The following is a 70,322-nucleotide window of genomic DNA, read 5'->3' on the forward strand; positions in this document are numbered from 1 at the left end:
AAATTTGGTGAAAATGAACACAGCCCAATCCATATTCTGATTTACAAACCAAGGCCTCTTTAACAATTTAAGATGAGCTGATGATGATGATGAAATATCAGTGGTGGTGGTGTGAGGAGGAAAAGGGGTGTGTGTTTGGGGCAGCATAAATTGTGTTAGCTACTTCATTGAAAGACAATGGAGGACAAGATGTTGTGTGTAGTGTCACCCACGTGCTTCTGCACCACTATTGTCTGCTCTCCTTCCCTGGGAGAGGGGAGACGGAGGGGTGAAAGGAGGAGGAGGAGGATGTGGGAGGAGGTGGGTTAGCTGACTGCTGTGTGTGTACGTGCATGTGCGTGTGCTTGCGGGGAGAAGCACAGACGGCTCGTGGTAATTTGATGTGTGTCCCTGGGGATGTTTGATGGATTAATGCTAAGCAGCTCCCTCTTCCAAAGCACCACCTGATCTTTGGGGCTCGTGCCCCACATATAAAAGGCTGCAGTAGTGCTGAGCTCAGCTAGTCCAGCCATCTCTCTCTCTGCCTCTGTTTCTCTCTCGCCACTTTCTATCTTCCTCTTCATCCTCCTTGTCCTCTGCTTTCTCTCTCTCTCCCTGCGACTTTCACTACATTTTCCCTTTCTCTTCCCCTCTGGCTTTAAACCATTTCCAGGACAGATTTTTTGTAAACCCTTTTTTCAATCCTCCGTTGTTTGGCCTGCTAAAGGAGGCCGCCTGGAAGCTCACTACATTTCTGCTCTTTTTTTTTTTTTATCAGCAATCTGTTCACATTTTTCTATGAGGCTCTAGCATCAGCTTTTCATCAGGGAAATAAAAATGCCACGCTCCTTTCTGGTGAAGCAGCTGAAGGTTCATGATTTCTCATCTTCCAACTACTACCATCAGCATCAGCAGCACTGGGATGACTCTTACACTGTGACACATGCCATCACAGAGTCAGCCACCAACTTGGCGGTGCGTTTGAGTGAAAATGGTGAGTTGACATCTCTCTAAGTTGTGTTTTCAACTTTTTTATACATGTGTCTGCTGCAGTGGCTGTTGATTTCTTCATTTGGAGTCAGTCCATACGGTTTTTCGCACAAAATGGAGAAAAAACCTCAAAAATAAATTCATGCAGCAGTATTTATGTTGTTGTCTCTGCTACCTAATCGCTCTTGGAAACCCCCAAAATCCCCCAAAGGCATTGCTCGCCCCCCTTCCCTATCCCTCAGGACTTTTGTTTTCTAACTCTGCGGATGCTAAATAGTATTCAGGTCACGCTGGCTCAATCTGCTTAATACTCAAACCAGATCACACAGCAGCCTTTGGCTTTAATACTATTGTGTACATGAATGATGAAATATACGTGTACGGGGGCATTAGGCAGACAATCTGATGCAAGCCTTTGTCAGGTCCAACTAGAAAGAAGGAAAAAAACTGGAGAGAAAGCAGATAGCCGCATGGGACTGTGTTGTCCTTAGATGGAGCAGTTGCCCTTGAGTCTCTCCTCTTATCATCCACCCCCCCTCATTTATCTCTCCATCTCTCTCCATCTGATCCTGCAGGATGTTAGATAGCCACAGGGAGTAGGATTGCAGCAACACAATCCATATGTGGAGCAGTGAGAGGTGATGGGACAGGGTTTTTTAGAGGATGGGTAATGACTGGAAAATACAGAGTGCTGCAGGTAATTCAATAAGGTGCAACATGATCAGTGCATCAGCAGACAGTAGATTTTCATCCCTAGGATTTCTATAGAGGCTGGATGTAAGAACAACCCTGCAATACAAACAGTATGGCGTGTGTGTGTGTGTGTGTGTGTGTGTGTGTGTGTGTGTGTGTGTGTGTGTGTGTGTGTGTGTTTGGCTTTCAGAAACATCCAAAGAAATGTGTGCTTTGAGCAGGCCCCCTCCCACCTCCCCCTCCAGCATCACAGATCTTGTGTTTGACTTGAATCATTTGTCCCCCAGATTTAGGATGCCAGCTGTCTGCTTCCCTTTGTGTGCCAGTGTGTGCGTGTGTGTATGTGTGTGTGTGTGTGTGTGTGTGTGTAGGGGGAGTGTTGGAGGTGGTGGGGGCGAGTGGGCTCAATATACCATTGACTGCTGTCAAGATCAGACAGCAGTGCCCCACACAAAACACACACACACCCTCCCCGGCCCTTCCCTCTTTGCCAAATTGCAGTCCCCCACCTGTCACTCAATCTCCCTCTTACCATACTCATGAACACTCTCAAAAACAGCACAGATGGGGAATGATCTGATTAAAATGATTTAATGATTGAGGGGATTTCACTGCTGAGACCCTCTGTTTGGGTCCCCCCCCCGCCTCTATCACAGATTCAGACATGTTGCTGGTGCTGCTGCTGTGAGGCAGCGACAGGTGGATCGATCCGGAGCCAAACTATTGCTCTGTGTCTGTTTTGTCAATGTCAGCACATTGTGTTTGACTAATATTCAGCCACAATGTGCCTTTCACATTTTTTCTTCCGATAGCACTTGTGGAGCCAGCGGAGGTATTGATTGGGGCAGAACTCTGCACTCATTAATATTTTAGTCCCAAAGCTTGCTGAACCTGGCACTTACAAATAGCTTCCTGTATAGGTTTCATATTGATTAGAGGTTTGTGTAAGAGGGCACTTTTCTTCAGAGGTTATTGAGATCATCAAGATGTTCCATTCATTTATTCCAATGAAAAAATCTTTTCCATCTCATTATTTATATATATATATATATATATATTTCAGGCTACATCCACGATTACATCATCCCCTCAGTGTTGAGGAGCACAAAGGAGCCAGGTCATGAGCAGACCGGGCTCTCCTCAGGGCCCCTGTACTCCCCAGGTGGCAGTGTCGGGGAAGAGTTCTCCGACCACGACATGGAGCATCCGGACAGCCCTGTCTCCAGCGGGACAGTTGAGTCAGACAGTAGTGGCCCTGGGTTGGAGGCGTGCACCATCGACACCTTCCTCATCTCCGATGGACGCTCCTGCCGGAGACCCAACCAGAGGTGTCCCCGGAAGAGAGGCAGTCAATCAGGCAGCAACAATGATGTCCGCTCGGCAGACTGCAGCCTTGCCAAAGGGAAATCCAAAGGGCGTCATGCATGTGGCGAGTGTGGCAAGTCTTACGCCACGTCCTCCAATCTGAGCAGACACAAGCAGACTCACCGTAGCCTGGACAGCCAGCAGGCCAGGAAGTGTCCCACCTGCCACAAAGTGTACGTGTCCATGCCAGCACTGGCCATGCACATGCTGACCCATGACCTGAAGCACGAGTGCTCGGTGTGTGGCAAAGCCTTCAGTCGACCCTGGCTCCTACAGGGCCACATGAGGTCTCACACTGGAGAGAAACCATTTGCCTGTGCCCACTGCGGCAAAGCCTTCGCCGACCGCTCCAACCTGCGCGCCCACATGCAGACCCACTCAGCCTTCAAGCACTACTCCTGCAAACGCTGCCACAAAAGCTTCGCACTCAAGTCCTACCTGAACAAGCACTATGAGTCGGCCTGCTTCAAAGGGTACCAGGCTGAGGATGACTGCAGCTCCGAGGACTGACTGAAAATATTCCTCTTTTCCATTTCTATTTATAAACTTTTAATGGTTCATTCAACAAAGTCAGAGAAAAGCTTGCCACTTTACTTCTCAGGCTTGTCACATGCATGCATAATAATCCTGCCTTTTGATAAGCAATAACCTCACTTTGAATTATTCAGGAATTATGTATGAAATTCATAAAAATCGCAGTGTTGATCACAAAGGAAAAATATTTTATATTGTTTTTATAAATTGAATTGCAATAATTTACATGCCAGTATTATTTTTTATGCCAACTAGTTCTTAATTTACCTCAAACATTTCTTATTCATTAAATAATGTATTTGTGTATTTATTAACTTATTTAACTATTTATTTGCCAATTTTCAAAGATTATTTATTTATTATTGGTTGATGAATTTGTGAATTTAACATGGACTTAATAGAAGCCATGCATTGGATTTGTTGAAAACTAAATCCAAAATATATTCTGAGGCTATATTTCTCTGTCTGGTCAATTTGATGATGAAAATAAAACTGATGTAAATGCACAATTACTGAAGCTCTCTTACTGATGCCTGAATACATATACAATACTGTTGTCACTTTTTCAGAAACTCAAGCTGAAGCTAATTTGAACTGACATGTAGGCCTCGTCCATTCATTCCAAACCTCTTTGTGGAACTGATATTTTACCATTCATTCATGTCTGACAAGCTCGTGTTATTTTAGAGGACTAAGTGATTTATATATATATATATATATATATATTTTTTTTTGCTACAGTGCAAAATGTCTTCACTAGGGCAGTGATTATTATTATTTATTTATTTATTTTTTACTTCTTTTTTTTTTAAAGAATGTAATATTCTGTAATGACCTGTCCCAATTCAAAGTTTACAGTCTGTAAGCACAATGAAGCCTATGAAGTCGTTTGCCTTGTGGTCAGAAGGAGGGTGCTCTTAAAACTCACTATCAGCTGATCTTTTGCATGCCCTATTAACCAATCAGTAGACTAATCTAATAAACAAAAAATGAGGACACAATTGAACAAAGCCGTGCCGGTTAGATAATCATGACACCAAAGCATTTGAAAGCAGCATGTGAAAGTGTTTCAGATACGCTGTAGATGGAAAACTGACGACCAAAGATAAGACTGTTTGCTGGCTAAATAGCAGCACACTTTACAACCACAACAATTCAGAGAACCAAAGTGAGGCAGTGGAGGCGCCAGAAACAAGTGAAGCAATGTCAACTGTGTGTTACCTCGTCTGAGTGCCTACTCAACTCACATGCAGTTGAACAACACCACAGAGGAAAATACAAAGACTAGGCCTATACTGAGGCTCATTTGCAGCTGAGACAAGACAATGGATGTAAAAATCCGGAGAGAGATCGGGCCATTTTTGATACCATATTAGCTACAGCTAGCATTAGCATTCAACCATTTCCAAGCTAGTATTACTGTTTGATAGTGTTACACAGTATAATAGGAAAGGCGTACATTAATTCTAAAATCTCAGTGCTAATCTTGGACACATTTATTTCTGCCTGGAAGTAAAACACACTGGATGTAATCAAGCTTGTAATGTAACATAAAGAAATAAAGCAGGCACGTCTTACCATCCTCTTCATGCCACATAAAAGACTCACTTCTAAAGGATGGAAATACACTTTTGTGTTGACTATGATAAACATTCACAGAGAGCATAATGTCAAATAATGTTACTAACCACAGTATGTGAGAATACAGGACTGTTGGTCCAACATCATTGTCCCAGCTCCGTTCTTCTTCACCCTCTACACTGCAGACTCAAATCAGCCATCTGCAAAACTTCCCTGATATTCTGCAATCCTTGACCTCATCACAGAAGGGGACGACAGCGAACTGACTCAGGGATATGGGGATTGATTCTAGCGGAGCTGCCTCCAGATCAATGTGGGCAACACCAGAGAGCTAGTGGTGGACTTCTGCTGGTGCAAACTTTCCTCCTACACCAGTGAGTATCCAGGGAATGGACAGTGAGATGTGGGTCTATTACAAGTACCAGGGTGTTCACCTCAATAATAAGCTTTGCTGATCACTGTTAAAGAAAGGCCAGAGTAGATTGTATCTGCTGAGGAGACTCTGGTGGCACCAGCCATCCTCCATGGAGTCTGTTTAGGCGGCAGCATCTTGAGTGCTGACTGTAAGACTCTTAACAGAGTGGTTAAGAAGCCCAGCTCCATCCTGGGACGCCCTCTTGACCCAGTGGACGTGGAAAACAGAAGGGAGGATGATGGCTAAGCGATCGTCCCTGATGGAGAACATGTCCCACCCCATGCAGGATACTCTGACAGCACTGGGCAGCTCCTTCAGTAACAGGCTGTGTCACCTGCAGAGAGGTGCGAGGGAGAGATACTGCAGGTTCTTCCTTCCTGCTGCTGTCACACTTTACAGTTAACACTGCTCCCAGTTGACCACACACCCAAACTGACAAATTCACTCATATACAACATCAGCGAATGTGAAATTCAGCAAGACTGCTCACCAAGAGTGTCGTACCCCTCAATATAGGCCTAGAGCAATATCAGTATTCCCTAAGTGCAATGATGTGAAGTCAGCCACTGTCTGTATTACTTACCATAGTGTTTACTCATTTCTGATGTCTTGGTTTTTTGTTACTGTGGGGAAGGATTATCTTATTTTATCTTATCTTACATTGCATCACATCCAGTGCATTTCAAGGTCAGGCTTAAAAGAAATGTAGCCATCCATGGCCCAGATTTAGAGGACAAAACTGCAGTTACCTTTGACTGGCTGTAATGCTGGGTTCAGACTACACAACATTTTTGTTGGTTATAATGGTCACTGTGTCAGATTAGGCAATAATAGGATCAGAAATTCTTGCTGTGACTTGCTGAGAGACATGACATTCTGTATGTTGGTGTCTGACCAATCATAATCTGATGTATTTTCATGATACGTATGGGTCACTGGGAAGGAGGTGCTAGGGATTGAAAGAAAGAACAAAGGAAAAGAAAAATAGAAAAATGAAGGTGACCTTTCCTCTCTTTTACAGATCCACCTGCCAGCACCAACACCAACAACATCGTTCTTCTTTGGCTTCACTACGTTCACAGTTGTACAGGGTAGGCAGCACAGAGCAGCCCTGGTGCACTGTTGCGGCAGCAGGGCTGCTCTGGGATCTGCCTGTGTTTTTGTGGGTTTCCTCCTGATGCTCTGGTTTCCCTCACCATCAGAAACATGGATGTTAGATTAATTCTCCTGTCCGTGTCCTTCACCACAGGCTTAGAACTGGAGTTGGTCCTTGGGCACTGCACAATGGCTGCCCACTGCTCCTCGTGCTTAGGATATGGTTTAAATGCAGAGATTGAATTTCACTATATACATTGTACCGTGTATGATTATGAATGTGTGACCCTAAACCTGAATTAAGAGCACTCTGTGCTGTGGTCAACATTTGGAACAAACTATGGAAGGCAAAAAAATTCTGACATGCTAGTGTTAAATCTGTAAGGATGTCATGAGGCATCCCGCACATGGTCAATTGACACTGCATGGAATAAAAAGATGGATCGTTGTAGTTGTTGAGGTTTGACCAGTAGTTCCCAAGAAGAACCCATACAACAAAGCAGCCTATCAGTTGAGTGATTTTTCCCTCTCAGATTGTTTAGTTTAGTTTCGTAAGTAGGGGTCTGAAGATATAAAAAAGTAAAAATTACATTTGTCAGGAAAAAATAGTTTACTCTAGCAGAAATGTTTTCTTTCATACCATGCGACCTCTCAGATTTATTTTGTGACCCCTTTTGGTGTTCCCGACCCCAAGGTTGAGAACCTTTGGGTTAAAACATCTCATAAAGGGCCATGTCCTTCACATGATCGAGTCTCTGAATCTGGACCAAGTGAAAATGGAAAAAAACACTTGGAACATCTCAATCTTTCTATCAGTGCAGTGCTTCCCTTGACCAGCAGAGGGGGACCCATATAAACACTACATGGCCAAAATCTGACCTTCTTGGAATAGTCAGGACTATACACAAAAAGAGGATCAATGTGTAAATCAAAACAATCTCATTCAAAAGATGAAAACAAACAGCAGGGTGTGTTAGCAGCCCCCAGCCTAAAGTCTGTCCCCCTCCTCCCCCTGCCATGTTAGGAGATTCCTTATGAGCAGATTCTGGCCTTTCACAGCACAGCACTGCAGCCTGACTACAGGATGTGCTCTGGGTCAGGTGTCATGAGAACGGGGCTGCTGGTGCAGACCAGACAGGGCTGAGCCCTCGGTGGCCCCCAGCCACTAACCCCTCATGGGAAATGCAAGTATGTGTCTCAATAGACCACAGACTGGATATGGCTATTTTCAGACACAATGGCCACCATTCAAAACACATATTCATGTCTGTACATATGTTTACATGTGCACTTACACACACAAATAGACATGCTTGCACACACACGTGCTATAGTGGGGAACATGGTCAACTTAGCCTGATGGGAAGATAAAGATATACCACTGACTCTCGGACAACATGAACCAAAAGACCAACTTTCTTCCATGGGTCCATCGAGAAAGTGTAGCAGTGTTATGGAAGCAGATATCTAAATCTGCAATAGTCAATATTTCTATATTAATAATCACGAAACAATAATAACATGACAGTGTGTAATGTAAGAGGGGTCTCTCACACTGACCCACAGACAGTTATGATCTGACTCCAGCTCCTCTCAGCTCCTCAGAGACAGTTTTACGTCTCTCAGCTCATTGTTTGGTTTTTAAGTTCGGTTCAGTCTCATTTTCATTAACGTCGTTTCCTCAGTGAAGGGCGAGTTCCTTGAAAAAAGTCATCAAATACTAATTACTTGTTAATCATTCAAGATCAGATAAATTACTTTATGAACTAACTTACTAATCAGCAAATGAAATCAGTTACATTACTGATTAAATTACTGTTACTCAGCCCAGCTATGTTACATCACTCTTATCTAACACTTGTAGAAATAGAAGATAATAAATTGTGGTTTAACAAGCAGCCACACTATGGTTTGAAGCAGTTTGTTCACCCTCCAACTTTGTACAAAACCAGGTGACCCCTGAATGTTGGCTTACCAGTGGTTAACATCAGCAAGGCAGCAAGCAAGGCCCCATGCATAAATACAAGTCTGGAGTACTGGAAGGCATATTCCTCCTTTTTTTGCAGAGGCTAGCTGTCTCCTCTCATCTCCAGCCCCTGCACCAAGCTAAGACATCCTGAGGAGGTCTGAACACACACATACAACTGATATTAACCTAAGACAGCCCATGGAGCATTACTGAGATTCTTGTTTTGGTTTTTATCTCCTGTTTGTGAACTTGTTAAGAATACAAATAAATAGAAATAAAGATTGTTGTTATAGATGCTGCACGGAGGCGCAGCAGGTAGTGCAAGTGCCTCACAGCACGAAGGTCACAGGTTCGATTCCCGGGTCGGGCCTTTCTGTGTGAAGTTTGCATGTTCTTCCCGTGCATGCGTGGGTTCTCTCCAGGCACTCCGGCTTCCTCCCACAGACCAAAAACTTGCTCATTAGGTTGATTGGTGACTCTAAATTACCCCTAGGTGTGAGTGTGAATGGTGTGTGTATGTGCCCTGCGATCAGCTGGTGACCGGTCCAGGGTGTACCCCGCCTTTCGCCTGTTGACAGCCGAGATAGGCTCCGGCCCCCCCGCGACCCCGAAAGGGATAAGCGGCATAGAAAATGGATGGATGGATGGATTATTGTTATATTATTAGGAACTGTAATGTAATTACAGAATTTCAATTCATAATTCCTTACAGTATTCATTACTAAAAAAGTAATCAAATTACTGCCCCCTGGGTTCTAGCTGCAGCACACAGCTGTTTTCAGTGAAAAAGCTCTGATGAACCCACTGTACACCACCTGCTCAGCACCAACCAGCTGACCGACACAGTTAGAGACGAGCTGGCGAACATAGTGGAGCATCACTACTAAAGATCCAAAGAGCAGATATTATTCTCAGGACATGGCACAGACCGAATCCAGCCAAAAGATGGTGAATATTAGACTTACATTCATCAGGTGGACACAAACATGACTACAAATTACTGTTAATGTTGTTCCATATCTACAGAATATGTAAACAGGCAACACACATACAGCCATAAAAACTGAATAAGGTGATAATATGTCAGTGTTGTGCGTGCAGCTTGTTCTGCTGGCCACAAGAGGCCAAAAAAAGAAGCAATTACTGCTTAATATACAGTAATATATCTGATGTAATTAATCAACCAATGGTCACCAGAAATTCAATCCAATGCATCATCAACTTTCCATTTAAATCATTTACGAAGCACAAATGCTGAGCCTTCATTATCTTAAGCTTCTTACATGGGACGATTCTCTGCTTGTCTCTGGTTTACATTGTTGTGAATGGAATATTATCTCAAAAAACAATCAAAGACATCACCTTGGGCTTTAGGAAGTTGGCCTTTTTACTTCTCTCTGACATTTTACTGACTAAACAATATCATATAGCAGTATAACTATAGCAGGACAAAATGACAAAATGAAAAATATGGCTCGCTTGCCCCCTTTATGTGCTGTGCCCAGACTCTGTAAGGATATAGCCATAAAAGCAAGCAATCATGCTCTACTATACATGTCTGCAATCATAAAACTTCCACCACAGACAAAGGAGCAGAGCACCGCTGCAGGTCAACACTGCTTGCCAATCAACATGGAGGATATGACCGCCGTGTCCAGAGCAGGCAGAATGACCTCAAGGCCAAAACGGATGAGCCTTTTTATAGCCTCCTTTATCTGACCTCAGGCCACGTCTGTTACATCATGTCAGACAAGGTTTTATAGCCGACTTGTTGATTTCTCTGGTGCGATAAACTCTGCTGACCTGCAGAGGCCTTTGCTTGGAGGTCCCAGGTGACTCTAGAGGAAGCCGACAGACGTGGGCTGGAGGAATGTCAAGCCCAGCCTGGTGGACATTAAAGGCAGCGGTGGGCTTCTCCAAAAGAATCATTGCGTGTGAGTCTACTTCCTGTATCGCAGGGGTTGACTTGATGTTCTGCCTGTTTGGGAGCCTTCGGACGTCCTTTGGGAGATGATGACACACTAGTTCATCAGCCCCAGGATCAAGAAACACCTGCTTCTTTTAAATATTAGTCCCCCCAAAAAGCCTTGGGGTGTTATTATTATTTTAGCTCTGGTATTACCTTTAGCGGCTCCAACTGCAACGTAGGAAAAACTTGTCACTTATAAAACTGACTTTCATAATTTGAACTCAGAACCAACCTCTGACAGTGATGTCATTTCATTCAAAAAGACAGACTGCTATGTACAAATGGAGAATTTGTCAAGTTGAGGCTTGGGAACGAGAGGTAAGACAGGTGGTGGACGTGGCTGAGGCCATTTGTTGAACTTTGACTGACACACCGGCCCACCTGTCTTGGTTGCTCAGACTGTCAGGAGCTGTGAAAGATGATCAGCGTCTTTGGGAGGGAAAAGAGGGGGGAAAGTGTGGGAGAAAGTGGAGGAGGGTGGTGGGATGTGAGGAGGATGGGCAGTTGAGGGCTGAGCCTTATCGTGAGATCACACTGAGGGTCAAATGAGAGGTAGTTCTGTTGGTACTGTTCAGGGCTTACAGTTGCTTTGTTCTGCACCAGAAGCACAATTTACTTCACCAAGACAGCATAATACAAACTACTATGAAATCACAACTTCCCCAGCTTCTGCAAATGTTTAACCAAACATCCTGGAAAATAAACTCTGCTTTCTTTCCAAGAGTTAGATGTGTAGATTGAGCAGGTGATCAGCTTGGCTTAGCTTTGATTAGCTTAGCATGAAGAATGGAAGCAAGAGGAACCCACGAGCCAGGCTCTGTCCAATGTCTGCATACCAGCACCTCTCAACTGAAGGATCCACTTCTTGCCAACCATGAAGTTGCCAGGTTTGGTACTATGAGACCTGTTAAGAGACCCTTGCTGAAACCTGTACTCGCTGAATGTGTCTGAGAAACTGTACTGAGCCAGAGACTGGCTGTTTGTCAAAAACCAGTTAGAGCACAATGACAGTCAGACAGGTTTGTTTACAGCCTGATGGACTGCTTGTGTTTCTTGTCCCATGATGTCTTTTCAGAGATGTTGCTGTGTTCCCAGTACAATGTTTAGTCTGATTTTACTTGAAGGTTTTAACCCACATGCAGTGCATGCAGGCAACTACACTGATATGTTCACAAGCCTCTTTACAAACTTGATGCTCATGTAGAAGAGCTCATAATTAAAGTTGTGAAATGAATATGGGCTGAATGGATGAAAGACTATTTTATTAATTTATTTGTGTCTTGCATACAACAAAGCATACAACCCACATGGATTTACAAGACACCACAAATTCCTATTAGCAATATCCAGAAAGTTAAGTATACATCTTCAAAGAAGGCTACAAACGTCCAGAATAAAAAAAAACAACACATTTGAGTGATTAGTTTGTTTAGTGTTTAGTTTAGTTGAGTAGATAAGATGACCAGTGATATCCAACATGGTTAGGGGACAAAGAAAAGACAGAGATGAGGACATTCCAGTCAAGAGAGACAGCTGATTTCATGCAAAATACTGGGAAGTTCAGCACATTACGATAATGAGGACGTAACACCAAACACAAAAAAGTCTTTACTCCAAATATGCATTAGCTTTTAGTGCAGATACTGGGAGATACCATTTTGTTTTGCATTAAACTCTAAACTATTCAAACTATGCCCAGAGTGCGTGTCTTCTCTCCTCTGTACATCTCATATGCTCCATCTAGTGAAGCACCCACACCACACACACACACACACACACACACACACACACACACACACACACACACACACACACACACACACACACACACACACACACACACACACACATCATTAAAGGCCCTTTGCAGCAGGCTGCAGCTGGCTGGCTGTTTGGAGGAGGCTCTTTTCTCTCCATTGCAGCTGTTTCCGATGAGTCAAGTTATCTGACCGCAGTCTTTCCCAGCAGACAGCTAACACTGTCGGGCCATACGCTCATCGTCTCGTCAGCCCATTCTGGGTATGAGAGGGGGATTATGCTTCCTGATGATGGAAAACATTGAAGGTGCACTGTCTTTAGTTTGTCTGGCATCTGCATCTTTGTCGGGACCTGTTACTTATTTTCCTCATTTTCAGACATAGTTAAAATGAAACAGCTCTTTGCTTGTGCTGGTCTTTTATTCAAAATCAGTTATCAACCAACCTGTCACATATTGGTTGCTGCAAAAGCTGCAAATATACATATACAAAATATACCTTTTTTTTATTATTATTATTGCTAGGTGCACAAAAATGACAGGAAATAATTCTGGTTTAAATGTATGATAATTGGTAAAAACATTAACATGGCTCCTGTCCATATGTCAATAAGCCATGCATGCTACACAGATCTGTAACTAATTCATCTAAATAAAGTGCAGCTTTCTTCATTATTATAAGATCAATCTCTGCTGCTCACAAAAATCAGCTGTGTCTATTAATTCATGAAGAAATAAATGTTTCAGTCTCTTTGGTGCTGAACATGTGTACAAGTTCACCAAAGTCAGCCCTGAAATCCAGCAGACACAGAACAACATTAGCATTTAATTGTCTGTTTCTGTGTTGTGTTTGCACCCACTCAGTGAATGTAAGTCCCACATCACTCTCCTTTTAGCTCTGTTTTGGATTCAATGTCTGAGAAGAATATTTGGCTCTTCAGTCACAAGATGTTTGACTCTCTTCACCTGCTAGTTGCCACCGTTGTCTGCCTCATGGTCAGTGCTAGGCAACTGACATGCAGCACGGTTATCAAGTATTTTTGATTTTTTTTTGTTCCTATGGTTCAGAGCAGCTGCCTGCACTGGCTGGAAGAAGGCTGATGTGAGCACTGAGACTAAACAGTGGAGTAAAAATGCCATAAAACAAAAACAAAGAGCTGCAAGTGGCAAAAAAGCTTGATGCAGCTGGACTGGATAATAATTGTAGGTGGCTTAGTCTCTACAAGAGCCACCTTTCACGTTATACATAACAATGTAGTTCATTGTAAATATAAATAATATTCACAGAGTCGTCCTACAGTGTCTGAACAATCGAGTGACACGACAATAACAACAGTAGTACACATAAAGTAATGCCACTATTACATCTTCTAGGCATGTTTAGCGTCCCACAATGGTCAACTTGTTAATTCATAAGACTTACCCTGGCAGGACAATATCCTAATATTTTATTTATAAGGATTATGACTAACATTGCACTATAACATTTGTTGGCAGCTTCATCCCATGAAGCAACGAAAACACATGCACCAAGTGCTTCACATAAAAAAAAGAATGAATATAAACAGGAACGGAACATTAATGTAAAGTAAGATTGAGAATAAATTAATTTCAAATAAGATTGAGGATAAATTCATGGAAAATAAAATTGAGAACAGATTAATGGAAAATGAGATGGAAAATCGAACCATAGTAACCATAGTAACCATAGTAACCATAGTAACCATAGTAAGATGTTCTCACTGAGTTCCACTCTTACAGCTTCGCTGACACATTCCTTCCACCACACACTTCATTAGTACTTTAATCACCTCAACAGGCATTTAATGGCATTCCTTTAAGTTGATGCAGGGGGTGAGGGGTTGGGGGGTTAAAGTATTTACGGTTCCAAACTGTGACGCAGTGGTGGTGTTGGGGGAGAGAAAGTGCAGCGGGGTCGTGTTGCTGGCTGGCCACGTGTGGTAAAACACTATGGTGTCCTGCTTTATGAGTGGAACCAGGTTCTGCACAGGTCGCCATTGTTGGTGCAGCTGAGCTGGGGGCCAGGGGCCCCGGATTGATGTGTCAAGGGGTTGTGTTTGTAAAAACAGGCCCTTTGATGACACTCTCTCCCTTTTCCAGAAGTCAACAGCCCCTCCCTCCTTCACTCCCTCCAACAGCACCAGTCAATCTGGAAGCCATTTGCTCGCTCTCCACAGAGACAGTTCAGGCTTGATCACCTCCAGCATCTGCTGAGTGTTTATTTACCCAGAGCACTTAACCCATTAGACAAACTGAAACAGGGCAACTGTAGAGCCACTGATCATATTGGTACTCTGAGGACAGGAGTCACTGCTGTGCTTCCATGTACAGACACACACATTGATAATGTGCATGCGTCTCATACTGCTTTAGAATGATGCTTAGTATTTAACCTGTGCTTTTTGAGACAGTGCTAAAAAATGTTTCTGAACCTAATCAATTGATAAACAATATATGTTTCATTTAAAAAAAAATATGAAAAGGTTTTGACATAATATATTGTCCTTTGAAGCTCCTTCTGTAGTCTTGAAAACAAACTGTGAAGTAAATTCACACTGGCAACTTGACAACTCTCTATTTAACAACTGTCTAATTGTTGGGTTCATGAGACTTTTAGGGCATAAAAATGGATCAGAAAAGGTGGAGAAACGCTGGCTTAACTGAAGCAGATTTTGAAAGGAAGTTCAGAATTTGAGAGGAAATTCCAAAGTGCTGACCTACATGAGATGTCTGCAGGTCACAACTCACAAAAGCTTTATGACATTGAATACCATATGTCACCAAAAGTCTGCTCATACATTCTAGCTCACCTCAGGAACCTTGGAAACTCCTGGGGATACAATGGAGCGATGACCAAAAGATAATCTCTCATTAGTGTTCACCCTCACCGATGGTGGAAAGCTCTGTTCAGCACACGACACCAAAATCTCGATTAGGAGTGTGGAGGCACGTGATTCACAGCTATTGGTGAAAAACGTATTCAGGCCTTTACTGAAGTAGAAGTAGCAATAGTCCACCGTTCAAAATCTTGCGAAGTACTGCAGAAATATTTTCAGCACTGCTATTTATAATACTGGATTATTGATTTATTACCGATTAATGTTAAAGCTGGTCAACATCAAGCTATTAACTACCTAACTATTTAATGTGTTGAGGGCCAGTTTTAAATCTAGCAGTCCAAAAACGCTACAGAAGTTATTGAGGGAGATGAACGACATCACAAAATGTTATGGAATTTTCCGATGTGGTGAAGGGGAGCGTTACTCTATCATTTTTTGTCTCGTTACATCAAACAATTGGCTTTTGCGTGGGTCACAAGGCAGAGAGACGCATTTTGACGCATGTAGGAGGACCATACTTTTGTTTCCAGGGATGAATCTGAGATTTTCCTCAAAACAATCAACCAGTAGCTCATAAGGTGAGTTTTTAGATATTGAGTGAGTGTCAATCTTTGTGTATACTTATTGGTGATTACACAGGATCTCTCCAAGAGCTCAACATTTTTTTACTTGCTCACAATAGACTCCACTTCCAGCAGTATAAGCACAGTAAAAGTACATTTTTCATATAAAGTTAACCCTGTTCTACCAGATGAATTCAAATGAAACACACTGACTATGGCTGCACTTTGTAGTGTTAATCGCCTCCTTAATGCAGCAGGACTCCACATTAATCTGAACACAAACTTCATCATGTGCTCTTCTTCAGTTCAGCTGAACTGTAACCAAAAATTAAAATTTCATTAATGAGCATCACCTGGTGTGTTAAACCAAATCAACTGCACACAGAAGCAGAGCGAACTGGTACTGGGAGAGCACCAGCTGCACACAGACCCACTCAGTGACAGGAATTATTCTGGGATGTTGGAGAGAAGGGCGTTGCAAGTTTCCTCTCAGTCAAAGGGAGGGTCCATATAAAGTATTAATAATGCTGGGGACAGCCTTGCCTTTGTATGAAGTGAAACATATGCTTCAGCCTCCTCCTTGTCAGTTTTGCACAGTCCCTAATACAACAGCTCTGCAACGTCGTTTTGGAGGCTGTATCTGTGCTGCTGTTGAATTGAGACATTTCTAGTATTTAGTTACCTTCACAGATATGCAACACTGTTGTAGGCCTATTGTTAGTGTTGCATTAGTCTTGGCAAAGAGTGCTAATAACACCTCACACCAGAATATATTTTTGCAGGTAAAATATTTACCTGCAAAAACCAGAAATGACAAATACAGTAGAATATTTGAAGGTGTGTGTAAGCATCTGCATCTGAAGGTCACCATCCCAAATGATGCTCTGAAGTGGCAGTTTGAAGGAATGCAATAAAATCTGCTAGTGTTTGGTCTTCGCTCCCTACTTGAAAAAGCTACTGGCTGATTTTGGTGAAGGTAACGCAAGTGTCCACACCTTACCATACTCAAATGATGCCTGCGGCTTTTAGGACCAAATCATTCGGGAGGATGGGAGTCCCTGCATGTGCTCCACCCCTCCGTTTACAGCTGAGAGGCTACTGTCGCTCCCTCCCTATCATGAAGACTATCACACTGGACCATCTTATAGGGAAGTGTCTCATTAAACCGGGGACTTCTGCTGGCTAAATCTTGGAGTTACAGCGACTTTTACGCACAATTCCTGCCTGTATGCAGCTGTTTTCTACTTGAAAATACGGGATTGGCTCCCCCTGTCAAACACTTTCCTAAATGATGGCTTTCACTATGCTGAGGCCGGTGTCGACGCATCCCTTTTCTTACCCCGCTGACCTGACCTTAATGTCGGACGATGAGGAGGGGAACCGCAGCGAGAGCGACGGCAGCACCGACCAGGGCTACGGCTGCTGCGGGACTGCGGGGGAGAGTTACCTGCGGGAGTCCGGCGGCGTGGTGCGGCAGCGGAACGCCGCCAACGCCAGGGAGAGGTACCGGACCCAGAACGTCAACACGGCCTTCACTGCGCTGCGGACACTCATCCCCACAGAGCCAGTGGACAGAAAACTCTCCAAAATCGAGACGCTGCGCCTGGCCTCCAGCTATATCTCACACTTGGCCAACGTGCTGGTGGTCGGGGACGACAGGGAGGACGGCCAGCCGTGCCTCAGTGCTGTCTACAAGGAGGTGAAGGGGAGTGGAGAGGGCAAACAGCCCCGGACTATCTGCACATTCTGTCTCAGCAACCAGCGGAAAGGGGTAAAATATTCAGTTTGCGCTCAGAGAAAAACACTGGCAGGTGTCACCCATTCACAAAACTCCATTTCACAAATGTGCTATTTTAAAATGTCTTTTTCGCTCTCAAGCGTAACACGTGGTGTTATTATTCCATATTTTAGAAGTCCTCAAAGTCGACTATTTAATCCCGCGTTTATTTAGTATACCATGCAAAGCTTTATTGTGCATTTTCATGTTAGAATCCGTCTGCTTGTCAGTCCTGCAGGAAATACAACGAGTCATCCAAGCTTGTTCCTGCCAATTGCGAAATTTAGGGTGGGATTAGTTGAATAAAATGTACTTGGGCTGCAAGTGGTTAATATATGTGCCGAATTTCCAATAAAACCCATATATTTCTGAACACATACGCACCAAGCATTACAGTGCTTGTTCCTTCGTGAATAGACCAGGGACCACTAAAGTTGCACATTTCTAAACACGTTCATCATGAAGGAAGAAAGGCCGGTTAGTGCGTTCAGAACTCCACTTAAATCAGAATTTTGTCTGAATATTAATTCATTGAAGACGTATAGTCCTCCTGAACAGTATGCTAGCAGCAGTCAGTTAATGCTGTCATATATATTTAATCATTCAGCATTGTTACAATATTTACATTATAATTTAAGGATCTACAAGTTTCACTAGAAAAATACTTGCAGTCTTCTTCTATTCTATAGACATACTGTGCTTAAGTACATTTACATCTCTGCTCGACTGGACTTTTTCAGCAGTTCAACATCTAATTGTTAAACTGGAATGAGTCTGCACGGAGGTCATCTGACACTGTGGGGTTAGAATGAGCTGCATACACCCCAGTAAAATGGACACGGTCCCTCTTGGCTTTCAAATCTCTGTGTTGGGATTTAGTTTATTTATAGGTGCCATATCATTCAGTACATGCAGATATCCTTTAAAGGAAGCTGGGGTTTTATCCATTCTAGACAGCTATGTAATCGCATTCTGAAATTAGAATTTGTGTTTCTGTCCAAAAAGTTTGTGTAGGCCTACAGTGATGATGTTGGAATTGGCAGTGACAGTGATTTCCCTCTTTGTTCACAGGTGAAAGACAGACGAGACTGTGTGAAAATGCATGGAAGCAGTGCAAGACAAATAAGCCGGCGATGAAACTGGGAGTAGGATTGGATCTCTTCACAGCAGACCTCCACCGACTATTCCTAGACTCTAGAAGCATCTCAGCACCTCAGCAGTCTTTTTGGACTGCTAACTAACGTTTTAGGAGTTTGGCTGATTGGTCACTTATCCCAGTATGAGATATGAGCATTGGCACCAAAACCACCTGTGTGTTTCCAGCAGATAGAGGAAGTCTTTCCAGTGTGCTGCCTTATGTCGTGGGGGAATATTGTCGAAGTGAGAACATTAGAGCGTACAGCTGCTGTAGTACAGCCTGCTGCTTAATGTGATTGTTAAAAGACAGTCAAACTACATGATGAATGGTTTTTCAGGAGCAGAACATCTCTTGGCCTCATCTTGAAGCAGAATTTTCTTATTTTAACGCGAAGTGAGTAAACAGTAAACAGGAGACAGGTTTTTGCCATCTTTATTTAAACTTTGCTAATGATGAAGGCGCTTGCGACAGTTTGAAATCTATGGGTCAGAATACACAACATTAACTGCTCTTGGATTACTGAAAGGCTTATAATCAAGAAGCAGCATGGATAATGCTAATCACCTGTTATAACTGAAAGGAACAATCCATAATCCAAATGCAAATGAAAGGATAACTTCACATTCAAATTCAGAAGTAAGAATTTGAAACAGCTATCACTGTTTGATGAAAAAAGTTCTACCTATGAAGTGACAACATACTTGTACTTGATTAAGTAAATAATGTCTTTTTATCTATACATCAAACTTACATATGAGAAACGACAAGTAATTTACATGATCTGATTGTGGATCTTTAGATATTTAATGCCAAAACATCAGTGTGACTGCCGTCCAGGAAGATCTATCAGAGACACAGGATGCTCTTGGTGCCTTTCATCTCATATACTGCACTGGATAAAGGACAAATGAGACAAAGTCCCACACAAGTTTGCATCATTCTTTGAGATGTAACTAAGATGATTTTGGGAAGCTTGGAGCACAAACAGACTTGCAGCTTGCAGCAGAGAAGTGACATGTGAGAGGACAGACCACTCCATCCACCTGAACTGGTGTTGTGAAGTTGTGTGCAACAGGACATATCTGTGGACACTATTTCGTTTGCTTTTTCATTACATGGTGTAATCTACTTTTAAATTAAATTTATTTTTACATAGACAAGCTCTCTCGTATTTTGCCTTCAATGTAATGCTGATGTATTTGAAGTTGTTAAAGGTTGTAGTGTTTTTGCATGGCAACAGGGGTTTTAACAGTTCTCATTAATAATGCACACAAAGTGTTCTCATTGAGTTGTAGTTGTCATATTTTAAAATATTTAGAATTATTGTCCATGAACAATGCTGTGTGAACTATGTCAATAGCTGTCTCAAGCTGAATAATCACATTTTCTTTTAGAAGAACTCATTTATTCGTCACAATTAACACACAACAGGCAGAGTTGAGGGGGAACTGCACGTGCCATGCATCTGTGAAATTCTTTCCCACTTTTTGACCCATCCATGGTCAGTCCTTCCTCCATGGCAGACCATGAACCATGTGGGCTGCCGGTCAACCGGCTCCCGGGGGCCCAGCTTTTTTCCTTTTTCCCCTGTGCCAGTGTAGTTGGTTCACCCAGTTTATCCAGGTTTTGAGATATCTCTCTCTTGAGATTTCTGCCTTCTGAAAAGTGTTCTGTGGACTAGTCAGGCCCACTGTATTTGGTAGAAACAGAAATCTCAGAGCCAGATATCTCAAAATCTGGACAAATAAAACCCAAATTATTTGCATGGCCAGTAAAGGGGTAAGTAACAAAATGCATGCAATTTGTGTGAACTGAGCCTTTAACACTGCAAGCTTAGTTTGTAGATAAGTGAAGATGCAAAAAAGTAGGCTCTGCAACTGTACCCTTTCAGATATGTATTTTCCTGATTATTTAAAAGTTTACAATCCACATTAGATTTCATGTAAATTCAGGGCAGCATGGAACCCAAGAGAGACCAAACCACTTAACATTACTGGCATCTTCTGCCTGTAACAGCTCAGCAGAGGAAACCTATACGGGGAATTCCACTGAAGGTTTACCTTCTTCGTCTGAGTAATGCCAAGGAATCTCAACAGAGGAAGCAATCAATCTCTTCCTCAGTGGACTCTCTCTGAAATCGTTGTATCCCAGCAGTATCTGACCACAGAGAGCCCTGTCAGGGTGGTAAGTGCAGAGTGCCAGTTAGGAAGACATGAATCAGAGTCAACTCTGGGAAAAGGTAAATGCAAAACAGGAAAGACACAAATTAGTGTTGGTGGATCCATTGTGGTGACTGATGATTACTCATGGGGACCATGAGGGAGTGTAGCACATTGCTGGAGCCATGCCAACAGGGTCAACCACAGAGAGGAAGAAGCAGAGTTTAAACTTTGGTGTTGGAACTGAAAAACACCTCTTTAAAAATACATTGATGAGTTCACAAATTTGTACATTCTCATGTTTGACAAGTCAAACACAATGAGTAGCAGAGAGTAGAGTAGCTAATTTTCTGTTTTCATGAATAACACTATGTTCAAAGTTACACCTGAACCAGCATCGAGGAAAATACAGAAATTTGAGGGCTGATCTTTGGCATGACTCTGCTCTGGCAGTAAATCTCCTGGGTTGGGATCCACATGTGGTGTTGATCAGTCACAGCTAATATCACCTAGCACCCTGTGTCCAGACAAACACAGCTGCTGATGAATTAATGTTATAGATCACAGCAAGAGAGCAGAGCTCTGCGAGGTGTGAGAATCAGTACGCATGCAGAAACTGAGAGAAATCCAAGGTTTTTAACTGGATGCACCACAAGCAACAAAAAGTGCTTAAAGGACGAATGCCAGAAAATGGATTTGAGAAATCTGCACCACATTAACCTTGCAACAGTCACATGATGTGGTGAAAATAAAAGTAGACAGGATGTCCACTGTGATGGATTACCCTATTCAAGCAAGACTCAGCAAGCTGATTTTCACAGTGAAATTAACTGAACAGTATAGTTATAGTTACAGTATAACAGTATTTTGTACTATACTATAAGCAGTATTTCTTAAAATAAACCTAAATATTAAAGGAATTGTGTGACATATTGGGAAACGTGCTTATTTGCTTTCTTGCCGAGGTAAATGAGAAGACTGACACCACTCACATCTGTACTTAAATATGAAGCTACAGCCAAGACGCAATTAGTTTAGCTTAACACAAAGACTAGAAATAGAGGTAAACAGCTACCCTGCCTCTGTCCAAAGGTAATAAAATCCACCTACCAACACCGATAAAGCTCACTATTCAAGTTGTTATACATCATTTGCTTAATCCCTACAGAAAGTGTAAAAACAACATAGTTTTAGGTTATATGGCAGACTATTCCTAAGAAGAAGAAGAAGAAGAAGAAGAAGAAGAAGAAGAATTCCTTTATTTGTCACATTACACACAACATGCAGAGTTGAGGGGGAAACTGCACACGTCATGCAATTGTGAAATTCTTTCCCGCTTTTTGACCCATCCATGGTCCGTCCTTCCTCCACGGCAGACCAGGAGCGGTGGGCTGCCAGTCGACTGGCACCCGGGGACCCAGTTCTCTTTGTCACCATTGGTCAGGTGGTGATCTTCTTGCATGTTTTTAGTGGGGCTATTTTTATGGAGGATACCCCAGGTGAACACAGGGAGAACAGAAAGAAAAACAAAAAAAAACTCCACACAGAAAGGCCCTTATTTTTCCTCAAGCAGCAGGCACCAAAGGCATGGTTGAGGACACACCCCCTGCCCACAGCGGGATTCAAACCGGACCTTCTAGCTGAGGCGGCAGTGTTACCGCCAAGCCACCATGCAACCCCAAAAATAGTGCTTCCGAAATCTCTTGATGGTGATTCCGCAGGAGGCGGTGGAATCCCCTCCCCTCCTGTGCCAATCACAGCAGAAGCCCTTTTTCACAGCAGAAGCCCTTTTTCACAGCAGAAGCCCTTTTTTTTCAGAGGATAGCTGTTTGCCCTTATTTCCAGTCTTTTTGCTATGCTAAGCTAACTGGCTGCTGGCTTTACAGGATTTACTGTACAGATGTGAGCTAATATTGACCTTCTCATCTAACTCTCAGCAAGAAAGCGAAATGTGAAGCGAAGTGTGTTTCTCAAAATGTCGAACAGTTCCCTTAAGTATAGATAATTTATGGTAAGTGGCAAAACATGCAAAATCTTTATGATCCCTAATGTATATAGTAATGTCTACAGTATGTTTTTTTTTTTTTTTTTTTTCTGAAAGAGGGCGTAGCGGTTGAGTTAAGATTCTTCCATTTTGGAGTTCTGTATTTTGGATTTGTACCACTGAACACATATAGTTATGCTATACCTATATATATGCAAACATATTCTATAAATGCTTATTCTTATAAGTGCTTTCATAGAAAAATGGCATTTGTCCATGCGACACATCTCTGTATTTATTTTGAGAAAGCACTCAAAAGGTACTTATTAACATAGTGTGAGTTGCACCCAGCAATGATATTTATTTAAAATTTTAAACATTTGACAATTTGACACAGTATGACTAAAGTGAATCCCCTGAAGTGATGTTTGGAGGGACACCCCTCTGAAAGAAAGTTATTGCACTAGCAGTCCTCTGGGGTAGCACAAATAACTGCACACTTGCATAAAGCATCCCAACCCTCCAGTTTCTCTCCACCTGTCAGAGCTAAAGCCTAATTAGAAGCTGCTGTGTGAGCTTATCCTGCAGCTCCAAGGCCCGGTGGAACCCTGTTCAATGGCTCCCAGAGGCCCCCCAAAGCAGGAAGATGTCATAGAGGAACAGGAAGGAAAAGGCCTGAGTGCTCAACCCTTCCGAGGTCCTCCCTGTGGGGCCTGGGGCCCTGGGTCAATGCCAGCTTTGACTTCAATCTGGGCCCAGATGGCCCATCATGCTCAGCTGGTGCTTATTTTGATTCCTGGGTGGGAAAGCATGGCTGAACAAAACTCTGAGTCAGAGTCCCTTTATTGTGACTCAGATTTTACAATGAATTCACTGAATGGGCAGTTCATGGAGGACACAATAAAGCAATTAAAAATATTTCTGTAAATGTAAAGTGAACAAAAAGTGTACGTAAATACATGTACTATAGTAAGAAATCTGAGATATATGATATAAATACACTGCTAGCAATTTGTCAGAAATTTTGAAAAATGTACATGCAGATTATATTGGACTGACTTGTGATATAAGGACAATCACAGAGAAAGAAGAAACATGTTTACATGGACTCAAATGGCTGAATGAATAGGCATAAGTGCAAACACAAGTGATGATAGAATAGTAGGTGCACAGTCTTTGGCCAAAACTATGGCAAAAAGTAATATTATTGTCCAAAAAGCGTTCTAAGATTGCAAAGGTGGAGATAATACAGAGAAGGAAAAGAAGGGAAGTATGCAGCAACCACCTCTGGTTGGTTTCTTATTAAAGTTAGTGATATCCCTGTGGTCAGGACAGTATAAAGTTCCATCTGAACATAAATTAATCTGTCAAGTCTTCAATGGCACTTCCCCGATCTTCAGCCCCATCTGGTAAGCATTAGTGGAGGATACCATGGGGCAAATAGGAAGGGCTAAGATTGTGATACAGTTCCCCTCCACCACACTTAGCCCTAAACAGACCCTTATGGTGCTGTAGCTCAACTGTATGACAGGGCAGACGCCTTCCACCCCCTCACTGCCTCTTCTTCAACCCTGTCAGAGGAGGTAATCGCTATCGGACATGCTCTGCGGACCTTTCATGGGACAGCAGCCTTGGATAGGCCGCTTCCAATTTTTATGATTATTTTCCATTGATGGGTGGAGTGAGAGAGGAGGGAGCAGCCCAGTCCTCTGCAGCAGCCAAACAGGCACGAACAGAGCCAGAAACAGTAGTGTGTGTGTGTGTGTGTGTGTGTGTGTGTGTGTGTGTGTGTGTGTGTGTGCGTGCGTGCGTGTCTGTGTGTTCGACTGATAAGAATATTTCTAAGCCAATACCATTACATAATTTATTGGGATGTGGTATACTTTGTAAGGGGAAATACTTTCAGAGGGTTTATTTGGAAAAAGAATGTGGTGCACAACAATGCCCAGCTACAGGACATCTGTAGCCAAACTGAATGTGCACTGTGAGCCACACCAAGTCATTTTCAGGTGTTTTTGCATTTGACAATATGGCACATGAAATTAAGGCAAAACAAAAGTAAGCTGCAGTTTCAAGCCTCACACCAAGGGACACTGTAGCATCAATAGTGCTGTTCCCACTCAGGCTGGGTACACACTGGGTATACCCAACCTGGTCCGCCCCACTAGTTTTATAATTACGACGAATTTCTGTCATTGGAGGTGCACATTGCTTGCATGGAACATCTGTCTGATTCCCAAACAACGAAAAATCGGTCTCTTAGAAGATCACATTTCTGTCAGATTAGAAACTTTGGTCGGCTTCAAATCAAATGTATAATAAATTCCAATGAGCTTGCTTTCATAGGCTATTTGGAGTAGTACTTTAGGTGCTATGGTTACAACTGTTGTCTTGATACTGCTTTGCATATCCATATACAATATGTAAAATATTCATACAGTAAAACAAATAGTATTATTTGTTTTAGGAACTACCCTCTCTTATTGTACAACCACAATGTGGCAAGAATGTTCCTGCAATCTATGAAGTTCATGTCAGAATTTCAATCTGAAGACATACACAACAAAATGCTGGAAACAGACCTACTAGGCATTTGGCTACTATGGATTAAATGATTGTACTGACTGCTTTTTTCACTCGGACAGTCACTACTACTGAGTTCACCCAATGCATTACTCGTCACACACACAAACACAGACACACACATAGAGGAGAGAGAGTGAGAAAGAGAGAGCTCCTTGCCAGACGACAACAAGTGTGCATGATGAGAAGCGGTGAGGATTGATTAAACCAGTAGTAATACTGAGCCAGCTCAATGTAATATTGCCCTTTGTGAGATTGAAATAATCACACACACACACACACAGAGACATGTAGTGTGAGTTAACAATGTAGGCCACATCAATAAAATCGCAAAGCGTCTGCCAAACATAACACGTGTCCTGTACAGCCATCACTACAAAGGTGCAATTAGGTTCTGTCAATAAAAAATATTCAATTCAATATACCTTTATTAGTCCCACAAGGGGACAAGAAATTTGCAATGCACCTATGGTCTCATTTAATATCTCATTTAATATCTACAATGCCATGAGGTGTTTTTTGGTGATTACAGCCTCTTCCATCCATCCATTCATCTATGCCGCCTATACCTTCCGGGGTTGCGGGGGGGCTGGAGCCTATCCCAGCTGACAACGGGCGAGAGGCAGGGTACACCCTGGACCGATCGCCAGTCGATCGGCAACACACAAGACAAACAATCATTCACACTCACGCCTAGGGACTATTTAGAGTCACCAATTAACCTAATGAGCATGTTTTTGGTCTGTGGGAGGAAGCCAGAGTACCCGGAGAGAACCCACGCATGCACGGGAAGAACATGCAAACTTCACACAGAAAGGCCCGACCCGGGGATCGAACCATGGATGAACCATGGAAGTTCAGCCATGACCTTGATAATGGTATGGGTGACAAAATGATTGCAACTCAAAGGTCAACTGAATACATTCAGGTGATGTGATGACACCTGATCCAGGGTAATGCAGTTGAAAGCGAGTAAGGAAACCTAAGCTTAGATGATTTTGTCACAAATTTAGAATCAACCAAAACCAAACTTATCAACAAGCAAAACAATTAACAGTTGTGGTAAGAAAGGAACCTCCATTACTGTATATCAGAAGTGGACAAACCCTGCCTGTTGATATGCAGTAAGGCCAATATCACGCTGAAATATCGGTCTAACAGAGCAGATGAGTGTATGTGTGGGCGTGTGTTCTGTATGGGCGATGGTGTTGACGGACACTCTCGGGACTATTGTTTCCCTCCCAACTTGCAGTGGGAGGAAGTGGTGGAATGACCTGAGACATTAGTACAGACAATATCAGTCCACCAGGGCAGGGCTCTGATTGCTCTCTGCTTGGCTGCTGCTCATGCATTCTACCTCAGTCTTAGGGCGGCGGTCCTTAATGCAGAGGTGAAAGGTGACTAATCTGAGGCCTGATTTCTCCCCCTGTCAAAATAATATTACAATATGTCTTCACATACTGCTCTGAGGGAGGAAAAGGCAGACTTCCACAGCAGCCTGACATCCATCATGGCCCCAAAAGCTTTCTTTGAGGCATTGTGTTTTCTTCAGTTTATCTTTGCCTAAATACTTTACTTCTAAAAGAGACCCGCTGACTGATTTTTACATTTTTCCATCCTAAATTGATTCAGTGTGTGCTGAATGACCAATCTATTAGCTTGAAGCTCTTTTTCAAACAATAAAACTGATTCTTTAGAAGGGCAAATATATTCCCATTTCATTTTTTCCAAGATATGATTAAGCAGCTCTGTGAACTTCCCCTTAACCCCAGAGTTTGCTGCAGAGTAATCACAGGTAACCTGTGTTTGGCCAAGATGTTTAGGAGATAACTGTCCCCTCGAGAACAGAAAAACACCCACACAAAGCGACATATATTTAGTTGTGACAATACATGGGAAAAACTCTCTGTTATAAGGAAGCATGTGGATCTGCATTTTAACAAGACATGAAGAATGATCTTGCAGCCACTAAATGCAATTGTTCAGCGCTTGGAGCCTCCTGTAACTGGGAGATGGATGGGAGGCATCGTCTGATATACGTCCGAAAACTTTGAACCAGTTTCAACACCCAGAGCAATTGTTTAGAGGATATCCTCAATCAAGGCCCCAAAGAGCACAATGAATAGTCTCACTGACAGAAACCTGCTGCCCTCAACAACCTCCTCGAGCTGCCTGCTGTGTGGTGGAGAAGAATGAATGTGCCTGCTCCCACTCCAAGCACAACACCACAGTGACACCTGAACTTTGCTTCTCAATGAACAATGCCAAAGTGATACTCCTGCCAGTTCAAACATGCCACTCATCTGACAATGGCTTAGTGGCTGTCCTAAGGGTAAAATAAATCTTGCTATGGTTCAGGCTATTGCTGTATTCATACATATTGCCATATTAAGGTGTTATTTGGCCAGATAAGTATATTAATCCATAGGTGGCTCAAAGAAAACGTTGCCACCAACAACTGCCACCACTTTCCCATTGTGCTTTTTGGTTGTGTACCCTGTTCCATTCCAGTGCATTTGTTATATTAGAATTCTACCTGCCCTTAAGTTTTCTTTGTGTCAATTAATGCAACTATTTTTGATTATAATCAACTTAAAAATTCAAAATTAATTTTGAATAATAAGATTAAATTTATTTAAAAATACATGTCTCAAAAACTAAAACATAAATACAGTGAAGTGAAAGATCTAGGGAAGAAGCTGATTGGAACTGTACAAGGGAAGTAAAAGAAAACATCATATGTATCTAAAGAAATGGATTGAAAGATGGCACCTCGGGTTCATAATGCAGGTTGGAATATTGTAATATTCTAAGTAGATTATATGATTTAGTATAGTGTCGTAAATGACTGGACACTTCCGCTAGTCTTTAGGGCAGTTGCTGAGGATGATCAGACTGAATTTCAGTGTGCCATGTTTTTGAATGTTGGGGCACCCCCTTTTGGACATAGTCAGTATTGTTTTCATGATTGATTTGTGAAATACACTTGATTTAAAGCTTTGTTTCTTTTGAAAATGTTGATTGATACATTAAAAAATGTATTGAGGTTTCTCATTTTGCTGATTTGTTACACAATGCTAACCGCTCAGAAAGGGCAACTCCAGAAACTGTAACAATAACCATGTTCTCACAAATGAGTATTGCAGCCACTACTTTTGCCAATCAGTAACAAGGTGTATCATTCCCAGCTCAGAAACAGGTCCCTTATTTTATAGGCCTTTTGAAGATTTTGCACTGTAACTGCAGGCCCTCATTAGCCTAGCCAATTAATGTTAAAGCATAAATGTAATGAAACTTTCATGAAAGATAATCTTTGTGCCTAACCATGTGTGACATTCAGTAGGCTATAGGTTTCCATGACTGCTATCTGGTTACCTGGCTTATCCAGGTACTGCTTTAACCAATAAACAGTTCAACTCTGCAAAAAATATTGACATTGTATTTCCAGAGAAAAGTTGCAGGCTTTCCTGTTCACTTCTATTTCCCTCCATTGCCTTCCTTCAACACTCGAGCATTCAGTCCTGGTGATAGATGTTTGGCTTGTGATATACAGTGCAGTACATGTGTTAGGACAGTCACATATTTATATCGTGTTGGCTCTGTACTCCAGCATAATTCCACATTGGGTGTGAAATCAAACAATGACAGTAAAATTCAAAATCTGGCCGTAAGTAGCGTGTCCCTCCGCGGCCTCCGTTGCAGTACTCGGGGACGTAGGTGGCGATGGTCAGCCATATTGTCTCTGATACAGCAGAAATCACTCACTAGCACAGACACACCGGCGACGGAGGGAGGCGAGGATCGTTGGCTTGACGAAACTCGGCTAATTGGGAAGCATTTCGGTCATCGAATTGATCAAGGGGGTAAATATCCACTCCAGTGTTTCTCTGCTGTTGATAATGCCGACTCACATTCTCTGTGGAGTGTAGCGTGTGCTAACGTTAGCCGGCTGAGGTTAGCATGCCAGCTACTTGGGCCCGCCTTGAGCTGATAAGTTAGCAGCACCTTCTGCTTACACGGAAAGCCATTCCACACGTATGACCTAGCTTTAGTTGGCCAGCTAATTAGATGTTACCTTTTAGACATCAGGAAATATAGCTGACCTTAGTTTAATCAATGCCAGAAACCAAATTGAGAGCATCCTATATCATGAACGTTACATCTGTAGCTGCTACGCGAATGTCGGCATAACCCTAACACTTAGAATGTCGCATCATTTGGAGTAAATGACAGTGTAAATGATAGCTTTCAACTGAAATACACAAGTTTTGGACTCATAATTGGGCCTTTCGATTGAAGTCGGAGCTGATGTGAAAGCTAAAGTTTAATTGAATTTTGTGCTGATTTGTACACTCAGCATAAGCTAACCTATAACGTTAGGTGAAAGCCGAATGGGGGTGTTGACCCTGTCGATCAGGAGAACGTCTTCATTTATGTTGCATGATGGCGATGTCTTTGTGGATTAGAAGCTAGCAAAATCTGTTATCAACGTCAACGTGCAATTTGCCCTTGCTTTTCTCACCGGAAGTAAACGACAACGAGGCTATGGCCAAAGCAGTCGGTATTATTGGGTTACGCTGGCTAACTAAGGTGATAACGTATCTAATGATGTCGGGGTTAAGGTGATCACAAACGTGCGACAACCAAAGATTTTACATGTCAAAGTAAGTTAGGATGTTCTGTTGCAAGCTGCTCCGTTAATATCCACGGTAATGTAATATAAAGAAATAACGTTAGATAAAAGTAAGTCATGCAATAAAATAGCAACGGTGTGATTCGGATATCATGGGGTAATGCAACTACGCATTCGACTTAAAGAACAGCAGAAAATGCGCCTAGAAATGTAGCGTTGAGAGGCGACGAACTCCAGCGGGTGACTTGGCTGACGACCACCAATTCATCTCTGGCTTTACAAATTATTATGGTCACTTTATTTGAAACTGTCAAGATAGATCATTTCTTATCCCACGTTTGTAAAAATGCTGTGTGAATGTGCTATAGTTTGTGTGTGTCATAAGGAAGCATTTTAAAGCAGATACTGTCCCTGTTTTCTTGATTATTTCACACATATTTGGAAAACCTTTTCTGCTCAGTGTTCCTTGCTTGACCTGGGCTGGACAGGGATTAAAGTGTTGAGTTACTCTGGTGTTTCTATCAATGCTGTGCCATTCAAAGAATGGATTTGGCTGTTTGAATTAGATCAATAATTGCACAGCTTATCTCTTCCTGTTTTAGTAATTCAACAGGTTGTCAATACTCTTGGGAGTCTGTGGTGATTAAAACAAACACTGTAGCCTAATTTAGTCACAGCTGTATGGTCTCTACCAAAAGATCATGACTGTAGGCGAAGGTTGCAACAAATTTATGAGCTTTGGCTCGATGCTCAGCTCCCTCCTCACCTCAGCAGTCTGGTACAGTGTGTGTGTATGCTAATGTGCCTGTTGATCTCAGGCTCCATTTTAACTCTCACCTGTGAACAATTTAAGATTTTTGAGTGTCTGCCAAATGACTAATTGTATTTGTAATATATCTGAAGTAACCATTCACTTTGTGAGAAGAAGTTAAACAATAGTGGCAATTATAAGGTTTGCTAGCTTTAGCTCATCTTTCACCTACCAGCTCACGGTCTTCATTGTCAACAAATGATTTTAGCGGTACATGGCTAGAGATAATCTGACAACTGTGATACATGTATTAAGGCAATTCTAAACATCGTCTTGTGTCAGTTGATGTGATTGACACCTGTAATGTAGCTGTATAAATCAGAGATTTAATTTCTCTAATCTTTAATTTCCTCTCTCTCCAAACTTTTTTTTAAGCTGTCCCACCGTGCCCCTGGTGGCCCCTCCCCCCCATCCTCAGGCAAAGCCCCCTCCCCAATCCCCTTGCCCTGTCAGGATCAGCCCCCCTCATCCCCTACCTTCCCTCCTTTTCCTCCCTCCCTCCCTTCCTCCCATCCATCCTCCCTGTACTCCAACTGTCCTCCGCTGCAGTAAGGTCTCCCCACCATCTCTGCCAAGCTGTCGGACATGTCAGGACCCGTGCCGAGCCGGGCCCGAGTGTACACCGAGGTCAACACTCATCGGCCCAGGGAGTACTGGGACTATGAGTCTCATGTGGTTGAATGGGGGTAAATATCTTGTTGACCCTCACACAACATTTGCAGTATGCTGCTTGACTCTTCTTCAACCCAGCTGATGTTTGGTTGTGATTTTTTTTCTGTCACAGAAACCAGGATGACTTCCAGTTGGTGCGGAAGCTGGGGCGTGGCAAGTACAGTGAAGTCTTTGAAGCAATCAACATCACCAATAACGAGAAGGTGGTGGTGAAGATTCTCAAGGTAAATCTATATAGAGAAAGAGACCTCGAACAAGTCAGTGGCTCTGAGTTTGCCATAAGCACCAGCTGTCGGCCAGATGGCTGGACATTAAAACATTTCCTGCCAATTACTTTCTTACTGTTTTTCCAGTCACGCCACTGTCACCTTTTAGATCAGCAGCTCCCCTCACAGTCACCCCTGACAACTTGTGTCTGCTGATGATTGTCGGAGATGCACAGGGTTTCCCATAAATGTATTAATATGTGGTGGCCCTCCGCAATATCAACATTGCCTGCACTGATATATTGATTAATTATGATTTTCGGAGCTACGCATCCCACTCTTGCTCTTTCTCTCTCTCACAGGCACAGGCTGCCCAGGTATATTAACAGCTGTCCATGTGTATTTGGCGACCCATTTTTGCATTTTTAAAAATGTTTTATGTGTCGGAGAGAACAGCAGCATCCACGATTGGACAGTCTCTCCCAATCTACTACTTATTTCTATTGACAATCGGACACGTGAGAGACAGACACTGGGCTCTGATTAAATGAATGAATTCTTTAATTCCATCTTACTAACTCTGCCTCATCGTTTTCCCTTTAGCCTGTGAAGAAAAAGAAGATCAAGCGAGAGATCAAGATTTTGGAGAATCTGCGTGGAGGTCCTAACATAATCTCCATCATCGATATTGTGAAAGACCCCGTGGTAAGAACAGTGTATTGATTTGCAAGAGCACTTAATTCTTTGGTCATGAGTGCAGCAGAGGTCTTGTTTGTGTTTTCCTGATGACATGATATGCATTTTATAAAAACAAACTATGTTGTTCTGAAATATCATTACTGTACCAATAGCGTGGTGGGCCCACCAGCTGTGCAAGCTTATCGATTTCACTTGGGCTTGGGAAGTATGTGTCTGTAAGTACATAGTCAGCTTTGGCTTTCAGTTAGATAGAGGGGCCTAAGCAGTCATACAGCCTTGTATTTCTGTGTTGTGCCAGAGCTCTCTCCAAAGAATGAACAAATATTGCTCTTTTTCAACAGTACGCAACTGCCGCTGTAGTAACTTAAAATCTATGTCGAATTTCATTTACACTATGTGTGTGCTTTTCCTTCATTGTTCATTACAATAAGAATTGAACAAGTCAGATTGGACCAAAAACATACTAAGAGGCCATTGAAAGTACTGATCCCACCCACTGGTGCTCTTTCATACTCTAAAACCCAGAGTCATCCTGTTTTTTGTATTAACACTTGACTGATTTTTGTATGGTTTAGTGATGTGTAGAAGTGGAAAAGGAGACAGAAAACTTTAGAACACTTGTCTCCACAGGAGATGATTTGTGGAGTGTTTGATGATTATTGAGGTAAATGAGGTAAATCGTTAGTTGTTTGTCAAGGAAAATTGCCAATATTTATTGTAGCTTCACAAATATGTGGTTTTGCCACTGCTGTTTATTTAATATTGTTATCTGAACAGTATAACATTTGAAGATGCCTCCATGGACTTTTCATCAGCATTTCTTTGCTATATTCTGCCATTTATAGCTATCGTCTGTCCTTTACAAACTAAATGATAAATTACATATTTGACAGATGTGCAGTCCTACAATTACCTACTTCCCCGCTTTTAATTGAAGCTACTGGGGAGAGCCCTGTTTTAGGAAGCGCCCTTCACGAGGCATTTAAACTAGATTAATTGGTTGACTGAAAATAAACAGTCGGCCACGCTGATATAGTATGCATAAAGTAAAAATGCCATAAGATTTTCTGCTTTTCTCTATTTGCATCTTTGTAAATTAAATGTTTTGTGTTTAAATTCGTTTTGATAGTTGTGCAGACGGACAAAGCAGTTTAAGATGTCACCTGGGTCTGGTGATTGTTAGAAGCCCATCAGTAGAATATAAAACGATGAATTGATAAAAAGGGGGAGTTGGTTGGTTAGTTGCAGCTCTAGTTCACACTGTAAACAACAAGCCACCATTTGTGGGTGGGGCCAGAGACACATGAGGAGTTTGTATCGTTTGATTGGCCAGAGACAGCTGACTGTCCACATGCTGGCAGAGTTTCCTTGCTTACTCATGTAGAGGAAATGGAATAGACATGTGTAGACTCGGCCACAGTGTTGCTCATGGTGTGACTGCCTAGTTAGCTCATACAGTGTTAGCATTAGTGCCTTAGCTTATAGCTTGTTGTTGCTGTGTCAGTCAAAGAGAGGAATTTACCTGGGCCCACTGGTAGATATTGTTGGTTGAGACTGCAGCTCATTAAATACACAACCTTGATTTTTTTTTTTTTTTTTTTCCAGTCCCGGACACCTGCCTTGGTCTTCGAACATGTTAACAACACAGACTTCAAGGTAGGAAATAAAGCTTTTTCTTTACCCCTGTTAGAATCATATTTTAGCCATGTTGACAACACAGACTGTAAAGTTGGGACTAAAGTCTTTCCTCTGTAAGTCTTCTGTGTAAGATTATGGAAACCTCCTTTCTTGGCGCGCTCGTTGTTCTTCTGTACACGTGTGTGTATGTGATGGAGGAATATCAAAAAGTCCAGTGCTATGTCTTCGGTGCCAGAAAGTCACCCATCTTCTGGTTCTATCCTCAATCACTGGCACATTCCCACAAGTCAATATATGTGATTTGTCACTGTTCCATGAATGCATGCTGTTTAGATGTTATCATAAAAGCCTAATGGCTTTGTTTTGGTCTCCAGCAACTGTACCAGACTCTGACAGATTATGACATCCGGTTCTACATGTACGAGATCCTCAAGGTGAGTCAACCATGGGTCATCTGCCTTTCAGATCATAATCCATAACCTCTAAATGTCCTGGGGGTGGTGAGGCTTTACTTCCTTAAACACAACAACATTGTGTGTGTTGTATGGTAGGCAGCATCTTCATCATCATCTTAATCTGTAATCTGTTGCTGTAAGAAAAACTTTGTGGCTTCTGGATAACAGAGTCCCTCTGCTCTTGTCTGTAGGCCCTGGACTACTGCCACAGCATGGGAATCATGCACAGAGATGTGAAGCCACATAACGTAATGATTGATCATGAACACCGCAAGGTGAGTTATAAACAAAGTCACAGTCTCCCCAGTCTCAGCCAAAACACAAAAACCTGAATTATTACTTTTTATTATTTACTTTTGTTGCATTTATGTAGCTTTTTGTTTGACTGTTGTGCTTGGATTAATTCAGTAATATGTGACAAATAAGTAAATGTTCATGTACTTTGCAGTGTTGAACATCAGTACACACATTGTGTGGTTGTATTTGCTAACTGCTTCACTTCTTACTCTGTAGTTGCGCCTTATTGACTGGGGTCTGGCCGAGTTTTACCACCCAGGACAGGAGTATAACGTCCGAGTCGCCTCTCGCTACTTTAAGGGACCCGAGCTCCTGGTGGATTATCAGGTACAGCTGTGGGATAGAATGTTTTGGTGGATTTAGCATTTTAACAGTCTGATGGGTGTTAGTGATGATCTTTCTGTGATGCCCTTTACATTGTTTGAGGTTTCTGGTATTTGTTAACTCCAAACGGGAAAAACTATAGAGGTCTGACATACTTATAGGACCAGTTTGTAGTATTCACTGCCATCTTAGTGGTGAGGTGGCAGATTAGAACCAACTGAATACCCCTCACCTTACCCCTTCCTTATCGAACGTGTAGGAGAACCTACAGTGGCAGCAATACTCACAAAATACATAAAAGGTGCGCTCTAGAGCCAGTGCTTGATTTGACTGTTCTGGGCTAATCTAGACAGGCGGTGCAACATGGTGGACTTGATGTATTTTTTTTTATTTTATTTTATTTTATTTATTTTTTTTGGACAATCCCCTTTATTAGTCACACAACACGCATACACGTGCACGCCATGCAGTTGTTGAAATTTGTCCTCCACATGTAACCCATCCTGGTCGTCCTTCCTCCGCAGCAGACCAGGAGCGGTGGGCTGCCAGCCGACAGCGGCGCCCGGGGAGGCTGTAAGAGGACCCACTCCCTCTGTAGATAATATAGAGTTCATTCTGACTTAAAGAAAACGTTTTTTTTATTTTAAGTGATTATGCTACATGATATTTCATCTCTGTCATAATGTGCCAATAGACCCCCCTGAATCCTCCACACCGGTCCATTCAGTCATTATCTCTGGTGGAAAGAATTCCTCTAAGCAAAATTGTATCAAAATAGACTGAAGTTAGATTTCCATATATCCTTCTATTTAAAAAGTGAATCTTTTTTAAAGGAATGTGTCAGCTTAGACGAGCCCAGAGATTCTCAAACTTAATGCTGAAAGCACAACATTGGATTTTTATTCACAATCAGAGGTAGGAACAGTTGACTGTAACAAAACGACATTTAATCTGTTAATTAGCATCACATCTCTTGTGATTGGGCCAGCATGAAATGGAGGGAGAAAGAGAGTTCGTCCATATTTATGTGTCAGACATATTCTTACAACTACATTCACACTAGTCGTAGAAACTGTAGAAAAAACGAGGCACATTCTGTATCTGCGATTTAGGAGCTGAACAGTGAAACTTAATTACGTTTGAATGAGTCCTTATGTCAATGAAAACCTCTTTGAAATCCCAGGAAGCAAACAAAAGTACTGAGTTTGGGCTCAATACAACAGTTGGCCAATGAAAACAAACCCAAGTGACTCCTTGAATAATTTGCTCCTATAGAATGGCTGAAGTGTGACTTTGACTTTTTGGCTGGGAAGCTAATCAGCGATCACACTCAGGATTTACTGGACCTCTTCCACTGGTTAGTGACTAGATGCCCGCATTTCCTGAATATGTTCATATTCCACAGGACAGATGAGGCCCCCGGACTGTCATTTGACTTTCGCTGAGTCATGGCCTGGGTGTGCTGGCTTGCCGTTCGATCCAGATCCAGAACAAGGTCCAGCCTTTTACAAGGCCTGGGCTAAACTATTCAGTGAACAAAACAACTGTTACATTTGTTTCATTGCTGCTTCATGCTGATAGCGCACATGCACATACGGCTGATTGCCTTAACGTCAATGAGCAAGAGAGATTAGACATGGCCAAACAAGCAAATCAGGTCTAATGACAGCGACAACAATGAGTCGGAGATACAGTCTGAAGGCTCGTGGCTCCAGCCGAAGAAGAAACAAAAATGTTGAGGATTCAGGCCCAAATAGAAAGGCAAATTCCCCTGGCTGAGGCATGTCATTGTAGAGGAAACATGTTTTGCCCACACTGCGAGAAATCTGGTAGGAAGACTGGATTCACCAGACGAGCAACGAACATGAGAACCTCACTGAGCACACTTGATGACGTCATTCTTTGTGTAGTCTCTCAATTGTTTTTATGCTCAGGAAACACAGATGATCTTTGACAACAATTTCACCCATTTGTCTGGGAGATTGAAATCTTCCGGGACACGTGGGCTGGCATCAATTCAGGGACAGTGCTATTTCAATCATATTTTAGCCATGTTGACAACACAGACTGTAAGGTTGGGACTAAAGTCTTTCCTCTGTGAATCTTCTGTGTAAGATTATGGAAACCTCCTTTCTTGGCGCGCTCGTTGTTTTTCTGTACATGTGTGTGTATGTGATGGAGGAATATTAAAAAGTCCAGCGCTATGTCTTTGGTGCCACAAAGTCACCCATCTTCTGGTTCTATCCTCAATCACTGGCACATTCTTACAAGTCATTGTGAGTGATGGACAACAGAATCCCTTATGAATCATACTCTGACAGTGATGATACTGATACAGTGATACCGTGTCTGTTTCAGATGTATGACTACAGCCTGGATATGTGGAGCTTGGGCTGTATGTTGGCGAGCATGATCTTCAGGAAGGAGCCCTTCTTCCACGGCCATGACAACTATGATCAGGTAAACACAGCAGGGTTGGTTGATAGGACAGACTTCTCTGCTGGCCACTGTCAGCCCAATGCCTTCTGCATGTGGACAGACTGTGGCTACTTCACACAGTTCTCCTCATTGGAAGATCAGCTACATTAATGCTCTCTTCTTAGGTACTTTTTCCATGGTTCATCACCACAGGTTAATGTTGTTAAAAAGCACTGATGTATGAAATGACGTTTCTGGCCACAGAAATGTTCCTCTTTATGTCCTGTTGACCACTCTCTCCCGTAATTGACAAGTCTGGTGTGTCTCTAGGTTTGCGTCTGAAATGCTTCAAGTTTGTCGTGTAGAGCTGACAAAGTGTTTGCTCCTTGTTTGTGCACCTGTAGTTGGTGAGAATAGCCAAAGTTCTGGGGACTGAAGACCTCTATGACTACATCGACAAGTACAATATTGAGCTGGAACCTCGCTTCAATGATATTCTGGGAAGGTGAGAGCTGTTACTGCAGTCACATGATGGTGATGATGATGATGATGGTGTTATGATGGCTATTTATTTGTCCACGTCCCTCATTCAGTGGGTTTTTGTCTATTTGTTTTCCCCTAAGGCATTCTCGGAAGCGGTGGGAGCGGTTTGTCCACAGTGAGAACCAGCACCTGGTGAGCCCTGAGGCTCTGGATTTCCTCGACAAGCTGCTGCGCTACGACCACCAGGCCCGGCTGACAGCCCGCGAGGCCATGGATCACCCTTACTTCTGTAAGCCCAGCCAGTGTTTTTTTTTTTTTCTGTAAAAATGGAATCGCAGTCAGTAGTAGCAATTACAAAAAAAGTGATTTCTTTATTTTTGTTGTTCCTACAGTCCCCATTGTGAAAGATCAGTCTCGTGTGGCTGGAGCAGCCAACCTGCCCAGTGGGAACACAGCTGTTAGCACAGCCAGCATGATCACTGGTGAGGACGCGCATGTGATATGAAATTATTGTATATTATGTTGTATTATACTGTCCTGCAATCTAGATAAAACATTACTGCATTTATTTAGCCAATGCTTATATCCAAAGCGACTTCACACTCACGACTTCAGCGAGGTGGATACCACCCAATAATTGCAATAGTTATGAAAGTGCATCAGCTTAATCAGATTTACTGAACTGCTACTTTTAGTGACAGTAAGGACAATATGTTTCTCAAATCAGATCTTTGAGACAGGCTGTCCACAGTTTTGTGCAAGTGATCAGATCGGATTTGTGTGTCCAGACAGCACAAACCTATCTGCATGGGTTGCTGTGGTAACAACGGAGTCTGTAAAGATGTGTGCCAGAAAGACGGCTTTCCAACGCAGAAGCATGAGAAATGATCCATCAGCTTTCCCTCTGAACCATTTCACTGTCAAGTCACGGTGCAGAAGGCTGGTATTCTCTGTGGTGTCCTCCACAACGCTCAGCCAGTGGCTGCATGGATGAGGCTCAGCTGATCTGATGCACCTCTGTCATTGTTGTGTTGCATCATGAGTGATGCCAGAGACACATCCAATTTGAGTGGCCGCAGCGTCTGGACGGAGACGGACAGAAATCCAATTGGAATCGCATTTCAACTTCTAACACTCCTTTGCTTGGCTGCTGGTTACCAAACCATGCACTGACTGATCCGAGAGTTGCTGCATTACTCCTTAAATGATGCACAGCTTTTTTCAACAATATTTACATGTAGCTTTGTTTTTATCTAAATGTTGCTGACTGAAGCCAGTGATTGTTTTCTACCTGCACCCCCAGCCTCAATTTCTCCAGCATGTATGACTTAAAGCCGTTTTGTGGTCTCAGCAGGACTTTCTAGATGGGCACTTGTGGTCGATCACATCTCTCTGACTTCTCCTCCCTCAGGTATCTCTGCCTTGCCAGCCTCCACTGCCCTGGGTCCTCTCACTGGCTCTCCGGTCCTGTCTGCTGCCACCAACGCCCTGAGCCCCCCGGTGCCCGCTGCTGCCGGTGCCCCGCAGTGACACCCCACCCAAATACACACTCAACCTCCCTCTCGTCAATCTCTCCCACCTCTACCACCACCCAGCCCAGGATGGGGGGGGGGGGGGGGGGGTGTGTCTAGACAGGTGCCACTCTGCCAGCCCTCACCACATCCAACCTAACTCAGTGTGACAGCGCCTCACTGGCCTCCTAGCTTGAGGATGCAGTCGACTAAGAAAAGAAAGATGTTTTTCCGTTCCTTTTCCTCCTTGAATGAACGTGTTAACCTGACATCTGAAATGAATGTTCTGTGTAACTGAAATATACAGGTATTCCTTTCATTTTCCCACAAGCCGTAGTGAATACAAAGGGGTGTGTGTTTGTGTGTGGTGAGTCTGAGAGCGAGTGTCATTCATGGCTGATTTGGGGTCTCAGCAGCCCCCCTGTGTGTTTTGGTGTGGATTGTGAAGGCAGTGGTCAATAAATACATCAGCAGAAGGCAAAAGAAAGATGTTGGCCATCAGGACCAAAAGGAGCACATCCTGTATAGTTTACTAATGCAGCATTGTCAAAAACAAGACCTGATGAGAACACTTAATTTACCTCCCCAGATGAGTCTAAACACCCTCCAGATCACAGCATTTTGGAAGTGTTTGGTGCTGTTCTGTGCTCCAGGTGTATGTGAACACAATGACACTTCAACACTTTCTCTGCCTGAATAGTTTTCTCGCCTTTCTTACCAAACCAGATCACCAGTCTTCTTTTGATATGCGACTCCCTGTCACGTCATCTGTTGTTAATTTGTTTTGTATTGAAATGTGCTGGACTGCTGAATATGGTTCATCACCATCAAGAGGTTTGATTGACTCTAATGTTGTACCATGATCTCTTAAGAAGCCAGGTAAGGTTCATTCAGGTTCTCAAAGAAATGGTTTCTCAAACGTGCTGCTTTCCAGTTCCTTGAATTACTTCAAGTGGCTTTTCTTGAATTACTTCAAGACATAACCAAAGTTTACTCGGTTGGAAGAAGAGACTGACCAAACCTAGTTTTGTTTTCTGGGAGTTACTCATGGAAATGCTGTAATGCAGGTTGATTGTGTGGGTGAATAAGATGGCAATGTGACACAATAATCATCTGCGGGTGACTAAAGTGCTGTTCGTGTTCGTGGAGGAAAGTCGTGTAGTGACTTGGTAAGCTTTGTGACGAGTATTACAGTTGACTGGCTTTCACTAACGTGTTGAGGGAAGTATTGAAGTTGAAATGTTGAATAGCACTTGAAGGGTAGAGTTTTCCCCACCAGTGTTTTAGTGCCAGAGTTTGAAAGTGTAAGTTTTAGACCCTGCTGTACATATGCATCTTTTTTTTTTTTTTTGTTTGTTTTTCACTTCAAAACCTGAAAATGCAAATAAATCAGAACATGTATACATTGACCTGAAGCGGAGCAGTTTGAGTCCCTACATCACTGTATATATTTTTATGTCCTTATGTAGAAGACTAGTATTTGAAAATATTTGTGTAAATAAACACGTGTTTTATTTATCAGGTACATCTGACTGATTTGTTTGTCACTCAATCGCATTTTTAAGACAATAATGCTGCATTTTTACTGACTTTGACTTCAGAGTCTCCCCAAGTTTCTTAACGCATCTTTTCTGATGCCAAATATGCATGGAGAGTTATCGGCCGCTGCGATTATTCCTCCTGCCCATGCTGGCAGTGAGGCTTCCAAGTGTGACACTAAAATGACTAAATTTACAGTCTTTCTGAACAACAACAAAAGCTGTTCTGTGGCTTTCACAGTCAGAGTTAGACAAATGAAGTGTATATTATCCAATGTTAGTCTTTTTGGTGCTAAATCATCTCTTTGTGTTTCACTTGGCCGTGTTTAAAGGTTCACTTTGTGGTCGGTGTACATATCGTGTACATATGGACATGTCACTGAAGTATTAAGATCAGCTTTGAGTATATCTGAACCTGTCCTTAAAAAATGACTTTCACATACACTCTTCAAAATTGCAACATGACAAATGAAACACTGTAAATTTTAAGAAAATAATACATTTTATTCATAGAGCGCTGTTCAAGATACCCCAAAACGGTTTGAGATTGTGTTAACACAATATGTTTGCTTAAATATATGTCTTCAATCACAGACTAACTGCACCAGTGCAAGGGAGGACATCTGCGAGGGAGAACTGGTTGTTTATGGGGCTCTGTGCAGTTTTCTGTAGTACTTCAGGGGGCTTGGAAGAAACAGCAGCCCAACAGCTCCCTCTGGCCATGCTGATACAGAGCAGCACTGTATAACATCCAAGGCTCTGTGAGACCATTGTTGTTTTTGTAATTTTGTAAAGACAGACCACCCTTTTTTCTTCAATTTCTTGTTCATTTTAATGCCTGGTACAACTAAAGGTACATTTGTTTGGACAAATATAATGATAACAAAAACAGCTCATAAGAGTTTAATTTAAGAGCTGATATCTCGCCATTTTCCATGGTTTTCTTGATAATAACCAAAATCACTTAAGTCCTTCCATCAATAGCTTTGACATTGTACTGCCAAAAACAGCTTCAAGGCATTCCATGTTTTCTGTCTGTTAGTCACATGATGCACACAGGAGTTAGTACTTGATTGCATAACCATTGTTTTTGATGACAAATTTGCTTTGTTTTGGGGCTTGTGGTTCTCCATCTTGAGTTTGATGATGTTCCACAGGTTTTCAGTGGGATTTAGATCTGGTGATTGAGCAGGCCAAGGCATGGTTCCAATGTTCTGGTTCTCCATCCAGGCTTTAACTGACCTTGCCGTGTGGCGAGGGGCATTGTCTTGTTGGAAAATCCAGTCATTTCAGGCAGGAGAGAGTTTATCAGCTGATGGAAGAAGACTGTTTTCAAGAGTAGCCCTGTACGCCCTGTTCCACCCACACTGAAACAACCCCAGATCATCACTGATCCACCCCCATGTTTTACTGTAGGGACAAGACAGTCTGGTCTGTAGGCTTCTCTAGGCTTCATCCTAACCAGTAAGCTGGCTGGAGTGGGCATCAACTCAAAATTTATTGATCACTGAAGAGAACCTCAGCCCAGTCATCAACAGTCCAATCCTTGTGATCCCTAGCAAAGAGTAACTGGGCCTTCCTCTGCCTTTCGTTGATGAAGGGCTTCTTCTGTGCCCTGTGTGACTTCAGACCAGCTTCAAGAAGTCGGTTTCAAACTGTCCTTGCTGAACAAGTCACATTTCTCGACAGTGCCCACTCATTTGTAAGGTCCCTGGAGGTCTGGCAATGATTCCTGACACAGGAACGGATGAGTGCACGGTCCTCTCGTGGGGTAGAAAGACGTTTCCTGCCTCGACCAGCTAGCAGTTTGGTAGCACCATGTTCAGCTTGCTTTTTCTTGGTGTGATGAACGGCTGTCTTGGAGATCTTCAGTTTTTTGGCTACCTGTCTTTCACTCATGCCAATTTCCAGCAGTGCAAAGATGGCTGCCATTGTGGCTTCACATAATTCTTTTGTTTTAGGCATTATGTGAAAGCTGACAACTTCTGAGTTGTGCTACAGCTTGAATGTAAGCAGGAAACCACTCGAGGCCTCTGCATGTGCAGTGCTGCTTATGACATGAAATGGCCTCTTATATACCCTGGGAATACAATTAAGCCTAAGCATGTCAAATAGGACAAAGTATTATGGAATCAGCTGCATTTTTTGTTATGTCCATTGTATTCTTCAGGTAATATACCTTTGGTGGTATCAGGCATTAAAATGAACAAGAAATTGAAGAAAACAAGGGTGGTCTAATCATTTTTTCCATGACTGTATGTCACCAATTTTACCTTTATTATTTTACTTCTTCTAGATTATTTACTTTAATCAGAGTGGTCAAAGGCTCAAACAGGTGGTAAACAAATCCACAGATAAGTGTGTAAACTGAATTAATTCTTAGCAAAAATGTGAATGAACGCACCCAAAATGTCATTTACAAAAGCCTTCTGCTCTGAGAAACTACAGGAACTGCCGAAGTTGAATTAGGAAGGTGTAAGTTCAAATGTTCAAATGCCAAACGGAACGTTAGTTTGACAGCTGGTGTGAGTGACCCACACCACACACGATCACATGGAAAACACACTTTATTAACATGTTTCATAAAGATACCACACATTTATTTCAATATTAAGAGAGACAGAAAAGAAAACTATTTTTATGTCCGTTGTCTATCAGTGAATTCTTGTGTGTGTGCAGTATGTTAAGTGGTGCCTGTCACAATGCTATCATCAGTGTTATCACCCTGAGGTGCTGACTTGACAGTGCACTCTCTGGTACTGTGGGGAAGTGTTTCTCCAGCTGATGATGCTGCAGCACTCCTTACTCTGGTAGAACCTGCAAAGCAAGGGCAAAGAAATACACATCAGTGCCTCAGCATGCATCATCTGACATGATGATGTGCATTTCATCAGATGAAAAGAGATCCTGCCTGTTTAAGCGAAGCTCCTTGTCTATCTCCTCCAGAGTCTTCCCTTTGGTCTCTGGTATCATGAAGAAGAAGAAAATTCCTGCTGCCACTGCAGCCACCCCATACAGAAGAAACATCCCTGACAGACCAATCACATCTGTTGATTAAAGGCACAGGTCACTCTCTGAACTCTAAGTGAGGGAAAACATGCCAGGAAATATAGCCATTGCTTTGGGAGTTTTAAGAAATTCATCAATGAACCAAATTCTGTAAAGTTATCTGATAAGATGATTTTATGGCCAGCAGAGTACATTTTTAAAACCGTTCAGATAGAAATAAGTATAACAACAGTACAGTAACAGTACAGTAATAGTACAGTGAATAAGTGGAATTACTAATTTTATTTCCTTACAAATAAAATAACATGGACTTAATATTTTTTCTGTTACGTTTGGTTTTTCTTGTGTTCGCCCATTGTATCCTATCACACACATATTCATCTGTATTCTGCTTCATCCTTTACATTTTGAATTTTGTAAGTAATTTAGAGACAGGTCTCATTAAAGCTGCACTCTGCAATATTTTTATATTAACAATGGATCACATGACTATTATGTATAAAGAGTCTCTCATGTAGTGACAAACCCACAGAGAGTTATCACCCAGCTCTGCACTGCCCCTCACCCTTCTGCAGTGTTTTAGCATCTTTCAGCTCGTTGCTTTGGTTTTGTGGCATGGTGCGCTGCTTTCTCTTTGGACTGAAAGGTAGTTTTGCTGAAACAGCTGTACACTACGCAGCATCAAACAGCTGACACACAAGGCTAGCCAGAAGCTGGTGAACATAATGAAGTCATTAAGCAGCTGAAGAGCCAGATATTTTTCTCAGGAGTTGATAACTAAGCTAAAGCACAGTGATTATTGGACTTATATATCCTTAACATTGGACAAATAAATGCTGAGTAGCTCTGTGTCTGCTGGATGTGTAATTCTGTCAAATTCTTTTCATTTAACACACAAGGCTGGATATTGACATTGGTAATCAGATAAATTGAACAGGACTTTAACATTTTGAGATGTCCATCAATGAAAAGCACAAGTGTAAAGAATGACTTTGGTCGTGCTCCATGCGGATGTTTCTGCTTCCAGGGATCGGGTATTATTATTGCTCACTCTGTAGATTATTGGAAATGTGAATGGAGCAAAGCCATCATGAATATTATTAGTTACACTTGCACCTTTCTTACTGTGATTACTCAAAAGGATGGATGGGAACTCACCAATAAAATTTAAGAAAGTGAATGTGACCAATAGGTTGGCAGCCCAGTTGAAGCAGTTGGTGAATGCGAATGCCCTTCCTCTAACAGCAGCTGGAAATATTTCACTCAGTAGAAGCCAGGTCACTGGTCAAAGACAAAAAAGGCCAAAACACTTAATTTCCCAGCTCTACCCACCCACCAGAAAAGCTGAGAAAAGCCCTGTGTTGAATAATAGACAGTAAAGCCATATGGGGCATCTTTGCATGCTAGCAGCTCCAAAATGTTTAGCAACAACAATTCAGAATAAATCTTGTTATATCTGTCTAAACTAAAAAAAAACAAAAAAACATTTTGAGTAAAGATACAAACTTGGTCCAAATCCAGCAGAGTATGCACTGACAACAGCCATCATACACACGAGAATGATCCAGTTCACTACTGTGCCATGACCACTGGAGGAAGATGCCAGAGGAAAGTCCACTGGGGTCCGTCTGACTTCATCAAGTACGACCTCTTCACTTTGGCTCTCATCAGAAGGCGTGTCAGAAACCGACCAATTGCCAGCAGTGAAATGAGGCACTGAGGTATCTGTTCTGTTAACGCTGAAGACCTCAGAATTACAAGGCCTCTGAGCACTCATCACAGAGTGTCCACTGAGGAGTCCGATGGTTATCAGACTCAGCGCCATAATAGAGCATCCGCTGATGAGCAGAGGCCTCCTGCCCACCCTGTCTGAAAAGATGGTGGCTGTCAGGGTAGAGATCACTTTGACAAAGCCCAAGCCCACAGATGCCAGCACTGCCGAGGCATTGCTCTGAAACCCCACCGAGCGGAAGATGGTGGAGGCGTAGAAGAGCACGTTTGGCTGTCCTGTGAACTGCTGAAAGAGCACCAGACCAAGACCAATGACAGTCCGGGTCCTCATGTTGTCTTTACTCTGGAAAAGGTACATGCTGTTGTACCGAACTTTCTGGTTTTCTTGGCTGAAGCTGCCTTCTGAGTCATGTGCTTCTTGGTTTTCAATAGAGCTCATGAGTTCTCTTTCAGTTTGAAAGCAAACCCTTTGGCTTAAAGATTTGTTCGTACTGTATGGAAGAAAGCAGATGGAGACCAGCTGAATCAAAGTTGGTACTATGGCCAATCCAAACATCCACTTCCACCCCCTTTTAGAATCAGACAGAATGTAGTTTGTGGCATAAGCTCCCAGGATGCCCACAGTGATCCCAGCTTCGTATAGTGTTACGAGGAAGCCCCGCCGGTCAGGGGTAACCACCTCAGACACAAAGATGCAGCAGGACATGGAGGATATACACATGGCAAAGCCCACTATGATCCTGCCCACCACCAGTGCAGAGTAGGAGCTGATGAGCAGGACCACGCTGCCAGCCAGGATCAGGACGTTGCTGAGGAGGATGGACTTCCTGCGGCCCTGATGGTCGATTATGCAGCCGCCCATGATGGATGCAAGCAGAGCTCCTATCAACAAAGAGCTGACCAGAGCCTCCTGCTGGACACATGAGAGCCTGAACTCTGCCCTGAGCTGCAGCAAAGCACCTGAGATGATGCCCAACTCATAACCAAAGACCAGACCACCCAGCATGGACACCACAGTGGCCAACAGGAGGATGGGGCCACCTAGGAGGAAGGAAACATGCAGATGTTTACCTTTTCAAAAGACTCATACATTTACACAACAACATAATCTCAACGAAAAGTGAAAATATGCATTTGCATGCTAATGTCAGAACTTCAGGGTGTTTCCATCGGAACCTTGAGATTAATACTTTGCTATGAGACTATCAAATACACCATCTGAGCGACAGCCAGGACAGAACTGCCTTAAGACGCAATACCACTAATGGTCGACTCAAAAAAATATGCAGCACCATTAATATCCATTCAAAGAAACAAAATACAAAATTAAATAGCATATTTTACAGGCTTTGGATGATGTCATGGAGGCATGTTTTCATATACAACACAAGGGAAATCACTTTACTGAGACATAGATGTAAGTCAGCTTTACACATATTTATGTTTCATATTATGGATGATCCTTTACAAGTAAATAAAATAAAGCCTTTTTCTTACAGTAGTTCACATTATCTATCATACTGTAGTCTCCAAATGAATTATACACATTAATCTCTGCAACTGCTCTGCAGCTGCTCCTCATAATACCCTGGGAGTCTTTCATGTGCTGTGTCTATTGACAGAAATGCAAATGGTCAGACTGAAATCCAAATGGAAGCTCCTGAATCTCATCGCTGATGAGACATTACCCTGTCTTCTATTCATATGCACAAAAATGAAGCTTAGAACAGTTCCTTTACTGACTGCAGCTACAATCCATCTGTACAACCTGACACAGAATGTCCTTTTCTTCGCACATTTGATTGATTGATTTGAGTAGTTTTATGATTTTTAATGCCTCTTGATGATCTTAACAGACTTGCACAAAATGTCAGCAATCAACAGCTAAAACACTGATGTATGGGTATCTGCACAGGTCCCACTGTTACTTACCTTATTTTACATCAGAATAAATATAAACACTTTGCAGGCTAACACTCCTTACATAACTGCTTCACAATGGCCAATCAGTCTTCTACAAACAACTTACCCATTGCTTCTCTCTTGTTACGTGCACATTTCTGTCAGGCAGATCAGGTCTGGATTCATTTCCTTAGAAGACATGTTCTGTGAATTATAAACAAAACAACATGAGCTCCAGATGCTGTGCTGCTCTCCTGGTCTGACACCCACTGGGAGTCTTGTGTCCTGCTCACAGATAAGACAAGGGAGCCCACAAGAGCCTGTTGCAGCCCTGTCACCGTGACAACCATCTTGTTGATTGCCATGATTTCATTAGCGAGTCCACTTGAGATGGGCTCAACAAACACATGCCTGCTTAGCAATCAGTCAGCTTGTTTAGTCTTAATGCCAAATATCCCATCTCCTGATAGTGACAGAGCAGCAGGGAACTCAGTATGTGCCTCTGAACCCACAACACGAGGAAGCTACAGCAGTGTGGTGACAAAGCTCACATTTCAAAAGAACTCTACTCTACAGAAATGAACTGGGAGAGGTGGAAGAGGTGAGGCACACAGGCAAAATCCAGAAGAAAGTCCTTGATTCTATTTGTGGTTCACTGCACTTATTCGCACACTTACAAAAAACACTAAACAACATATGGACAAACTCACAGAATCTCCCGTTAGTAGTCACTGTGATGGTTCTTATTAGTTCATAGCTCATCAAAGTTCAGAAATCAGACAATTTTAACTTGAACAGAGAAACTGATCATTGTGTTACTACAGCAGCCTTCAATTGACTTGTATTGTATTTAATGTGTAATGTATTTAATATCTCAGTTTTTCTAATAACGCTATGATTCCACAAAGTTGGTAACACTGAGGACATTATCAGGGTTAGACTGTTGAAAACTCCCTGCACAGCCACAAAAAACATTACACAATTGTTCATGAAGACCAACCTGAAGTCCATGTGTAAAATCTGTGGAGGTCTCCTAAAGCCGTAAATGATCGTGATCATAACGTCACTGTCATGGCGTCTAGAGTCTGGAACGAGCTTCTGTTCAGATCTGGGCAGAGAGGACAGTCTTCTCTTTGACATGTGCTAAAAATGTGCTTTTAAGCGAAGGCAGAACCAGACGTTGTAAACATTTAGGCTTAGCCCAAAGCTCGGGGGGTCTGGGGGTATGCTCCCCTGGGGAGATTTTTTTTTCCCATTTACAGTTGCAATATGCACTGTTTTTCAAGCCATTTGAGATGACAGAATGCCTAAAATTCATCATCAATATCTATATTTATATTCCTGAAATCTACATTTTGGCCATATCTATTCATATTGAAGGTATCTGTACCTTTTTTTGTGTGTCATATCCCTATTAGCACTGACATCCTTGATTTGAAGTGACTAGAGCTGTGAATAAACAACTGAAGTGGCATATCAGCATGTTCAGAATTTCACTGGCTATTCAAAGCGTCACTCATCTGCAAACTCTATTGTGACCGGCTCGATCTTCACACGGAAGAGGAGAAGGAGGCCCTCGTGATCGGTCAAGTCAGGTGTCATTTGAAACACAAGACTCCACAGAGTAACTGGAGCCAAGATAATGTGCCCATCTGTATGTTTGTGTCAATAGACAGGAAGAAATAAATAACAATACGGCCCATGGGCGGGCTAGCTAGCCAGCAACCCGTATGAGTCTAGTCGTGTTAGCATCTCACTGCTACCAGCCAAAGTGTTCCAGCTGCATGTTCACAAGCCTGAAACATCAGTCTGCAGTTCACTGGATGCTGATGATACTTAACTACTTCCTGTGGCTGGCAGCTGAGGTTGACTCCTCACGACAAATTTCCTTATGTTCATAACTGTTAATCCCTGAACTGGTTAGGTAGCTGATAAGCAACCTTGCTCACAGGCCGAGACAACTGAATTAAACACAACACACATACCATAACAACCCCTCATAACAATGACAGGACCTAGATATGGTGACATTTCCCCAGTAATAGAACTTTGCTCCGTTGATCTGCCTGTTCCGTCAGAGAGTGAGGGGAAATTACACACAATTAAAGTTATTTTAAATACCTAAAAGATTTCAGGTTTTTGAGAAAAATTCAAGGCTGGAGCCCAAGAACAACCCCTCTAGCTCCACCGGTGCTTTTCAGTGAGCCTGACAGGTTATTCAACTGTTCAGTGAACAGCTCTTTCATCCAAAGTTTAAGCCAACATGGTCGAGAAATGAAAGTACTCCGAAAAATGGAAAGTTTAAATGGTACAGTTCCAAGACAGCTGAGCAAACATCAGCTGATGAAGACTGTGTGATACGGCCGAAAGCTCCACAACGAGAAAGTCTGTGGACCTTCAGTTTTGTCAACTTTGATCATTTTACTCTCTTAGCTTTCTATGTCTTCCTTTTATTTTATTATTATTCAAGACCTCATTGTTTAAACTGTGTGGATCCAGATGCTCTCACCACTGATCACTGGACTGACTCCAGAGATAGAGGACAGAAAGAAAACAACTAAATATGAGTTATTGATGTGTGATGCTCATGCTGTTGGAGGATTATTTACATTGATATCAATGACAGTGAAGCATCCCTGATAAAAAAAAGAATCACATTCTGGGACATTCCTTTGGTCAGTTTGTTTTCAGGCTTTTTTGAGACAACTAATTATATAGTTTACCCTGATATGTGTCTGATGTCCATCAAAATATGAGCCTTTAGTGAGCTCTTCTAAGTGCTCTGGGCTGTGTCATATCTGTGTGAAACGCTGCAGAATGCAGCCCGTCAGTATTATAATTTGGACTTTTAATTAGTAGTACTGATGCATTAACATCTAAGCAGCATTTTAATGCTAACTGCTCTATTTTTGGATAATGTAGCAAAGCATCATATTTCTGAGCTGTTTTTAAGTTTAGTTTGATGCTGCTGTAAAAGAACTCTGCTGCTGTCAGATAAATGCAGTAAAAGCAGAATATTTCCCTCTGAACTGTTCTGCAGTACAAGTATGAAATGGCACAAAAATTGACCTACTGATAAATGCACTTGGTTAAAATCCACCAGCTCCGTATGTCTGAGCAGACAAAGACAAACAGACTGTGTCCCATCGTCTTTACAGGTCCGTGCAACTGCTCATGGTGTGAACAACAGCCCGTTATCCGTCGACCGTCCAGGACTGTCAGCTGCTGTTCGGACGCACGCAGCAGTCTGTGGAGAGCCTGCAAGCGCTGTCTGCGCCTGGGAACAGGCGAAGCTCCGGGAAGGAGACATGGACTCACCGTGAGACGATTCCACAGAGATGCTCCTGGAAAACTTCGGGCCCTTCAGGAAGTGGCTTCTACGTGGCAGCGGTGTCAAATTCTGGAGGAGAAACTTCTTGACGAAGTTTTGACGCCAGAGGTCGACAACCATCAGCCGTCCAAGGAGGGGGAGTCCCAGAGAGGACACACAGCTGCAGCTGGTCCACGACCAGTGTCTGGTTTGACTGTGTGCTCCTTTCATGTATAGGTCATCACGAGGGAAAAACTAAGCAGTCACTGTGTTTCATAACTGACCACACTGTACTGTTGGAATTTTACTGTGTACATTTACTCAAGTACTTAAGTGCAATTTTGAAGAGGAACAACTTGTACTTCATTTGAGTATGTCAATTTCCTGCTACCGTTTACCTCGACTTCACTGCATGAAGGGTCAAATGTTGTACTTTTTACTCCACCACGTCTAACAGCTGTGGTAGCTTCTCAGATTAAAATGTTAAAATACGAATAACTGAATGTAGGACTCGCAATAGAGTACTTTTACATTCTATCCGTCTATGTCCACCGAGGTAAGAAATCAGAAAACCTCCTCCACCACTATAAGAACTGTTTTTGCAAATACAATACTACATAGTCTTAATGCTGATAACAATAATAACAGTAACCCCAGAGGTAGTTCAAGCAGTGTTACTATCTTTTTAAAAAAAAATTTTTTATAGTATGTATAAAAATAATCTTCAGTATTTATTGGCATAACTCTCTGTGGTGACAGTCTCTGTTCTCTTGTTTCTGTGTGAGAGGTCAGAGGTCAGGGTCTCAGCTACAGAAGAGCACCTGTGCAGCTGGAAGGCACTCAATGCTTTGCTAAAGAACACTTTAGGGTATAGCGCAGGCTTGAGCTGGAGTTTTCCATCATCCCCTCCTTCCTGTTCCGCCTTGAAGATAGTCAAATAAATATGATAACAGGTCAGATAAATAGAAGAAAATGGTATTTAGCAAAAACAAAAATAGTGTGCTCACATATCAATGTGTTTTATTTGTGTTTTCTTTTATTCTATTTTAGTTTACATAATTGTATATATGTTCTATGCATGCGTAGCATGAAATGTTGTAAAATGACAATAAATAAACACTGATAAAGGGAAGAAGGTGCACAGAGGACGTAGGCAAACAACGGCCCATGGGCCAGTCTGGCCCTCAGGCAATAGCTGGCTCTTGACAGAAGTGGAACTTCTAACTTTCATAGTTTACAGCGACACTTTAACATTATTTTTCAAAAATCTATCAATAGAATCAGTGTATTGTAAATGTATGATCAATTATTTTTCACTTCTGGTTGTGCAACACAGAAGATACATTCATCTAAGTATTTATATGAGTTATAACTCAGTTAGCCCTCATTTACCAGTTGGATCTAGTCTTCAAACTGTCTAACAAAATACATTTTGTTCTTCAATAAATGATAAGAAATAAACAAACAAAACACACAGAAGACATCCAGGGCTGTGTTTCCTATTTGGCTGTACAATACTGACCTGTGAATAAAGACTGCTGAAAAAACTGGCCAAACACAATGAAGACCCCTGAAATGCATCAAGACACTTTATGAGGTGAACATCAGTACCTTAATCCACAAGGGTGTAATCAAAGATAGCTTATATGAAGTAATTAATTAATTAATTAATTAATTAATTAATTAGTAGTTATACACAAGCATCCTGTCTCCTAAAAGTAAGGGTCTTAAGGGAGCGTTCATTTATACAAACGTGTGTGTGTGTGTGTGTGTGTGTGTGTGTGTGTGTGTGTGTGTGTGTGTGTGTGTGTGTGCGTGCGTGTGTGTGTGTGCGTGTGTGTACGTGTGTGTGTTAGTTGATTTGGGGATGGTTAAGAGAGGACTAACTAGGAAAGCTTTTCTTTTGGACGCGTCTGAGTGACGTTTCCCTCTTTTTACGTGTGTTTGCCGCTAGATGGCAGCCTGTAGAAAGCAGAGCAGCAGTAGAGCAGAGCAGAGGAAGAAGCAGCAGGAAGTAAACATGGCCCAGGGAAAGAGCATGGCAGTCGCAGAGCTCCTCGGTGAAGCAGAGTTATTAAAACAAGGAGCAGAAGCCCGAGTCTACCGGGCACAGTTTCTTGGAAAGCCGACCATTGTGAAAGAAAGGTTCCCGAAACGCTACAGACACCCATCGCTGGACGAAAAACTGACACACCGCAGGACGGTGCAGGAGGTCCGCTCCATACTGCGCTGCCGCAGAGCAGGCAAGTGTAACTGAATGAAGAGGGTTCAAGTAAAGGAGCTTAACACAGCCACAGCTTGCCTGAACACAGGAGTGTTAATTACCGCGAACTGTGCTGGTGTTGCACCAAAGCCTGTGACCCGTCAAGACGGTGACCAGTCAGAGGGGAGTGCTCAACTACGGAGCCCGGGTGGTGTCATGCGAAGAAGATATGTCGAGAGTACAAATTACTGTTGTTGTTGTTGTTGTTGTTTTCTGGAGTCTCCCGGGCACAGACCTCAATTTGAGTCATTTTCAGTGAATTTGAGTCAAGTTGAACTATATATTTGTAATGTGTTTTTTTTAGGTTTCTGTCTTCAGTCACTCGCTCAGTGTTTACCAACACATTGGTTCTGATCTTCTCATGAGATTTGTCGACAATAGGAATATACAAAATAATGCTTCGCGGATCCTTTATTACTAGATTTCTACATGTAATTTGTTGCTTTTGTGTTTTTAGAGCCCAACACAGCGTTCTCTGAATCAGACTCTTCTCTTCTCCTCAGGCATACTGGCCCCAGTCGTGTATTTTGTGGACTACGCATCTCACTGTATTTTCTTGGAGGAAATTGTGGGTTCCTTGACTGTGCGTGACCACATCGCATCCATTCAGCTGGCTAATTCCTGTAAGGAACCAGAGCTGGAAAAGCTGGCTGAGAGGGTGGGTCAGATCCTGGCCAAAATGCACGATGAGGACGTCATCCATGGAGACCTGACCACCTCCAACATGCTGCTGAGATGCAGCCTGGAGAACGGGGAGTCCAACCTGATCCTCATCGACTTTGGCCTGAGTTACATCTCTGCTCTGCCAGAAGATAAGGGGGTGGACTTGTATGTGCTGGAGAAGGCCTTCCTCAGTACCCACCCCAACACAGAGGCATTGTTCGAGAAACTACTCAAGAGCTACACAGCATCATCCAAGAAATCATCAGCTGTCATTAAAAAGCTTGACGAGGTTCGATTGAGAGGAAGGAAGAGGTCAATGGTGGGATGAGGATCCTTGCTGTGTACAAGAATGAGCCTCTCTTGAATTTATGTTTCTAAAAACACATTATAGTTACAAAGCTGTTCTTGTGCAAAAAAGACTTAAAGTAAAAACATCATCAAATGAAAACATGTTTTGTAATAAAATCAAAAAAGTTTTTTCCTTTTTATGCAAGTCTGATATAATAAAAAAAAGATGCTCTCTCTAATGTCTTTTGCACATTTTGCATCAGTTCACATATTTACATCCAAAAAAATGTCACGAAGTCAGACTATGCAATTATTAGTGGGACACACATCAGCCTCCTCACTTCCATTATTACAGATATTGCAATGCATCAGTGCCTGTTGCCCCACTTGACTGCGTTGCATTACAATACATAAGACATAAGAGTAAGTCTGCATGGCGTTGGTGCTTTTCAGGTCCAAAGATGTACAGGATGAAACCAGCACGAGTCAGCACGTCAGATTCCAGAACTATGGAACAAAGGGTGTCTCTTGTACAGACACTGGAGTGTCAGATTGAAAGAAGATACCGTCTAGATTACAGTTAACAGAACAGTTGTCCAAAAACAAATTGGATGCTTTAACAGAACAACCAAGTTGGAGTTTGACATTTGCAATGGAAACTGGAGTTTGGCCCATGTTCATTTCCTTGTGTATTAGCGTTTACTTTGGACAGAGCCAGTTGTGCTATGCTAAGCTAATCGGCTACTGCCTCTAGCTTTGTATTTACCATACGACATGAGAGTACTGTCAATCTCAACATATGACTTCACTGTAAGAAAACAAATCAGCACATTTCCCTGAGATATTCTGACCTTTGGAAAGCTCCCTGCAGAGCCACAGAATGTAACACACTTTTAGTACCCTTTTGACTAGTAAACCATGTGTACCCCTTTAAGAGCTTGTTACGGGATAGGTCAACATTTTTGTCTCACCGCAATCATTCCTCCTGTTCCTGTGAAGAGATCCTCTCCTAATGCTCCAGTGGAAATTATGGGGACAAAATCCAGTTTAGGTGAAGCTAATATGAGGCTTTATCAGAGGTACAACAAAATTCCCTGTGTGTGTGAGACTATGCCTGCACTGCAGCTCAGCATGGAAACAAGTCTAAATGAAGAGATTTTAGTTAACAATAAATTATCTAAATCATTTCAGGAACAATGTTTCACCTCAACCAAAACTGGTTCACGACAAGATAATTTGCATGATCTCATAGCTGTAGGGGCAATAGGGCTCGGGTGAATGCCCCGTGGCCCTAATAATAGGCATGCTTAGTATTGTTTGAAGAGAAAAATGTGAACCTATCCTTTAATGGCCATTTTCCATGTCATAATGTTTTGCTATTGCTCCAGGAAGCCACTAGTTTCTACATATTGCAATATTGTGGAAAAAGAAATACTTCTTGCTGCAGCTATAACCCCTCACACAGAACACATTCATACAGTGCATCAAATCAGTCCATATGTTTTGAATGCACTAAGATAAGATAAGATAAGATAAGATAAGATAAGATAAGATAAGATAAGATATACCTTTATTAGTCCCACAGTGGAGAAATTTCAGGTATTATAGCAGCAAAGTGGATAGCAAAATAGAAGGCATCAGTAAAAAAGGACATTAAATATCAAACAAGCAAAATAAATAATATAAACAAGGAATATAAAAATATGAATAATAGGTACTGATATTGCAATTGGATGATAGTACTCTGGAGTACTGGAGTACTGATATTGCACATAGGAGTAATAATACACCTGAATGAAAGATTGACATATTGCACCTTAAGTTGAAATTCACCTGAGCTAAATATTTTCACAGTGGAAGTGAACACAGCTGGTGTGTATTATAGTGCAGTCAGTTTGAAAGTCTTGTGAGTGTGTGGTCTACTGGGAGCACTGCTGGTTGTAAAGTCTGACTGCTGCAGGAAGGAAGGACCTGCGATAGCGTTCCTTCACATGCTTTTGGTGACGCAGTCTGTCGCTGACGGAGCTCTCCAGTGCTGTTAAAGTGTCCTGCAGGGGGTGGGAGTCATTCTCAATCATGGATGACAGCTTAGCCATCATCCTCCTCTCTCCTACCACCTCCACTGAGTCAAGGGGGCATCCCAGGACAGAGCTGGCCTTTTTGATCAGTTTGTCAAGTCTCTTCCTGTCAGCCGTCGAGATGCTGCTCCCCCAGCAGACCACTCCATAAAAGATGGCTGATGCCACCACAGTGTCATAAAAGGTCTTCAGGAGTGCCCCCTGCACTCCAAATGACCTCAGTCTCCTGAGCAGATAAAGTCTGCTCTGGCCTTTCTTGTAAAGTGCGGTTGTGTTGTGAGTCCAGTCCAGTCCAGGTGAACACCCAGGTACTTATAAGATGTCACCATCTCAATGTCCATTTCCTGGATGTTCACCGGTGTCAGCGGGCAGAGTGTTCGTCTGCGGAAATCCACCACCAGTTCTTTGGTTTTCCCTGCGTTGATCTGGAGGCAGTTCCACTGGCACCAGTCCATGAAGTCCTGCGTCAGTTCTGTACTCTCTGTCGTCCCCCACCCCATGTGATGAGGCCAACTATTGCAGAGTCATCAGAGAACTTCTGCAGGTGACAGGTGGGTGTGTTGTATGAGAAGTCTGCAGTGTAGAGGGTGAAGAGGAGCAGAGCCAGGACCGTTCCCTGCAGGACCCCTGTGCTGCAGACGACCGTGTCGGACACACAGTCCCAGGTCCTCACATACTGTGGATGGTTGGTCAGATAGTCCAGAATCCAGTGTGTGAGGTGATGGTTCACCCCGATGTGCTCCAGCTTGTCCCTCAGAAGTGCAGGCTGAATGGTATTGAAAGCACTGGAGAAATCAAAAAACATGATTCTCACAGTACTCCCAGGTTTCTCAGGTGAGAGAGAGCTCGGTGTTGGAGGAGCTCGGTACTCTGATGATACAAATTAGCTAAATGAAAAGCATGTGTAATGGTTGTTGTGATGTTTTTGTGTGTTGTGCTTGCTGTATGTCACTGCTAGTTTGGACAAACACATTTAGTGTATAAAGCACAGGGTATGTCCCTGGTTTGAGTTGAACCTTGTTCCATCAGGACTCCACTTGGTGGCGTCCCTGACTGGGAGTCCCAGCAGACTGTTAGTGTGAGTCTTGCGTGTTTCAGCATTGAGGGAGGTATGCAGGAGGTTTCAGCCACAGGTCAAAGTCCAGGAGGAGATGCAATATTAGTACTGAGCAGCCAGGTGAATGTTTATCAGCCGAGCCCCACTCCACGTGATCTTCAGTGCACAGAATCTGTCTGAACTTTGTTAACATGCTCAACCGAAAATGCTGCGTTTGCTTTCACTTCATCATGCGCTGACGCTGATGGAGCACCTGCAGAGTACGAAAATCATGATTAAAGTCATGGTTATTGTTTTGTTCTCTCGAGGTAAATGTCAAGCTTTGTTTTTCACTGTTTCAGTATCAAGTTTCACAAGTATCACAGTTCATTGTCTTGTTTTTCTTCTGTGTTTCCAGGTGCCTCCGCTGTCACTACAAGGAAGCAGAGTGCGTTGGTGGGCACAGACGTGACTCTCAGCTGTCTGTTTGATAAACTGACCGAACTGGTGGAGTGGAGTGCTCTCACCATTGAGTGGAACATGGTGAATAAGCACGCAGAGAAGAGCATCGTGTACACTTTTGAGGATGGTAGAGGCCATGTGATTAGAGATGGCTCTGTGGTGGATAAAATGCGATTGCTGGGGAGAGATGCATCTTTGCAGCTTCGTAATGTGACTGTGGGAGATGAAGGGCTGTACACCTGCAGAATCATCACACCTGTGGTCCACACAGAGACCACTTCACTGGAAGTGCTGGGTATTTCTCCGTTTCTACTCTAATCTGTGTCACATAATCTGGATTTCTTTGGAGGTGAACATGTAGGCTGCTATTGTACTACACCACTAGAGGTTTAGTAAGAACTTTCTTTAACCAATGTAGAGACAAAATTGTCTTCCAGTGAATTGAATATTATTGAAATCCTATGCATGATTGGTTACACACAGTGTGTTATTCCCTCCTTCCACAGACTGATCTCTTTTGCCATACTGCTCTGTCTGACACGAAACTGTCCACTTTTCCAGAGCAGCTGCACATCCTTTACTGTTGAATTACAATTAATTATTATGCAATTATAATGTGTCGGATATATGATGTGCAGGTCTCTGGTTTGTTGTTATGGTCTCTTTTTAGCAAAACATTTGAACAATTTAACTAAATAAAATCCACTTACATATCCATAAATTAAAATTTCGGGAAGTATGTTAATTTGCCTTCTTTTGGAGTTAGATGAAAAGACTGATACTCCTCTCATGTCTGTATGGCAAATATGAAGTTACAGCTATCAAATAACTGAGTTTAACACTTAGACTGGAAAAAGTAGGGAAGCAGCTAGCTCTGTCCAGAGGTGACAATTCTCATAGACTGCATAAAACATGGACGTCGTCTGTATGATGTCACCCACATGTTTCTGAAGAGCCATCGTGAAGCTCAGCTGGAGATACTCTCATCTCCAGCTGTCACCATCTTGGCAGTACCCAACTCCACCAAACTCCCGGCTAATCTAAAAATGGGCAAAGAGTTGGAGCATGGATGAAGCTGGTGGTGGGCTAAATGAAGCCTTTTTGCTGAAACGTAACAGTTAGCTGTCACTCAAAGCAGCCATGCCCAGAATTATGAAGAACTTCAAGCCTTTATATATTCAAAATGAGTGAGTTCCATAAAAACTGACCCCTTACAGTTGTCATGAACAGGCAAATTAGAAGCATTTTTTTGCACCAGGCTGTAATCATGTTTATTTCTGTTGGTCATTTTTATGGGGCTGACATGCTCTAAACTCAATATTGACATATTATCACTGTATAAAGTTATTACGGTTAATTTACGCAACCCCTTGCTTATTTACACATGGTATGAGAAACCATACAAATATACTGTTTTCCACTTGTCCCCCAGCTCGGCCCTCAGTGATGCTCCCAGAAAAGGCAGCAGTGACAGAAGGGGAGGAGAAGACAATACAGTGTGACGTCACAGGTTTCTATCCAGAGAAATTGACTGTCACATGGCACATCCAAAATGGCTCCTACACTGTCCACGCAGGAGTAAGCCACCTTTCCCGTGTCTGCACCGAAATGGCCGTTCACAATACAGATGGCACCTACAGCATTCGCAGTGGCATCACGCTGCACTCCTCAGCGGTGAAGGATGGAGAGATACACATAATCTGCCAGGTGGAGCACCAGGCCTACAGCTGGACGTACAACAGATCTGTTACACTGACTGTTCAAGGCAGGACTTTTTCTTCCTTTTAATCTTTAAACTCTGATCCATACTATATCTTATATTTACTATTTGCTATATGGTTTTCATGTATCCTTTTCCCTGCAGCTCCACCACAGCGTTACAGCGCTGCCAGACTGATAGCTGTCACCAGTGTCATCAGTCTGCTGTTGGTCGCCTCTGTTATTGGAGGCACTTTGCTTCTCTACAGGTATTTCTGTAAAGGTACGTCTCAATGTGAACATATGGTAAGCATCTACTTAATCTTAATACTAGTGTTATTATCAGTTAGACTAACATACTGAGAGTTTCCTTTAAATACTGCAACAGCTCAGTGTGGATGTGATGATGTAATGGTACGATGGAGTCTGATGGATTACATATGAACTGTATAACTGATCAGCACACAAAGGTTGTCTACGGGAAGATCTTAACCATAATTAATTGTAATACAATGATTTCATTTAATCTATTGAGACATCAGTATTTTTCACAGTTGTACTGAGCACAGTTAGCAGTTTCAGTCGCTGTACCCGTAGCAGTGGTGTAATGTTTACATTCAGTTTTCTCACCCAAACTTATCGTGTGAATCTTTTGGGCCTAACAAATGTGATGGATGCATTTCTTTCTTGATAAAACATTTGCAAATCAGATTTAAAAAAATATTTTTGAAATCTGCATTGTTATGGTAACATTGGCTAATTAGTAGTCTTCTTCCCTGTCTTTGCAGTTACGTTGCTGCATTTCAGTAAGAAACAGACAGCAAACATACCATGTCATTTCATTGAATTAACCCTTTTTGAACATCCGCTCTGGGTTGATTTACCTTCTGTCCATTTTGATTCTGATGAAGACACAGTCCTGTCACATGCTCTTAGGTGCTCCTGCATATGTAAATGATGTAAGAAAAGCCATAAACACTGCTCCATAGTGGTCAAAAAGTGGTACTTCACTATCAAATTTGAAAGAGCTTTTTTCTTATGTCACTATATTTCTTAGAGGAATCTTGTACTTTTATCTGCATTACTTTAATCTTGTGGTTACTTTGCAGAGTGAGGATGATGTGTGAAACATATTATGAACTTGTAGACTTTGTTTCAATGTTAGAACTTAACCAGTCAGCAGTACATGGAGCAATCAGACACTTGGCCTGTTAAATACAAGGACGAAGCAACACAAAGTGTATTAGTAAGGTTTAATGGTAGGCAATGTGGCTTTAAACTAATATCACATATTTCAGGTCATTTCTATGATAATGATATTCTTGACCATATGACAAAATATGGATTACAACTTGCCAAAGATTCGGTGGTTCTATACTGAGCCTCTGAAGTTTGTTGTCTTGGTTTAGAACTCACAATAGCTGCTGAGCTCTCCTCACAGGATTTATGGCTCTCATTGTGCTCAACCAGGTGCTTCTGCTTCAAGTAGAAAATAAGTTTGTTGTTGCCTCCTCTCATTGTTATGGTCTTCTTGCACTTCATATACAGTATATTACCATGGTTTGTTGTACATCTGATCTTTTGTAACCAAACCACCTCTATTCTACTGTAGTCACTCCCCTTTTTGGGACCATCCTCTTGACTGTGGAGTAATGTTACTTTCACTTCCAGGCATGCTTGTTGTTGCTGAGCATAACAATATGATGCCATTACCTCAATTCAGAATATTTCCATTATCAAAATGCTAAAATCATATTCAAGATCATACCCATATTAGCAAGAAAGTTATGATATGGCACACCAACAGTGAGGTGTCCTCCAAGATATTCCCTCATTCATTTTGATGGTGGTACTTCATTTACTGAACAAAATTGGATGAAGATCTCATGACTGTGAAGGCCTGTTGTTAATTGGGCAACAACATACATTTCTATCTTGCTCCACAGCTCCACCAAGAGTTTCCAAAATCAGTCAACCCAGCATTACATATGCTCAGGTGCCGTCCAAACTCAAATGTACCATCCACGGAGCAAGACAGCAGGAGCTTGAGGTGAAATGGTTCAGAGTAAGAGGCAGTGCAGACTCAGTGGTCCAGTCAGAATCTGGTTCTCTGTTGGCCAATGAGGATCTGAGCGAACAGGCTTCTCTCCAGTCAGAGGGCAGCCAGCACACATCTGTCCTGACTGTGTGTCTGAGTGTCACTGAAGACCTGACTAAATACCAGTGTGTGGTACGCTGCAGGGGCAAGAGCTTCACCAGAGAGACTGCAGTCCAGGTAAAAGGTGAGTATCTGTCTGGTTGTCTGACAGTCTGTCAGTCTGGTCCAGAGTGAGATATTTGACAGGTGCTTGCCAGATTCCTAATAATTTTGGTGACCTTGTGGCCTTTTGTCTTGTGCCACCATCAGATCTGATTTGTTGAATGCTTTGGTCTATGGTGAGGTGTCTTGAAAATTATTCACTAGATTTCCTGTAATTTCATGTGGATATTCATGATCCTCAGAGGAGGAATCCTTATCTTTGTTGGTGATTGCTTCACTTTGATCAAGTTTCACCATCAGCCCAATTTTCCACAAAACCAGGAGCATCCAAACATTTTTCAAAGGGGGCCAGATTAGGGAGGAAAATACCTGAGGGCGGACTGCGCCACCTGTCCACTTTTGGCCCTAAATAAAGTCACATACAAATGCACTGCATTATCACAATTATATTTGGAGTCCATCAACAGTTGTCTTTTGTTCAAATGTCAGTGTAACCAAATCTGGGAATACTTTAAGCTGACATGATTCGCTCCTGATAACTTCAGCAGATTGGACACGTGAAGGAATATGTTATGTATTGTTATTATTATCTCCTGTGAATGACTTTACATGATTTAACATGACTGCTCTCTCCTCTCACCACACACACACACACACACACACACACACACACACACACACACACACACACACACCCAGTGGAGCCGTCTTTCCTCCAGATCTCCAGCATGCCTCAGATCCCGAAGGTGGAGAGACTGCTGGTTCTCTGCTGTCGCGTGGAGAACTTCTACCCTAAGGACATGGAGCTGGAGTGGTCCAGAAACGACGGGGAGCAGGTCCGCACTGTCACACACTTTGGACCTTTCTCTGACCACAACCGCCTCTACAGCATGTGGAGTAAGATCCAGCTGGTTATGGCAAGAGAGGACGAGAGAGCCGTCTACACCTGCCGGGTTTACCACCCCAGCTTCTCTGCTCCCGGCTACAAAGATCTCCTCTACCACATCAATTCTCAAGGTAGCAGCAAGTGCCTGTAGATAAGTGTTTGGAGGAAATTTGTAACTGCATAGCATTTTACACTGTAATGTGTAATGTGTTGTCTTCTAAATGTCGAGACACCAGTGGAAAAACACATTGTAGCCTTGAGACAAACATTACTCATTGGCAGGGTTTCTCCACACCTTGCAACCTGTGGATCCAAAAATATTTCCCTATTATTTTCATTTTTAGCATGTTCCAAGCTCCAAGGTTCATTTCATGTTACATGGTTTTGGCAAATAGATTATTTGCAGATCACCATTTAAGTAAAGTATCAACTAAGGTTGGTCCTGCATGATGACATGATCCTCAAACCCTGTCATTAGTTAAAGGTTCGGAAAACGCTGGTAATTGGACCTTGAGTTAAGATTTTCAAGAAAGAACTTTCAATTTTTAAAACAGGAATTCTTTAAAGGTTTTCACACATTCTGAATTATTTCATGTTCAACTTTGGGGACTTCTGATCAAAATTTCTGTGAGTGTGAATGGTTCAGTTTTTATATATTCATTTTGTACAAATGTAGCAGGAAAAAAGGAAAGGGCTCCCCAAGAAATTTGAGCTCTCACAACATTTACCAATGTCTCAGACCTTAATTAGTTTGTTAGGGCTGTGGCTTGTTCACAGCCGTCCATAGGAAAGGTCAGGTGATGCAAATTTCAGAGCTTTATAAATACTCTGATTCCTGATACTGTGGTCCAACAATCAGCAGCCAATGGACTCCTTTAAACAGATCCCTCTTATATAGTCCTTGGTCACTGTTTTCCACTTTTTCTCATTTTATCTGGCAAAGACTGGTTTCATGACCTTCAAACTGATTAGAAAGACAATCGTATTCTCTGTATTCTTGTGCTTTCACCATCAGACTCTTATCTGTGTGTCTGAACCCCTTTCAAGGCCACGATAAAACTCTCATGAACAACCTTGATTCAATAATCTTTATTTCAGATTTCCACTACTGCAGTTAACAGGCATAGTAGAGGTCAAGCTGACAAAGAAGACAGCTTTCTGACAGAACTGCTCTTAAAATTGCTAGAAACAAATCAAATCGCCAAATCGTTTGACTGCAAAAGAAATTCATGAAGATGTAGCAGACCCTGCACTGGTCTACTGTGCAGCAACGGAAGGAGGAACATCTAAACAAGCCTATGCAGTCCTGTGGTTTGATGAACTTCAAAAGTTTAAAAGAACTTTCTGGCTGCAATGAGCAAAGGTATGTTTGGTGAAAAAAGGGTGAAGGATTTCATGAAAAAAAAAAAAAAAACACCTATTGAACTGTGAAGCACAGGGTGGTTCGATCGTACTGTGGCCTTGTGTTGCAGCCAATAGCGTGGGGAACATTTCACCAGTGGAGGGAAGAGTAAATTGATTTAGATACTAGCAAATCAATCAAACATCACACCATCCACAATGGACTACCTCAAGAGGCACAAGCTGAAGGTTTTACAGTAGCCCTCACAGTCCCCTAACCTAAACATCATCACAAATCTGTGGATGGACCTCAAAAGAGCAGTGCTTTTCCAAAAATCTCAGAAAACTAGAAGCCCTTTGCAAGAAGAATGAGTGAAAATCCCCAAACTAGAATCAAAAGACTCATAGCTGGACACAAACAGCTGTGAGGGTTGCCAAAGAGGGTGTTACTAAGTACTGACCATGCACGTTGCCCAAACCCTTTTCCTTTTTTATGTTATTTTGAAACTGTAAAAGATGGAAATGCCATGCACACACACCCCAAATCAAGCCTCATCCCTCTCTTCTCACTGAACAATTCTCTTATTCCTCTCACATTAGTATGCCACAAATAATGTGACAAATGGAGTAACAACTTTAAACAGGTTGTATGATGTGTATCTTATGTCTGTTTGAACAGGAACTCCTCCTAATGTGATGTTCATTGACTGCGAACCTCTGAGTCCTCTGTTGAATGAAGAGTGTACGCTGCACCTGTGCATCAAAGACTTCTGTCCTGACGATGTGTCAGTGACTTGGACTAAAGATGGAGAGACAATTCACTCTGGCGTCTTCAACACTCCCCCGAGCCTGAACATCAATGGCCTCTACTCCATGTTCAGTTTCCTCAAACTCACTCCCAACAAGGACGACCAGGGCTCCACGCTCAGGTGCCGGGTGGTCCACAGCGCCCTGAGGGAGCCTGAGGAGAGGCTCTTCACACTGCCCAGCCTGCACCTGACAGACAGCTGCTGACCTGCTCACTGTGTGAACTGTTGTATTTCAATCCACAGTTGTCTGATTTGTGAAAGTTGAGACGCAGAACAGTAAAGATATGATGGACATGATGGAGAAGTTCTTTGTCAGTACTTTTAAATGAACTGTTTCCATAGAACCAATTATCAAAAACTGAAATACTGAAAGCTGATGCTGCATGTTTGGTCACTTTCTTAGCTTGTTTTTGGTCATATGTTTTCTGATTATAAATCATGTTAATTTGAACTTATATTGTACTTTATTTGTTGGCAATTTATTATGTTTTCCAAAAGACAGAGCTAACCCTAACCCTAACACCTAACACTAACCCAGAACAAATCTGTGCACATACAAGTGGCTGATACAAGTAAAATAAGACAAAGAAATAAACTAAGAAAAAAGTAGAGAGAAGATACCACATTAATACATTATTAACATGGTTGTACTTTTTCATCATGGAGGACAATAAATGTCCTCAAGGTTACCTCCAGCACACATTAATGGGAGAGAGATTCATTGAGAAAACAATGTATCAATAGTTTCCACAAAGTTCCTCACACACGCAGTGATGACTTTAAAGGAATTTAATTAAATGTATTAAGTGCATGCGCCTGCCTCACAGCAAGAAGGTCACCGGTTTGATCCCCGGGTCAGGCGGGCGGGGCCTTTCTGTGTGAAGTTTGCATGTTCTTCCCGTGCATGCGTGGGTTCTCTCCGGGCTGCTTAAACATGCTCATTAGGTTAACTGGTGACTCTTTATTGTTGAGGTGTGAGTGTGAGCATGAATGGTTGTATTTCTTTGTATGTTGCCCTGCGATCGGCTGGCAACCGCCAATGACAGCTGGGAGGCTCCAGCCGTCCACCAAATATGGTCACAGTCTCCCCTTCTGTTCCTGAGGTATGGTGTTGAATAATGAACTGGAAAGTGTTTCTGCAGAACATCTTGATGTCACAGTGAAGGTGACCTTTGACCTTTTGGATAGAAAATGTCATCACTTCACCTTTTTATCCTGTGAGACATTTGTGTGGGATTTTGTGATAATAAGTATATGAATTCTGGAGTTTTGACCAAAAACGTGTTCTGTGAGGTCACGGTGAACTTTGACCTCTGAAATCGAATCAGTTCCTCCTTAAATCCAAGTAAACATTTTTGCCAAATTTGAAGAAATCAAAATGCCTCCGACCACAGCTTTTGACACAAAAATAAACAAATGGCTTTGCTTGTCCAATCAGATATTTACTGAACAATTTAGCAGCAGTTTCCCTCTGACCAGGCACATCACGAACAGTCATCTTCCATATCTTCCCTGCTCTATGAGAGACCTCTCTCTGATGTCTACCTGTTCCATATCCAGTAATTGAGGTGCCTTTGTAAATCTGTGTTACCTGTGTACCTACAGAAATATGTTTTTTTTTTTGTTTCTTTTTTGAGAATTTGAGATGGACTTAAGATACTCATACTTAAATGTGTGCTTTAATCATGGTACTTTATGCTTCTACTTCACTACAATTCAGAGGCAAATATTGACTTCTGTCAATACAACTTTAGTTACTAGTTGTCTTCAAATCAACATTTTACACATAAATCGCATGATGAACTTGAAAAATTTGATGCACTATTACAGATTAAACAATCTGACAGCATATAACATAGTTTAACAATGCACCAATATTACGTTATAAAACTGTGTGACAACCACAGGGGGCATTTTTCTCCACCATGTACTTTTATTTTTGGTATTTTAAGTATATTTAGCTTACTTTTACTTAATGTAAGTGTTTAAATACTTTCACTCTTATAGCACTGACACACATAATGGACAATTTAGATAAAATGTCAAAATCTTGTCACAACCTAGTGTTTGCATTAGCCACAATGCAACTTGATTGCTGACAGTCCAATTGGAGATTCAGTTATGCTAGTACCAGTCAATTAGCCTGGAGCTGCTAACCTCAAACAGAGATTAGGAGCTAAAGAGGTCTGATAATCTCTCCTCTCCTCCAGATTTGTTTCACTGTCAGACTTGAGGTCTTCAGCCCTAACCTGTGCTGACTCAAGTGACATCACTCAAGGACATCTATCGGACGTCACACAGCTCCCTCTGGACACAATGAAAGCTTTATACAGCGTTTTTCTTTTCACATTTGTGTCACCTAAGCGTCATACATTTTGATCATTGAGTCTAGCTCATCGATCACTGGCTCACTTTCAAATGTGTGTACTTATTTGAATTATACTGCTCTCATCGGTTTGTCTCTGTGGTGGAATTTCTTTTGAGAAACCTTTCTATAAAAAATGATGAGACAAACTTGTCTTTGTATTATTATATTATAAGAAACATTCATATTGAATAGTTTTCAATTTTTCAGTTAATTGATCTGGGTTAACCACTGAAAAACTACATTATGTCACACTCTAGCCTCCAGAGTCAGGATGGAATCATGAAATTGAATCAAATCTGTCTTTATTCTTCATCTTCACAGTGTTTGCACAGTTGCTGTAATTCACAGCAGAGTTTCAGTGTACAGCCTTGCAAAAGCCAAACTGCCTGGCTAAATTCTAACATTTACAGGCAACTCACAAAACATTTAAAAGCAAATATGGTTTGTTGATTTTAGAAAAAAAGGCTTTTCATATGAGCAGTACTCAAAAGCTTTTAACCGGAGAATGCATTTCTTTTTTCGTTTAAAGTTTAGGTTTTAATGTATATTGTAATTATATATGTAATTACAATATCTGTGACTGGTTTGTGTTAATACTTGTGTTTTTATCACTGTACAATCTGAATATGAGGAACCAGCCACATGTAACTGTAATTTCATGTTAATCACAGTTTTGCACAAGGATTGTATTGATTGATATTATGAAAACTGAGTCAAAGCAAACATAAATGACCATCAATCCATCTGAACAATTCAACAGAAACTGCAAAAGCACCACTCAACTCAACTCACAACCTTCTTATGACATACTAACTACAGCAAATCACTTTGGCTTACAAGGCATGGTTGGTCAGTGTTTGTATCATATCAATTACATTCTTCAGCATACAGTATTTAACCATTCATTGACATTTCTTACAAACCATAACAATTAAAAAAAAGATGAAGTAATCATCATAAATATTAAAGCTATTTCATACTATTTGGAGTCATATAATGATGCACAGAAAAGAATGCAATCATCACCCACATCAGCTTATTTTATGACCTGAAACATCTCAAAGACACATTGAATACATTGAATATCTTGGTCCACAAAAATTTGGCAGAAACATACAGTAAGTTGACTTTGAGTCAAATTGAGGAATGTGTCATGTTTACCATGAACTTCATATTACTCTGAATACATTCAAATATCAGAAACATTTGACAGAGTGATTAAGGCATTGGGAGGCATATTAGCAAACTATACGAGCTTATTACTGCATGACATTCACATACCAACCCTCATTATTAACACTGAAATTTCAAGAACATTCATATTTTTAAATGGTGTAAAAAAAAGTATTTAACTTTGACTTTACATTGATAAGTGCTCATCATTTTAAAATGCTGTGAGCGAAGTCTGATTAACAATTCACATGAATTTACATAAACAACAAATGGAATCTTTTTCTTTGCTACGTGTTTTTGTACTTCCATAGAAAATATGTGGTTGTCCTTGGCTGTCCAATTTATGAGCAGCTCCCACTGACTGGTATGAAATCACACCAATAAATACAGCACCTGACGCAGCTGTTATGGCACCTCTAAACCCGAGCCAAGTTTTTATTTAACTAAAACCAGAAATAATGGAATTAAACTCCAGCTAAAAGTGTAACGTGTGAGTCTACTCTGAAAGTAAGATGCAGGCATGAAGGTCGGTATTTATGTAAAAACAGAAGAGGTTTGTGCAGCACAAAGTGCAGGCAGGGATGGGGTTCCTGATCAGCTGAAGTCTCGGTTGGTGAGGATCATGGGGGCCACCAGGGTCCAGATGTACAGGGCCAAACACACCCAGCTGGAGGTGATCTTCACCCACACTGCAGGCCACTTGCTGGTTATGGTGTAGTCTGCATCAGGGCTGTCAGGAACGAAACACAGCAAAAGGTCTTGCAGTCATTAACATTTAAAGGTGGAAAAAAACATCTACGAGGAAATGAGGTGGCTGAAATCCAGCTGAATCTCATGCGGGTGGGGTCTTATTAAGATCATTCATCATTGCTTGCAACAGCTTTGAAATTAAATTCCAGCATTTTTCAAGAACTCTAACATCTGTAGCCATTCTTACCAATGCGTCACTACATTCAAGTCAATGTCTGAAAAACCTTGAGGGTCATTCAACAAAACCTCAAATCCGCAAGGACTCCTCTGGGTAGAAGAAACAAACAAACAAACAAACAAAAAAATCTGTCTACTGTTCAGTAAAAAGAGACATTTTTCCCTCATGTTGCATTTCCTTACCCAGCTGGAAATGACAGATCTTGCTCTTTTTGTACAGCACAAGAAAAATGTGAACATTACTAAATATTAGTATGAAAATACAAAATAATCAATATAACTGATAACATTTATGTATGTTGGTTTTACAAATTAAAGACATTAAAGGCATGTGTCATATCCAGTGAGCATCTGCTAACATCCAACTGGGTCCAAACCGTGGAAACTGTGAAAGAAGGATGGGTCAAAACATCACTTCATTCATTTGATTTGTATATTTATTCTATCATTTATTTGCATCCAAGTTACGTTAATGTTATAACGGATTTATGATGGACTGGAGCTTCATTGTTAAAACATTTTTCTAAAATGTTCTGATTACCATGAAATGTATGTCAGTGTTGTTTTATAGCTAATGATAAGTTTATAGCATAATTTATAAACAGAGGAGGTTTGGAAATGTTTCATTTGAATACATGATCCCATAACATAAACTATTTATTCTGATAATAATCACTACCACATCAAATTAGGATTAATCCACAGCTAAAAATGGTCCTAAACAATTGCAGAATTTCTTCCTGCTTGAGTAATGTTTGCTAAAAACTGAAGTGATGAAAATATGATCAGACTAAATATTTGTGATATTTTTAACTATGTCATTCATTCTGTAGGAACCAAAGGGCTTGGGACCACACACCACAGACCGGTTAGCCAGACACACACAAGAGACAGGCTAACATATTGATGGATGAATTAAGAAAGACTTATCCTTTATTAAGTTGTTGTGGACACAAAGTGCAAAATATCAGCCCAGTCGAATCGAGGAATTAATACAGTTTGTTTTGGTGAAATATCAGTTT

General features: G+C 42.0%; 6 protein-coding genes and 3 non-coding genes across 12 annotated transcripts in view; 6 read left to right on the forward strand and 3 right to left on the reverse strand.

The window, feature by feature from the left end:
* Nucleotides 1-501: 501 nt before the first annotated feature.
* On the forward strand, nt 502-4,068 carry LOC139329165 (transcriptional repressor scratch 1-like). The gene is made up of 2 exons (XM_070959338.1): nt 502-973; nt 2,726-4,068. Exons 1-2 carry the CDS (start codon nt 817-819, stop codon nt 3,535-3,537), a joined length of 969 nt encoding a protein of 322 aa, XP_070815439.1. The 5' UTR covers nt 502-816; the 3' UTR covers nt 3,538-4,068.
* A 12,773-nt stretch (nt 4,069-16,841) lies between these two features.
* Nucleotides 16,842-19,843, forward strand: LOC139328808 (transcription factor 15-like). The gene is made up of 2 exons (XM_070958831.1): nt 16,842-17,541; nt 18,619-19,843. The coding sequence occupies exons 1-2, from the start codon at nt 17,059-17,061 to the stop codon at nt 18,682-18,684; spliced, it is 549 nt and encodes a 182-aa protein (XP_070814932.1). The 5' UTR covers nt 16,842-17,058; the 3' UTR covers nt 18,685-19,843.
* Nucleotides 19,844-22,482: 2,639 nt separating this feature from the next.
* LOC139329593 (U11 spliceosomal RNA) lies at nt 22,483-22,618 on the reverse strand. Its single transcript, XR_011602082.1, has one exon. It is a non-coding gene; the product is annotated as a U11 spliceosomal RNA (small nuclear RNA).
* Nucleotides 22,619-29,141: 6,523 nt separating this feature from the next.
* On the forward strand, nt 29,142-41,083 carry LOC139328856 (casein kinase II subunit alpha). Of its 3 annotated transcripts, none has more exons than XM_070958918.1 (13): nt 29,142-29,274; nt 31,231-31,541; nt 31,640-31,751; nt 32,337-32,438; nt 34,038-34,088; nt 34,445-34,504; nt 34,717-34,800; nt 35,039-35,149; nt 37,505-37,606; nt 37,969-38,069; nt 38,188-38,336; nt 38,440-38,529; nt 39,459-41,083. In XM_070958918.1, the coding sequence occupies exons 2-13, from the start codon at nt 31,441-31,443 to the stop codon at nt 39,575-39,577; spliced, it is 1,182 nt and encodes a 393-aa protein (XP_070815019.1). In that variant the 5' UTR covers nt 29,142-29,274; nt 31,231-31,440; the 3' UTR covers nt 39,578-41,083. The 3 variants fall into 3 exon arrangements, with proteins under 3 accessions (XP_070815019.1, XP_070815020.1, XP_070815018.1); XM_070958919.1 differs by having other exon boundaries at nt 29,156-29,274; nt 31,274-31,541; XM_070958917.1 differs by lacking the exon at nt 29,142-29,274 and adding an exon at nt 32,585-32,647 and having other exon boundaries at nt 31,298-31,541.
* On the forward strand, nt 34,212-34,350 carry LOC139329600 (small nucleolar RNA SNORA57). Its single transcript, XR_011602089.1, has one exon. It is a non-coding gene; the product is annotated as a small nucleolar RNA SNORA57 (small nucleolar RNA).
* Nucleotides 37,272-37,410, forward strand: LOC139329601 (small nucleolar RNA SNORA57). Its single transcript, XR_011602090.1, has one exon. It is a non-coding gene; the product is annotated as a small nucleolar RNA SNORA57 (small nucleolar RNA).
* A 2,563-nt stretch (nt 41,084-43,646) lies between the features above and the next one.
* slc2a10 (solute carrier family 2 member 10) lies at nt 43,647-51,159 on the reverse strand. Of its 2 annotated transcripts, XM_070959162.1 has the most exons (6): nt 51,057-51,159; nt 47,866-47,942; nt 45,612-46,877; nt 45,264-45,386; nt 44,008-44,143; nt 43,647-43,913 (listed from the first exon to the last, which is right to left on the reverse strand). In XM_070959162.1, the coding sequence occupies exons 2-6, from the start codon at nt 47,867-47,869 to the stop codon at nt 43,817-43,819; spliced, it is 1,626 nt and encodes a 541-aa protein (XP_070815263.1). In that variant the 5' UTR covers nt 47,870-47,942; nt 51,057-51,159; the 3' UTR covers nt 43,647-43,816. The 2 variants fall into 2 exon arrangements, with proteins under 2 accessions (XP_070815263.1, XP_070815264.1); XM_070959163.1 differs by lacking the exon at nt 51,057-51,159 and having other exon boundaries at nt 43,648-43,913; nt 47,866-48,009.
* Nucleotides 51,160-53,002: 1,843 nt separating this feature from the next.
* Nucleotides 53,003-54,479, forward strand: tp53rk (TP53 regulating kinase). Its single transcript, XM_070959311.1, has 2 exons — nt 53,003-53,291; nt 53,815-54,479. Exons 1-2 carry the CDS (start codon nt 53,003-53,005, stop codon nt 54,300-54,302), a joined length of 777 nt encoding a protein of 258 aa, XP_070815412.1. The 3' UTR covers nt 54,303-54,479.
* Nucleotides 54,480-67,485: 13,006 nt separating this feature from the next.
* LOC139328914 (serine incorporator 1) overlaps nt 67,486-70,322 on the reverse strand; it is a 15,152-nt gene continuing 12,315 nt past the window's right edge. Inside the window, exon 10 of the mRNA XM_070958992.1 lies at nt 67,486-69,103. Coding sequence (XP_070815093.1) covers nt 68,968-69,103 — 136 coding nt within the window. The 3' untranslated portion in view covers nt 67,486-68,967. The remainder of the gene's footprint in view (nt 69,104-70,322) is intronic.

Source organism: Chaetodon trifascialis, chromosome 3 (assembly GCF_039877785.1).
Source record: "Chaetodon trifascialis isolate fChaTrf1 chromosome 3, fChaTrf1.hap1, whole genome shotgun sequence".
NCBI classification, from domain to species: Eukaryota; Metazoa; Chordata; class Actinopteri; order Chaetodontiformes; family Chaetodontidae; genus Chaetodon; species Chaetodon trifascialis.

Excerpts from the sequence above, each read along its gene's own strand:
- slc2a10 (XM_070959162.1), bottom strand. Across the intron at positions 45,387-45,611 it reads CTCTGCTGGATTTGGACCAA|TGACCTGGCTTCTACTGAGT; the intron begins GTTTGTATCTTT and ends GTCTTTGACCAG. Across the intron at positions 44,144-45,263 it reads CACTTTCTTAAATTTTATTG|ATGTGATTGGTCTGTCAGGG; the intron begins GTGAGTTCCCAT and ends TTTAATCAACAG.
- LOC139329165 (XM_070959338.1), top strand. The coding sequence starts at position 817 with ATGCCACGCTCCTTTCTGGTGAAGCAGCTGAAGGTTCATGATTTCTCA. Across the intron at positions 974-2,725 it reads GGTGCGTTTGAGTGAAAATG|GCTACATCCACGATTACATC; the intron begins GTGAGTTGACAT and ends TATATATTTCAG.
- LOC139328808 (XM_070958831.1), top strand. The coding sequence starts at position 17,059 with ATGATGGCTTTCACTATGCTGAGGCCGGTGTCGACGCATCCCTTTTCT. Across the intron at positions 17,542-18,618 it reads TCAGCAACCAGCGGAAAGGG|GTGAAAGACAGACGAGACTG; the intron begins GTAAAATATTCA and ends CTTTGTTCACAG.
- LOC139328856 (XM_070958917.1), top strand. The coding sequence starts at position 31,441 with ATGTCAGGACCCGTGCCGAGCCGGGCCCGAGTGTACACCGAGGTCAAC. Across the intron at positions 34,089-34,444 it reads TTAACAACACAGACTTCAAG|CAACTGTACCAGACTCTGAC; the intron begins GTAGGAAATAAA and ends TTTGGTCTCCAG. Across the intron at positions 34,505-34,716 it reads ACATGTACGAGATCCTCAAG|GCCCTGGACTACTGCCACAG; the intron begins GTGAGTCAACCA and ends TCTTGTCTGTAG.
- tp53rk (XM_070959311.1), top strand. The coding sequence starts at position 53,003 with ATGGCAGCCTGTAGAAAGCAGAGCAGCAGTAGAGCAGAGCAGAGGAAG. Across the intron at positions 53,292-53,814 it reads ACTGCGCTGCCGCAGAGCAG|GCATACTGGCCCCAGTCGTG; the intron begins GCAAGTGTAACT and ends TCTTCTCCTCAG.